The sequence below is a fragment of the Canis lupus genome, chromosome 22 (genome assembly GCF_003254725.2).
Source record: "Canis lupus dingo isolate Sandy chromosome 22, ASM325472v2, whole genome shotgun sequence".
Taxonomy (NCBI): Eukaryota; Metazoa; Chordata; class Mammalia; order Carnivora; family Canidae; genus Canis; species Canis lupus.
The window spans coordinates 16,897,611-16,969,699 of NC_064264.1; the positions used below are offsets into that span (position 1 = coordinate 16,897,611).

At 34.2% G+C, this 72,089-nt stretch overlaps 1 non-coding gene and 1 pseudogene across 1 annotated transcript; one reads left to right on the forward strand and one right to left on the reverse strand.

The window, feature by feature from the left end:
* The first annotated feature begins 1,880 nt into the window (after positions 1-1,880).
* Positions 1,881-2,093, forward strand: LOC112678974 (small nucleolar RNA U3). Its single transcript, XR_003148040.1, has one exon. It is a non-coding gene; the product is annotated as a small nucleolar RNA U3 (small nucleolar RNA).
* A 1,561-nt stretch (positions 2,094-3,654) lies between these two features.
* Positions 3,655-45,571, reverse strand: LOC112678705 (peroxynitrite isomerase THAP4-like; annotated as a pseudogene).
* Positions 45,572-72,089: the final 26,518 nt, after the last annotated feature.

Below are 72,089 nucleotides of genomic sequence, written 5' to 3' on the forward strand. Positions count from 1 at the left end.
TGTAGAATTTGTTTCAGTTCTATGAAAAATACTATTGGTATTTTGAAAGGGATTGCATTAAATCTGTAGACTGCTTTGAGTAGTATGGACATTTTAACAATATCATTTCTTCCAATCCATGAGAATGGAATATCTTCTCATTTGTTTGTGTTATCTTCAGTTTCTTTCATCAGTGTTTTATAGTTTTCAGAGTACAACTCTTTCATATCCTTGGGTAAGTTTGTTCAGAGTATTTTATTCTTTTTAATGCAATAGTAAGTGGAATTGGTTTCTTAATTTCTCCTTCTGCTACTTTGTTATTAATGTATAGAAATGCTACCAATTTATGGGTATTAATTTTATATCTTGCAACTTAACTGAATTCATTTATTACTCTTAATAGCTTTTTGGTGGAGTCTTCAAGGATTTTTATGTATAGTATCATGTCATTTGTAAATAGTGACAGTTTAACTTTTCCTTACCAATGTGGATATCTTTTATTTGTTATTCTTGCTTCATTGCTGTGACTAGTCTTCAAGTACTATGTTGAATAATAATGAAGGAATGATTATTCTTGCCTTGTTCTTGATCTTAGAGGGAAAGTTCTGTTTTTCAACATTGAGTATGACATCAGCAGAGGATGTTTCATATGCGGTCTTTATTATTTGAAGTATGTTCCCTTTAAACCTACTTTGGTGAGAGTTTTTATCATGAATGGGTGTTGAATCTTCTCAAATGCTTTTTCTGTATCTATTGAGGGGATCACATGAATTTGATCTTTTGTTTTGTTGTTTTCATTTATCATATTGATTGATTTGCAAATATTGAACCATAATTGGGCCCTGGAATAAATCCCTTTTAATCATGATGAATGATCCTTTTAATGTATTGTTGAATGTGGGTTGCTAATTTTTTGTTGAGTACTTTTGCAAATATATTCATCAGGGATATTGGTAAGTAGTTTTATTTTTTTATGGTGTCTTTGTCTGGTTTTGGTATCAGGGTAATGCTGGACCTGGAGAGTACATTTGGCAGCTTTCCTTTCTCTTCCGTTTTTTTGGAAGAGTAGAATAAGTATTAATTTGTCTTTATATGTTTGTCTTTAAATTCACTTGTAAATCTATCTGGTCCTGGTTTAATTTCATCACTAATAACCTGTTCAGATTTTCTATTTCTTCCTGGTTTATTTTTGAAGATTATGTGTTTCTAGGAATTTATCTATTTCTTCTAAGATTGTCTAATTTGTTGGCATATTTTTTATAGTATTCTCTTATAATTCTTTATATTTCTGTGGTGTCAGTTGTTACTTCTCTTTCACTTCTTATTTTATTTATTTGAGCTCTTTCTCTTTTTTGCTTGATGATTCTGGCTAAAGGTTTATCAGTCTTATCTTTTCAGAGAACTAACTCTTGATTTCATTGGTTTTCTTCTATGTTTTAAATATCCACGTCATTTATTTCTGCTCTAATCTTTTTTATTTCCTTTCTCCTACTCATCTTGGATTTTGTTTGTTCTTCTTTTTGTATTCCTTAGGGGTAAGATCAGATTGTTTATTTGAACTTTTTCCTGTTTCTTGGGGTAGGCCTATATCACTGTCCTTTTTGATTGAGCTTATGAACAGCCTCTTTTTTTTAACCTTTGACATAGTGGTGTTCTTTAAGACATATTTATTAACAGATAAAATAGGGAGGCAAGGAGAGATTATTTGACCCTAAATTTCTAATCAGTGTTTTCAGCAATCATCTTACTTATGTGAGCTAATACAACCATTTGCTGGGCAATCTAGGATTTCCTAGATTTTAGATGAACATATTAGAGTTGCTGTGACCATCATTCCAGAGGAACAGAAGGTCTGGGTAGAGTCTCTTATGGGAAAAATGATATCACTGAAATGCTGTGGATGGACTATTGCAGAGGAAAGTCAGGGCCATGCTGTTCAGATATCGTTGAAAGATATCTTTTTGAAAGAAAGGATCACAAGGAGGAAGCTCTGTGTTCTCTCCTGAGCATGAAGCTGTCTTTAGATGTTGCTTCTGCAACTGCCTATTGCCATTGATGATTGTACTTTTCCTCCTTTGGAGGAGTTAAGAGGAAGAGGAGACAGTCTGAGTGGTTTCTATTAAAAAAAGAAAATAAAAAAAGAAAGAATGGAAAGATTAGCTAGCTAATATTAATTAGAAAATTGCCATGGTAACAGAAATAGAAATATGGGTTGTCTTGAGCCTATCAGTGGAGCTGTTGATGGAGATAACAGTGATAATAAAATGTTTTTTGAGAGAATGTACTTGCTGCACATCAGGTTTTGTTGCTCATTGCAAAAACATAGGATGTCAAGGAGCCTAGTTTTCTGTTTTGTTGTTGTTGTTGTTGTTGTTCTACATATCTGTATGCATTTTAGTAAGTCAGTTAACTTTTTATAAATTATTTTCTTCCTTTAGTTAGTTGGGAGAAAAGTATCTGATCTCCCTATTTCACAAATTCATTTATTAGAAAAAAAAATGAAGGTTCTAAAAATGTTCTAAAAATTTAAAGCACTATTTTCATTGATATATTCTTATATGGGAGAGGCCATCTTATTGAAATTTGACCACTGTTACTAGATAGTCACGTTAACACTGAAGTTCACAGTAAGTCCTGCACAATTCATTCTGAAAAGGTTAGGAGAATACTGATGAGTGCTTATTGTTGAGCTTGGAAGTTAATAACACGCTAAAACCTACTATTAACACTTCAAAAACTGCAAAAATGTATACTTGGCAATAGGTTTTGGCCAGTTGACATTCAGTTATTTTCAGCTGGCTGAACATGGCTAAATTTTTAACTTCATATATTTTTCTAAATTAAAACAATTCTTGAATGTTTTTAATCAAGATCATAGTTAGTCTTTTATTTCAACTAGTCCAATTAGCTAATGGAGCATACTCTAGCAGTAGGATGACTGATCAGATAACAAAATGATAGGAAGGTAAAAATATATTTCCTAGCAATTATTCCATCAGATATTTTAATCCTTACTAGATACTTTTAGATATGCATGTCTGAGTGACTATTTCAGATTAATAATTCCTTCATTTTTATATTATTTTGACATCAAACAGACTATTTTTGAAGATGATTTGCATTGTCTTGATGACATTGCTACTAGTTCAAAGTATGTTAGTATTATTCTGATCTTACAATTGCTATAAAATATAATTTAATGTCATGATTCTGTATTGCATTAGTATATATTTTTGATTCATAAAATAATTCTAAGAACAATAATGAGAAAGTGAAAAAGTTTAATTTTTCAAGGATTTCATTATTCAGAAATACTAATGAACATGGCTGTTAGCCAAATTCTTGCTTCAAGACCTGTATAGTAGTATTAAATCATAGCTAAAAACTTAAAATAATATTTGTAGTAATAAGCATGTAAGTAATTAGTTTTATATATTTGAAATTTCATTCTAATAAAAATCATTTAAATCATTTATCTGTATGGACTCCCTTCTTTCTTTTTATGAAAAAGAAAAGTCTTTTATTTGTTTTTTCTATATTATTACAGGTACAAGTGGTGGCAACACTCTTGAACCTGTGGAGAACTGTGGTCACACCTGTTGTGGGGCATCTACTGAGATGGTTTCATGACACACAGGTGACCAGGCCCCACCCAGGACAAAGTTCTACTCTGCATCAGGATGTCACCTTCTTATAGGTAATGTGAAGATGCTGAGTCATGGGTTGGGTAGTAGTTGCCATGGAGACTGACTGTTCAAGTTTGCCTTCAACCTGAATTTTCACGTTATCTGACCCACATGGAGCTCCTTGGCAAAGGCAGCCTGATGATGGAGTGGGATGCCAAGCACAGCTCCTACTGGTTCACTTCACCCTCCACCTCTATAGTACCTGAGTTCTGGGTACTAAAGGCCTTCTTGTTGGTGTCAGGCTTCAGGTGGATGAAGCTCCACTCCCTATGCATGGTTTATATGTCAGGGTGGAAGGCATCAAATCAGAAGTTCTACATGGACTGGCCCACATTGGAGTGTGTACCTCTCCTAGTTACTAGAAGAGTTGTAGCATCAGGTAGGTCCTGGTGGATGGATCTGGCATCCAGATACTGACCATCAGGACAGTGACTCCATCACTGGGTTCATCTTGGGGGTCCACAGCTAGGGGCAGCAGGCTGCTCAGTAAGTACTCACTTAAGCAGCTCCAGCTTCTCCTGAAGCTTGTGCACCTGGCTGTTAGATTGGCTGACCCTCTGTGACAGGGTCTTCTGCTCGTCATTCTCTACTGCTCCTATAGGCAGCATACTTGGCTCTTGATCCACTGGGTGAAGCAGAAGGAGTGCAGCAAGTTGATGAGTTTGTGGGCTGCCAATGCTGACATGATGATCTTGGTGGTGGACATGGTGCTGGCCATTGCTGTGCTCAGTTCAGCTGAGCACAGTTTGCATGGCTGGCTTTGGCACAGTTTGCATGGCTGGCTTCAGGGTGATGTCTGTCAGAGGAGCAGAGGGGCTCTTGGAGGGCTTCTGAGACATTGCTGTGAACAGCAATGCAGGGGACTCCAAGTTAAGCCCTTATCACACCCCAGCCTAGTCCTGCTGCAGCCAGTTTCTATGTCTTTCAGTCGACAGGCTCTGAGTGTGCTTGGAGAATGAAAGGAGCCAATAAATTTGTATACCTCAGATTATGGGGACAGGTAAACTCATCCATAGAAATAGCACTCTCATCTACCAGGGCCCTTCCCAGGGAGGTGAAGTTCTCACTGCCAGCATCTACAAAAGATGAGTTTGCTTCTCCTTGGCTGCCTGACTCTGTGGTGGCTAGTCTCCTGGAGTTCCTTCCAGAGACTGTTGTGTCTGTTCCTGACAACTTCCTAGGCTGCCCTGGGTGCAATGCTCAGTCCTTTCCCCTTAACACGATTGTTTCAAATGTCTTTTCATATAATTCCCCCACTACATTTTAATGTTGTTGTACTCTCATGTTTCGTTTTGAAATAATTTAAATTTTTTTGGAAGTACAATTAATTCTGCATAAAGTACCTAGATTCTTTTCTATAAAGCTCTTATAAGGATAATTCTATTATATATAATTAATATCAAAATTATAGTCATTTCCTATTACCCTTTTAATCAACATCATCCATAATACAAAACATGTAAGACCTAATTCTACAGTTAAAATCCCCAGTTTAGTCGGAAAGTTGCATCTTGCCATGAACTTAAACAGATGTGGAATTTAAAAAAAGAAAAGGTAAAATTAATTACCAACAAGAGTGAAAATATTTTAACTGGAAAATGTCATAAAGCCATGTGAACTTCAGTGCTTTCTTCTCTCCTCCACATCTAACAAAAATTCAGAAAGTGAGTCATGAAAACAACTAAAATATCAGGCTAAGTCATTTCACAAGTAATTATTTTTTTCTCTCAGTGACTTTGTAAAATTTTTATAATATTTTCATTTTAACCAATAAATTAAGTTTTATTCTTTGGAATCTTTAACATCAAGTAAAAAAATAAAACATTAACTAGAAGATTATAGACTCTCTGGGAAATTGCTTACATGCATTAGTGTTGGAGTTATTCAGAATATAGTGGAAGTTCCATTGAAAATTTCTCCTCAAGGGAATTACCTTATAAGTTCTGTGATTTTACAAGATGGTTCTGGCCCATGGTGAGAAGGATGGTTTGGTTGGGGAAGAGTTCGAGGGAGGGAAATACATGTGTTAGTCTCAACCATCTAGTCAAGAAATATCAAGGCCTAGATCTTCTAGGATGATGATGATGTAAATTGATAGTAGAGATAGTACAACAGAAAATATGGAAGGACTTGGCTACCAATTTATTTGGTAGAATAAATGTTGAGATTATTTTTTTCTACAATGACATTAGAAGAAGGATAGCTAAAGTATAACCAAGAGAAGCAAAACAGGCTTGAAAGTGGATTATTGGGAGGAAATAATTATTAGGTGGGTAAAAATGGAATTGGAGGCATTGCCAATGTGCAAGATGATAAATAAAAGTATTTAAAGTAATGGTATTAAATAAATTAGGGATTGAATAGAAAGGAAAAGTAAGAAGACTAAAACTTTTCAGAGTTAAGATAAAATCAAAATAGCATGTAGAAAGATAACAAAGGGCAGAACCCTGTAGATGATGGTGCCTTTGGTGACAGAGGAAAAAGGATGGAAAATTGAGGAAAGATAATGCTATTTGTTTAGAGGTAGGCTGAATTTAAAATAATTGTAGTGGATGTTTGAAGATTTAGTGGAAACATGTTAGTATGGCAAACTAAAGGAGAGAGGAGGTGATAAAATAGGAGCAAGAGGAGTAAATTACTTCCTCGAAGAGTTTGGAAGAGAAAATATAGAGGCCTTTTAAGATGTACTGCCTTTTTTGCTGCTTCCTTCGCTCTAGGTTGGGATCAGCATATGTTCCAACTGAAAGGACAAAACTGTGAGGAGGAAACAGTGACAGTCTGAGGAGTAGAGATTAGGAGTACAGAGAATGTGTAGCATTCAGAGCACACAGAGATCTCAGGAAGGGCTTCCATAGCAAAGCTGGTAGGTTTGGGTTTAATCCTTTCAAATTTATTAGGGGTGGATCACAACTCTAGAGAGGACAGAATGGAAGAGGTGCTGCCCATTTTCTCTTCATAACTTCAGATCTATTTTCCTTTGTCTGCACCCTCCCTGTTGGAGGAGGGCAGGGACAGATAGTTCATATGGACCACCTCTGTGGGCCAGTGTAAGGCACCAGCAGGAGATGTCTACAGGTTAGGGGAAGTAAGATGGGCTGTTGATTGCTTGACTCCCTTGCTAGTGTGCAACCAGTTGGCTGAATTCCCCTCAAGCCAGCTGGGGTCTGGCTACCCTCCTCAGGCACTTGACTCTGAATTCTGGTCACTCTAAGATCAAAGGGTTGTGAAGTCTCAGATCAGTTAACAACAACAGCCTATATACTAGCCTCCTGCCCATATCTCTAGGAAATAATTCCCGTACTAATCTTTCCTCACATTTTCCAATTTTGAATGTGTCATCTGTTTTATATAATATTATAATAAATAAATACAGTGTTAGTATTAGAAAAAAAAACAAGAGGAAGGAGCAGCAAATCTACAAAATGTCTTGAGTACAGTGAGTCAGAGCGTGGATTCTGGATGAGATGAATATAGGAGAGGAAAGTTTTGTTTAGGGAAGCTTGTCAGAAATCAGTTCCTTTGGGTAGTATTTAGGCTATTTTTCATAAAAATTCTGTCATCTTGTAGCCTTTACATATATTCACATAATTATTGACTTAGAACTTGAATTTTGAGACTTAAATGATCATATGTGGTTTAAAAAAACAGCAGTCACAAACCTCCCATGGTTTACATAGCCCTAATATAAAGGGGTTGTAAAATTTAAACAAAATAAAACACTCCTAGTCTAGAAACCCTCTCCTGCCATAGAGATTTTTACTCTAATGTGGGTTTTGGCCAAATTATCATAAATTATATCACCTTTGAACCAGGCTAAGCTTAATAAGTCATTAAGCAAATATTTATCAAGTACAATCGTGGCCTTGGAGGTAATAGAAAGTAAGATAGAAAATGTCTCTATACCTGTGAGACTTTTAGCCTAATTGAAAGAAGGATAACAAATAGTAAATGGATAAATTAGGTAATTTTAGCTAGTGTTGAATTCTACGAAGAAAAGAACCCAGGGAATATGATGCTTAAAGAAGATTTTGCCAACACCAGAGCTGAGGTCTAAAGGAAAATAAAGTATGAACCTTGCACACATCCTGTGCTTTAAGAAAAGAGAAGAGCTTAGCACGAAGTGCCATGTCAGTAAGACTTTGGTGTGCTAGAGAAGCAAGAAGGCCATTTTGTTGCCAGAGCACTAAGCATTAGGAGACAAATCCAGAAAAACATTTGGGGACAGGTCACCATGACCATTTAGGTCTTGGTAAGAGGTTTGGAATGTATTATAACTGTACAGAAATCTCCTGAAGGGTTCAGGCACAGTGGTGTATTATTTACTTTAATTTTTAAATATATTTTTCCTGCTGCTATGGGAAGCACAAATTGTAGGCAAACAAGAGCAGAAGCAGAGACCCAATGAAGTTATTTGCAATACTATCAGTAATAATGTTATTTGAATGTTTACTCTTGTAAAGCACAGCATTATCTCATTTAACCTCCAAACAGCCAATTTTTTAAAAGACATTTTTAAATTTAAGAGTGAGGGAGGTTGAGGAGGGGCAGAAAGTCTCAAGCAGACTGCACTGAGACTAGAGCCTGATGTAGAGCTTGATCTCATGACCCTGAGATCATGACCTGAGCTGAAACCAAGAGTTGGGTGCTCAACTGACTGCACCATTCAGGTGCCCCCAAACAGCTTATGTTTTAGGTTACTATTATTGCAGTTTGGAAATGAAGCCATGCATGAGCAATAACCTCTTTGATATCAGTTATAGCACCTTCTTGCTAGATACGTCTCCTAAAGCAAGGGAAACAAAAGCAAAATTGAACTATTGGGATTTTATCAAGATAAAGTTGCACAGTGAAGAAACAGTCAAAACTAAAAGGCAACCTTTGGAATGGGAGAAGATATTTGCAGATGATATACCTAATAAAGGGTTAGTATCCAAAATATATAAAGAACTTATGAAACTCAACACCCAAAAACCAATAACCCAATTAAAAAATGGGCAAAAGACATATTTCCAAAGAAGACATATAGATTGTAAACAGACACATGAAAGATGCCCAATATCACTCATCATCAGGGAAATGCAAATAAAAACCATGATGAGATATCACCTCACACCTGTCAGAATAGCTAAAATTCACAACACAAGAAACAATTGGTGTAAATGAGATTGTGGAGAAAGGGGGACCCTCTTCCACTGTTGGTGGGAATAAAAACTGGTACAGCCACTCTGGAAATCAGTATGGAGATTCCTCAAAAAGTTAAAAATAGAATTACTCTAAAATCCAGCAATTGCACTACTAGGTATTTATCCAAAGAATGCAAAAATACTGATTCAAAGGGGGCACACCCACCCCAATGTTTATAGCAGCATTGTATATAATAGCCAAATTATGGAAGCAGCCCAACTGCCCATTGACTGATGAATGAATAAAGAAGAGACAGTGTGTGTGTGTGTGTGTGTGTGTGTGTATATCCAATGGAATATTACTGAGCCATGAAAAGAATGAAATCTTGCCATTTGCAACAACGTGAAACTAGAGAATATTATGCTAAGCAAAATAAGTCAGAGAAAGACAAATACCATGAGTTCACTCATAGATGGAATTTGAGAAACATATCAGATGAACATGGGGGATAAAGAGAAAAAGGAAAAATCATAAGAGAGCCTTTTAGCTCTAGAGAACAAACTGAGGGTTACTGGAGGGGAGATGAGCAAGGGGATGGGTTAAATGGGTGATAGGGATTAAGGAGGGAACTTGTTTAAATGAGCACTGGGTGTTGTATATAAGTGATGAATCACCAAATTCTACATCTGAAACTAATATTACACTGTACATTAACTAACTGAAATTTAAATAAAAACTTGGGGGAAATAAAGAAATGAAGCCATGGAGGTACAGAGGAACCAAACAAATTGCTGTGCATCATAAAGTTAGCATGTGATAGAGCCCAAGAAAAACCAAGTACTAGAACACCAGAGCCTTCTTCACCACCACACTGTGCTCATAAATTCGAATTTGTATTTATTAGAGTTGGCTATAACCGAATTAACAATATTAAAGTCTTCAAAAGTAATCTTCTGTGAAAACCGGTGTTAGTGAAAAATGCTAGAGATAGAAAATACTAACATTTACAGCAATGAAGAGTGAGATGAGACACTGACTAATCAAACCTTAAAATGTTCAGGACAACCCATTTCCTTATGAAAGCTTTCCTTTATATTTTAGCCAGCGTTTATATATCTCACCTCTGTTTTTCTTGCAAACATCTATTTTAAGCCATATATTCTTTAAGAATGCTAGATTATTTGAAATTTCAGTGATCTCATCTTAAAAGCTTAGAGAGTCCAATATAGATATTCCCCACATGAAAAGATTAAAATATATCCCTACTCCAATGACTCTTCAGCCAAGAATTTTCCTTTTTAAAGCACTTCCAAAAATAAAATTTGGATGAGGTTTACAAAGCATACTTGTCTGGTAACATAAATGGCAAGTGAAAAGGGGTGGTGAATAGCTAACAGCATGTTCATTAAAGATGACAATATGTAGTTTAGTCACTTGTGGCCAAGAAATACACCTCCAGACAAAGCAGTAATGACCCAGAAATAGCTGGGTGCCCAGAAGCCAGCAGATACACATATACAAGTTAACTAAATGATCTACAATTCATCCTTTTACTTTGGCCCTTCTAAACCTCATAGTGTGAGTCTGTGTACATGATTTGGACAAGGTGGGTAAGTACTTTGGTGATGACCAAGATTGGTGATAATTAATGTTCCTGCTCTTACCAAGGAAGTAGATGCCAATGAATTTCTCTGAAATGTTGTCTGACAAGATTTACCAAGCTTTTTTTTTTTTTTTTGAAGCGTACATGAAATTAGAAAAAATAGATATTCACATTTTTAACATAAATATACCTCCAGATTGGATACAAGACCATCTACAGAAAAAGTAAAGCTCTGTCTGTACCTCTTTTAAGTAAGTATTCATTTAAAATGGTAGTAATGTAGTTAAAGAATTTCTGACTAGGGTAAAACTTAAAGCAATTTTATTGACCAAGTCCTAGAAATGGATATTGGCCTTTAACAAAATAACTTCTGGCAATTCTTCCTACCTTTTGATAGATAGTTTTTATTTCCCTCTGTTATGCCTCCACTTTAGAAGTCACAAGACAATTATAAAATGTCATCAAGATTGAAGAGCAAGTAATATTCTTTTAAACTGTTAGAAAGGTCTACTAGCTATATGAATTCGGAAATTTTTTTGGCTTTCAAATTGGAAACTTGGAAAATCTTATGTTAAACTATGCCTTACAAAAGCAATGCAGTCAGTAATTAACTAGTAAAATTAAGTGATAATTATGAATACTGCTAATTTTTAAAAATTGCACTAAGATTTTAGTACTTTGAAACAGGTTTAGGCAGTGAATAAAGAAATATAAAAGTAATAGAAGTTAAAACTTATATATAATTTAAAATGCATTATTTTCCTTAAAAAGCAGTATTTATGCATAATTAAAGTAAAAATGCATTGTCCGTTGTTCTCTCTCACGGCACGAATATCTATCTGTAAATTTTTTTAAGCAGAGAAAGTGAAATTATCTTTATCAAAACTATGGTTGTAAAACCCTGTGGCACTTAAAGTTAATAAACAGAAGAAAAATGGACTTTAGAAAAAGCTCTCTACAGAATAAATGCTCTTTGAATAAAGTAGAAGTCAAAATATGTAATCATATATTTTGCATCAATTTGATTTTAAAAGACAATAAGAAGCCCAATTTAAAAGCGACAAGTTTAATTCCAATATACAAGTAATGATTTTTTAAGAAACATATCTATGTGTTTATCTCTGCTGTTTCTTTCTTCCTGCTTTTAAATTCATTTTAATTTTCATTATATTTTTATTTGAGCATTGTTGATGCACAATGTTCCATTACTTTCAGGTGTACAACATAGCGATTCAACATCTCTACGTTATGCTGCACTCTCACCACCAGTGTTAGCTCCCACTACCATCCGTCACCATACAACGCTGTTTCTTTTTTCTATTACTATTTCCTTCACTTGGAACTCAGCAGAACTCTTGACAAGATTTGTAAGGGATATCATATGGGAGCAGATAAAACTATTTTCGAATGACTATTGTCTTGAAAAGATTTTTTTTACTGTAAAGTTCAGCCTAAAAATTGTAGTGAAACTCAAAAGGTCTTGAGGCATTTTTATATTGCAGTTTCAGATGCTCAGTGACACTCATGGATGGAAGACCCTGTAAGATTGTAGCAGGAAAAAATAAGACCTTTGGGATCAGACCTGTGTTTTAATTCTAGAGCAAAAGTAACACCCTCCAGTTTTTTTTTAAAGCAAATTGAAATGAACATGTTGGCAGTTTTTTGGATAAATTATTTAAATCCTAATGACTCCAGTAAACTCGCTTTTTAAAAAATCAGCAATTAACTAGGTTGTTTTACTTGTAAAATGGTATTACAATCTGACATGTGGTTTTAAAAATGATATGCAGGAAAAGTTTGGAAACCGTAAAAAAAATTTACATTTTTCTCTAGATTATGGAGACCATTATTGTAAAGATCTTTTATATTTGGTCCAAAATGTGGAAATTCAGACATCATCTAAATACCAGAACTTATCTCCAGTTTGAAGGAAATGCTGTTGAAGTGGTAAAAGTGTCTCTGTATAGGTAATGTTGAATAGATAATTTGTTGTAAACACTAACATATGAAATATTTTATCATTTCTTATTTCTTCATTTCTTTCTTCCTTCATTTGTTCATTTTAAAAATATTTATGTTATGTTCAATATAGTCCAGATCTGTACTAAATGCTGGAACATCTGGGAGATTGACATTTTAAAAGATAATAAGAAATAACATGACGAGGATTTTAGCAGAAAAAATTCCAAGAGAAACAAATGTTATTGCTGGGAAAGAACATTCAGACGAATTTGTTTTTCATGGTTTGTTCAGTCACTCAGTCATTAAACAAATATTTATTGACCAATTAGTGTATGGCAAGCGCACTGCTAGATACTAGGTCTGTGTCCAACTTTGTCTTTTATTACTTCACCTGTGTCTTTTCGTCTCACTAATTGCATCTCACATTTACCTTATTTTGAGTCAAAATGTTTATATGAATTTTGACAATGGAGAAAGGTCTGTTTTGTCTTTTAGTCTTCTTTGCCTAACTTTAAAAAAAATAATAATCTGCCAAACACCTTGTGTTTTTACAACCCTACCTTGTGATTGAGGGTCTTCCTTAAGGAATACTGCTTCTCAAATTCAACCCTGTGACTAGGGATTCCATTCTATAAATTGTGTGTAGTAGAATTCCTTTTTGCAGATCTCAAAAGAAAAATATAAGTGGCCAATATGCAGAATGTTCTACATCTTAATGCAAAATGTTTGACATACCTAAAATTTCATTGATCTTATTTAATTATTAAATTAATTTATTTAATTAAGATGAGATACCTTTTTTTTTTTTTTTTGCCATCAGTTGAGGATGGTTAAAAACAATACTATCTAGAGTTTGTGAAGCTTTAACGACACTGGCATGTTTATAAACTAATGGTAAGATCAAAAACAATAATAATGAAATCAGTTTGGTAAGACATTCTAAATTGACAGTTTTTTCGCTTTTTAAAAATTTTTTAACTTCTAAAAAGTTTTTATTAATTATATTAATTTTGGTTAGTTAGATACTGTGTAATATTAGTTTCCAGGGCACAATTTAGTGATTCAGCATTTCCACACAACACTGGGTATTGATCATAACAAGTGCCCTCCTTAATCCCCATCCCTGTTTCACCCATCCCCCCACTCCCCTCCCCTCTGGCAACCATCAATTTGTTCTCTTTAGTTAGGAGTCTGTTTCTTGGCTTGTATATCTCTATTTTTCCCCCTTTTGCTCATTATTCATTTCACAAATTCCACATACAAGTGAAATTATGTGGTATTTGTCTTTCTCTGACTTATTTCACTTGGCTTATTTTTACGTATTTCTCTTTCTCCGTCCACATCATTGCAAAAGATAAGATTTCATTCTTCGTTTATGGCCAAGTAATATTCCTGTGTATGTGTGTACACTATATATGTGTATATATGTGTAAATATACGTATATATATGTGTGTGTGTATATATAAAATTATTTTGAGGGGCAGAATAACTTAATTTTTTGAAATGAATACACCAGTGCTGCCAGCATTGGATGCAATCCTGGGCCATAAGTCTGCACACTCCTTTGCAACTGGTCCTGTGATAGCAGAACCTCTCATTTCACCTTTATTGTTTACTATGACCCCTGCATTATCTTTAAAGTAGAGAAACACATAATCTTTCCTCTGATATGACTTTCATTGTCAAATGACCACTGCTGGGTGTATCTTCTTTCTGTGTTCTGGTTTGCCTTTCTCTATATATCACCTCTTTATCTGTTCATCAGTCAATGGACACTTGGGCGACTTCCATAATTTAGTCATTATAGATAATGCTGCTATAAACATAGGGTAGATGTATCCCTTTGAATTGATATTTTTGTATTCTTAGGTAGTGCAATTGCTGGATTACGGGATAGTTCTATTTAACTTTTTGAGGAACCTCTGTACTGATTTCCAGAGTGACTGTGCCAGTTTGCATTCCTACCAACAGTACAGGAGGGTTCCCCTTTCTCCACATCCTTACCAACACCCATTTTTTCTTGTGTTGTTAATTTTAACCATTCTGACAGGTGTGAGGTGATAATCATTGTACTTTTGACTTGCATTCCCCAATGAAGAGTTATGTTGAGCATTTTTTCTGATGATCATCTGTATGTTTTCTTTGGAAAAATGTCTCTTCATGGCTTCTGTCCATTTTTTTGTGATATATAATGGATTATATTTTAACAAAGTAAGATATATATAAATATATGTATATATATGTGTGTTTTTAAAAGGTGGTAATAATAATAGCAACATTATGGCTCTTACTACATGCTAGTAATGTTCTAAGCACTTTATTTATATTCACCAATATTAATGCTGAAAATAAACCTATGGGGTGCTATGATTATTCCTAATTTACAGATAAGGAGACTGAGGCACTGGAGGCTAGGTAAATTACCCAATATCATGACTAAACTGTATTCAAACTCTAGCTGGCTCTAGGGTCTTTGCTTATAATCACTATTCAATATTATTTCTCTAAATACATTCTGCCCTTTTTAAAATTGGGTTATTGGTTTTTTTGCGTGTTGTGTCAGTTCTTTTTTTTTTTAAGATTTTATTCATTTATTCATGAGAGACACAGAGACAGAGGCAGAGACACAGGCAGAGGGAGAAGCAGGCTCCATGCAGGGAGCCCAATGTGATATTCGATCCTGGGACTCCAGGATCGCGCCCTGGGCCAAACGCAGGTGCCAAACCACTGACCCACCCTGGGATCCCCCTGTAAGTTCTTTATATATTTTGGATACTAATCCTTTGTCAGATATATCATTAGCAAATATCTTTTCCCATTCCATAGGTTGCTTTTTAGTTTTTTTTTATTTTTTTCTCCTTCACTGTGAAGATTTTTATTTTATTGAATTCCCAAAAGTTTCACTTTTGTTCTCTTGCTTCAGGAGACATTTCTAGTAAGAAGGTGCTGATGTCAAACACAGACTACTGCCTGTGTTCTCCCCTAGGATTTTGATGGTTTCGTGTCTCATATTTAGATCTTTAATCCATTTTTAATTTATTTGTGTATGGTGTAAGAAAGTAATCCACCTTCATTCTTTTGCATGTTACTGTCCAATTTTCCCAGCAGTTGTTGAAGAGACTGGCAGTTGATAGTTTTTTATTTTAATTATACTTTTATATGTTGCTTCTCTTTCTTCTCTTTTGCATTGTTTCCAATTAAGTATCTTTTGTCATATTTATTTTTGTTCCTCTTTGCATAATGTGTCTTTGTTTTCTGGCTATGTTTAATATTTCTCTTAGTCACTGGTTTTGAACATTTTATTATATTATGACTTGTGGCAGTTTTCTTCATGTTTGTTGGATTTGGGGCTTGTTGAGTTTCTTTGCATCAGGGGGTCTACAATTTAATGAGATATGGAAAATCTTCAGTCATTATTACCTCAAATATCTTTTCAGCTTTATACTTCCTCTCTTCAAGAGACTTTGATTGTAAGTATCCTAGGCCACTTGAAGTTGTTCCACAGGTCATTAATTCATTCTCTTTTCACCTTTTAATATTCTCTTTTCTCTGTGTGTTTCATTATGGGAAGTTTCTATTATAATATCTTCAAATTTATTAATCTTTTCTTCCACAAATTCTGATATTTATCTCATTCACTATAGTAATTTTTATCTCAGACATGGTAGACTTTATCAGTTGAAATTTGAGGATTTTTAAAAATATTTTACATTTGTCTACTTTGTGATTACAGTTATCATTACTGTTCTAATGTTTTTTCTACTAATCCTTATATATTTATTATTTCTGTGTCCATTTATTAATTGACTTTTCCCTCATTATGTGTCATGTTTTTCTGCTTCTTTCCATGCTTCATAATCTCTGATTGGATGCCAAGCAATATGAATTTTAACTTGTTGAATTTGATAATGTTTATATTTCTGTATATCCTCTTGAACTTTATTCTGGGATACAGTAAGGGTTCTTGGAAACAGTGTGATCCTTTTATGGTTTGTTGGGCTAGACCGAGCAATATTTAGTCTGACCTTAACTATTCGCCATTCCTAGGATAAAACACTTATGATTAAACATTTCTAATGTTCCATAGTAATAAGGTTTGCAAGTCTCATTGCTGTGAAAAGGAATTATTCCTGGCCTTCTTTGAGCATTCTTGACTGCCCCCTCTAATCATTTAGGATGATTCTTTTCCCAGATTTGCATAGTTTCCTTGTAGACATGTGCTGAATATTGGAGGTGGATTCTGTGAAGATCTTCTAGATTTTCCTGTGGGTAGGTTTTTCTTCTTTGATCCTGACTGTGAGCTCTTGCCCTTTTTTTGTCCTTACCCTTTCATGAGGCTTTTTACCTCAACTCAGGATATACACCATACTCTACCAGAGTTCCACCTCTGTGCTGCTACCTGGAAAATCTCAAAACAGAAATCTGGGTACAACCTTATGGCAACTTCTGGCACTCCTAGAAGCTCCCAAAAGTCGGGGTGCCTAAGGCTGGAGCTTCATTAGTTTCACACTCGATCCTACTCTGAAGATGGTTTCCCAGAACTGCAAAGACTATGACTTTTGGAGATATCTAGAAAAAAAAAATAAAGTCTACCTAATCTTTCATCTATCTGAACAGTAGTTATAAACATCAATATATGAAGTAAAACAAATATTTATGAATATAAAAATCATATGAATTAAAGAGTTCTGAGCAAGTCTTAAATATGAAATATATACTAAACTCTTAAAAATAATAATGACAATTTTTTTTTACACTTTTAAAATTTAAATTCAACTTGCCAACATATAGTATAACACCCAGTGCTCATCTCATCAAATGCCCTCCTCAGTGCCCGTCACCCAGGATAATGACAAATTTATACTTCATTGAAATTGTATTTCAGAACTAAAGAAGTAAAGTTAAATAATAGTTTGAATTCTATCAAGTTCTTCTCTATCACAATATACTGAGCTGGAGTCTAACAATGAAATTAGTGAATAATTTTGGGTATTTGTTTCTGCATCTGCAGATATCCAAAATTATTTACTAATTATTTACTAATTCAACTTTCATTCTTATTATTCTAAGATTTCCTGTTTCTTGGACTCAAGATTCATGATTTAATTGTGGTAACTTGTGCATTTTTAGGAATCTGTTTTTTTTCAAGTTATCTGATTTGTTAGTATATAGTTGTTTATAGTAATCTATTATCACACTATGTCTTTCTGTGCTTATCTAGTGTATTGCTTTCTCTTCTAGTTCTCATTTTGGTTTTGAATCTTTTTTTCTTTTTTTCCCTCTTAGTTAACGTAGTTAAAGCATTGCCAATTTTGTTTTGATTTGTTTGAAGAACTGGTCATTACTTTCAATGTGATATTATTGGGTTTTATTTGGTCTCTATTTTATTTATTTCTTCTGATTTTTCTTTGTCTTTTCCTTCCTCTACTAAATTTTGGCTAATTTCTTTCTTTTTCTAGGTTTTTGTGGTGCAATGTTTTATGTGACGTTTTTCTTTTTTTTTTTTAAGATTTTATTTAGTCATTCACAAGACACACACACAAACACACACACACACACACACACAGAGGCAGAGACATAGGCAGAGGAAGAGAAGCAGCCTCCCTGCAGGGAGCTAGATGCGGGACTTGATCCTTGGACTCTGGGATCATGCCCTGAGTGGAAAGCAGGCCTCAAACACTGAACCACCCAGGCGTCCCTGAACTTTTTTCTTAATACAAGCACTTATAGCATAAATTTCATTCTAACATCTGCTTTTGCTGCATCCCATGGGTTTTGAAATATTGTGGGGTTTTTTTTCTTTTGTTTTGAGATATATTTTGATTTGCCATTTGATTTGTTTGGCCCATTGCTTATACAGTAATATGTTTTTAATATTTACATATTAAATACTTAATATTTGCACTGTATATTTTCCAGCTTTGTTTTATTGTTTTATATTTTTTTTCTTTTTTTTTTAATTTTTATTTATTTATGATAGTCACACAGAGAGAGAGAGAGAGAGAGAGGCAGAGACACAGGCAGAGGGAGAAGCAGGCTCCATGCACCAGGAGCCCGACGTGGGATTCGATCCCGGGTCTCCAGGATCGCGCCCTGGGCCAAAGGCAGGTGCTAAACTGCTGCGCCACCCAGGGATCCCTGTTTTATTGTTGATCTTTAGTTTTGTACCATGGTGGTTGGAGAATATACTTGGTACAATTTCAGCCTTCTTAAATTTGTAGTATTTATGTCTCTTTTTATGTGATTTAACCAGGAGATTCTTCTGTGCGTACTTGAGGAAATTGTGTATTCTATTTTTCTTGGATGGAATGTTTTATGTTTATCTTTTAGAACCATGTATTCTGGAGGTGTCTGACTGGCTCAGTTGGAAGAGCATGTGACTCTTGATCTTGGGGTCATGAGTTTGAGCCCCACTTTGGGTATAGAGATTACTAAAAAATAAAGTTTAAAAAATATATAAAAAGGAACTATGTATTCTGAAGTATGCTTCAAGTAAAAGATGTTCTTGTTGAAAAAATAACTTTAACTTGAGGGTACTTGTTTATAATAAAGTATATCTGAGGGGAGGTAGGTGAGGGTATGAGTGAAATAGGTGAAGGGAATTAAGACTACACTTAACATGATGAGCACTGAGCAATGTATAGAATTGCTAAATCACTATATTGTACACCTGAAACTGAAATAATACTATATGGTAATATATTGGAATTAACAAAAATCTCTGTGAAAAGATAAAGACATAGGTATAAATGACTAGAAATGAGAAATGACTTTAGGAAAATTTTCTCATGGGGATCTTTGTATCACACACAGGAGCAGTGATTTAAATTTTGGAGCTTTGGTTTAACCTTTTACCTAAATTGTAGTATCAAAATTCATTTGATACATTTAGTAGGAAAATAATTATAGACACTAGGTATAAAGTAAGTGTGTGTGTATTTTCTATGTGACTAACAATCACTGTGCCCCAGATTATTTTTCACCAGTTCCTCATATTGCAATGTAATATGCACCTATTTTCAATATAATGTTGTATGAGTTTTGATAAATTTATGTATCTTTGTAAGATTAGCACAGTCAAAAAGTAGAAATTTCCATCTTTCAAAAGCTCCCCTGGACACATTTGCAAGTAACTTGCACTCTTGGATCCAGTCAAATGCTGACTTATTTCTGTATGTATAAATTAATTTTGACTGTTTTAAAATTTTACCTAGATGGAATCCTACTATTTATACATGAAAAGTACAGACTTCCTGCTTTTTATTAATATAATATATGTTCATTTTGAGTAAACTCAAATAGTATAAAGCAAGAAAAAATAATATTTCAAATATCATTGCAAACCATACCACCAGTTTTATCCATGTTATAAAAGGACATGATAATGATTTATTTCCTGATAAATCTAGATAATTGTTTTAATATTTACTTTCTTCCCTGAATTAGTGCATGGTTACAATGTTTGACTATTTCTATCCAACTTGAAGAAAAATTTTGTCTTAGGTACTGAATCAGAGTGTCTTTCCTAGAAATTTTTAGAAGTTACTCCATATCTTCTGGCATTGATTGTTGCTTGGGTGATATCTGAGATTGATCTAGATTTAATTTTATTCTCTTAGATAATTTACCTTTTGTAAATAGTTTACCTTTTGTACCTGGATGTCACAAATCTTCCTTTAACTTCTTTGTTTTTTTTTATTGAGGTATAATTAACGTGTAATATTATATTAGTTTCAGGTATACAATTTAATGATTCAATATTTGCATATGCTTATGAATTGATTATCACAATAAGTCTAGTTTCCCCATATAAAGATACATAATATGTAATACAATATTATTGACTGATTGATATAGTCACCAACCTGTACATTATATCTCCACCATTTATTAGTTTTATTACTGGAAGTTTGTACTTTTTTATTATCTTCTCACATTTCACTTAACTTCAAACTCCCTCCCCTCTGGCATCCACCAGTATGCATCTATGAGTTGGTTTGTTTTGTTTTTTGAAATTCCACATGTAAGTGAATTCATATTGTATATATCTTTCTCTGTGACTTATTTGACTTAACATAATACATTCAAGATCCATCCATGGTTTTGCAGAAGGCAACGTTCCCTTCTTTTTATGGCTGAGTAGTATTCCACTGAGTATATGTACCACATTTTCTTCTTCTTCTTCTTTTTTTTTTTTTTTTTTTTGTTGTTGTTGTACCACATCTTCTTTATCCTTTTGTAGGAGTGCTGACGACACTGACTCCATCTTCTCCATCTTTAGCCCTCTATGTTTTAGGCCTATTGAAAGTTAATAAATGCCCTGACCAGAACACGAGAAGATTTGTTCTGGATCCTCCCTAAACTGACACACAGAAGGCACCACTTAATAACTAGTAGAGATGACTGACACACAGAAGATGCCCCTTTAGATACTAGTAGAGATGACTGGCATTCACATTAAGTAACTAGTAGAGATCCTCTGTCACAAAGATGGTGCCACTTTAGATAATTATCCTTTGACTTCACCACAATGCCCCTTGCCTCTTTAAAAGCTGTGGATTCAGGTCCAGACTGGATGGAGAATAGCACCTAGATCATCCATCTATCCACTCCCTTTGTCAGTAAGTTACCCTGAATAAAACTCTATGTAAGTGGTATGGATAGTTTTGTTTTTCAATCGCAAAGTGCCTTCTCAGTTTAGAGGTTACTTTGCTGATCCTCCTCCGTCTTCTAACACCATTCATCCACTGATAGACAATTTTGTTCTTTCCATAACTTGGCTACTATAAATAAAGCAACAAGAAACATAGGGGTAAGTATATCTGTTCAAATTACTGCTTTCACTTCTAGAGATAAATACCCAGAAGTAGAATTATTAGATCATATGGTAGTTCTATTTTAAGTTTTCTGGGGGAACTCCATACTGCTTTCCATAGTGGCTGTACCAGTTTACATTCCCACCAAAAGTGCATGAAGGTTCCCTTTTCTCCACACCCTCACCGATACATATTATATCTTGTCTTTCTGATAGTAACCATTCTGACATACATGACATGATATAGTATGATTTTGATTTCCATTTCCCCAATGATCAGTGATGTGGAGAATTATTTCATGTACCTATTAGCCATCTGTATGTCTTCTTTGAAAAAGTGTCTATTTAGATCCACTGCCCAGTTTTTAATTAGTTTAGTTTTTTTATTATTGAGTGTGGGAGAGTTCATTATAGATTTTGGGTATTAGTCCTTTATTGGATTTATGATTTGCAGTTATTGAACCCCATTCAGTAGGTTGCATTTTTGTTTTGTTGTTTTCTTTGCTTGTGCAGAAGCTATTTAGTTTGATTGAGTCCCATGTGTTTATTTTTGCTTTTCTTGCCCCACTTTTATAATCAAATTTAAGGGCTTCTGGGTGGCTCAGTCAGTTTAGCATCTATCTTCAGCTCAGGTCATGATTTCAAGGTCCTGGAATTAAGCCCCACATTGAGCTTCCTGTTCAATGAGGAGTCTGCATCTCCTTCTCCCTCTGCCCTCCCCATCCCACTTGCGTTCTCCCGCTCTCTCTCTCAAATAAATAAATAAAATCTAAAAAAAAAAAAAAAGAATCAAATCCAAAAATTATTGCCAAAACTGATATGAAGGAGCTTATAGCCTATGTTTTCTTCTAGCAGTTTTATAGTTTCTGGTCTTATATTCAAGTCTTTAATCCATTTGGGTTAATTTTTGTGTACTGTATAAGATGTTAGTCCAACTTCATTCTTTTGCATATGGCTGTCCAGTTTTCCAACACTATTTGTTGAAGAGGCTGTCCTCTCCCTGTTGTATATTCTTGCCTCCTTTGTTGTAAATTAGTTGGTCGTATATGCATGGGTTGATTTCTGAGCTCTTTTTTGTTCCATTGATCTATGTGGCTGTTTTTATACCAATATCGTGCTATTTTGATTACTATAGCTTTGTAATATAGTTTGAAATTCCAGAAGCATGATATTCCCCCTCTCTTATTTTTTGTTTTTGATGTCATATTTTATATCTCTTTATTTTTTATGTTCATTAATAAATTGTTGTAGTTATAGTTGTTTTTACTACTTCTGTCTTTTAACCTTTATGTTAGCTTACAAGTGATCATTAGTCCACTATCCTAACTATATATTTACTTTTACCAGTAAGATTTTTACTTTCATATGTTTTTATGTTGCCAGTTAGTGCCGTCTCTTTTCAAGAAAGTCCCTTCAACATTTATCATAAGGGTGATTTAGTGGTGGTTAACTTTAATTTTTACTTCTCTGGAAAACTCTATCTCTCCTTCAATTCTGAATGAAACCTTGCTGGGTAGAGTATTCTTAGTTGGAAGTTTGTTGCTTTCAACGCTTTGAATATATAATGTGATTGTCTTCTAAATAGCAAACTTCTGCTTAAAAATCTGCTTATATTTTTATGGTGGTTTCCTTGTATATAATAAGTTGTTTTTCTCTTGCTGCTTTTAAGACTCTCTCTTTATGTTCAACTTTTGACCTTTTAATTATAATGTATCTTAATGTACATCTCTTTGGGTTCATCTTTTTGGAACTCTCCGGACTTCCTGGATCAGGATGTCTTTTTCCTTCTTCCCCAGGTTAAGCAAGTTTTCAACCATTATTTCTTCAAATAAATTTTCTGTTTCTTTCTCTCCCTCTTCTCCTTTTGGGACCCCTATAATCCAAATGTTGTTCCACTTGACATTGTCCTAGAGATCCCTTAAACTATTCTTAAAAATTTTTTTTAATTATTTTTTAAAAAATTCGTTTTACTTTTTGTTGTTCTGTTTGAGTGAATTCCACTAACCTATCTTCCAGGTCATTGATCCTTTCCTTTGCTTCATCTAGTTTCCTGTTGAACCCTTCTAGCGTATTTTTTATTTCAGTTATTGTTTTCTTCAGTTTTGTGACTTGGTACTTACCTATATTTTTTATCTGTTTGTTGAAGCACTCCCTGGGTTCATCTATTCTTCTCCTGAGATGAGTGAGTATTTTTATGACCATTACTTGGAACTCTTTATCAGGTCAATTATTTATCTCCATTTCACTAAGGTTTTTTCCCTGTAGTTTTATCTGGTTCTTTCATTTGGAACATATTCTTCTGTTTCCTTATTTTACTTGGCTTTCTCTGTTTATTTTTATGCATTAGGTGAAACAGCTATCTCTCCTAGTCTTTAAGGAATGGTCACAGGAAGACAGAGGAATGTTTCAGTCTGCTTTCTGTGCAGTGCCTTAGGGATTATAGCCTGCTAAGAACTGTGTCTCAAATTGTTTCAGTCCCACAGGGCCCAGAAATAAAAGTTTCTCTGGCCATTAGAACTGGGCATTCAATGGGTATCCATTCTGTGGACTAAATGGACCCACCAGCCTTGGTGGGACCACAGGAGAATGCCAGGCCAGGGTTTGCCTGCCCACTGGATTTAACAGGGAAGGGCCATGGGGGAACACATGGCCTGGGTTCTCCCACCTGCCAGGCTTAGTAGGGTGGGGCCCCAGGAAGCCCTAGCTTGGGGCATGCAGTGCTATGAAGGTAGAGGGAGCCTGTAAGAAATGGTGCCTACCAGTGCCTCCATCCCTGGAGAGAGTTTCAACAGACTCCTACTCCTCCAGAAGATGTTTTAAGGTTAGCCAGTAATCTCCTTCACATGTGGTTGAGGTACTTTGCAACTTGCTACTTTTGTGCTAGGTCCTAGGATAAGTAAGTCTGTGCTCAAGCCCCTTAAGAATGCAGTATCAGTTTTTCATAGCTCTTGGTGTCCCCTGGATATAAGTTCCATGGGTTTTCAAACCCAGACATTTTGAGGGCTCATCTTTCTTTGTATTTCTCATGATTTGAAGTACCTGATATGGTGCTTGAACCCTTCACTCCTCAGGAATATGCTCTACATTTGTGAGATCCCTCCCATTTATAGGTGTGGCACTGGTGGGTAGAGTTTTTGGCAAGACCATGTCTCTGCCTCTCCTACCCATCTTGATGTGGCCTTTTTATTTTTTGTTGTGGAGGAGCTGTTCATCTACTTTATAGGTCTTTTTCAGAGAGAATTGCCCTGAATGTAGCTGTAAATTTGATGTATCCGTAGAAGGAAGTGACTCCAGGGTCTCTGCTGCCATCTTGAATTGCTTCCACCTTTTTTATCTTTATAGTTCAATAGTTAGCTATAATTTACATACTTGTTTTTATCAGGATTCTGGGGAGATATTGTATATTCTTAATCTGTCTAGTCATTTCTTCTTCCTATATTTCAGATCCATTTTCCTTATAATCATTATTTGAAAGATATTATCTTTATGTTGAATCATTTTTTGCCTGCTTTAATTTTCACCTCTCATTGGTCATTTATTTATTCTTGACTTTTTTTTTCCTACACATTATGGTTCTGTTAAATCTTTTCTTATTTATCCATATCTATTCTACTCATCACTTTCTTTTTAACTTAGGCAATATATTTGTAATGAAACTATTTATTTCTGTATTTGTTTCCTTAAGTCCTGGATGTTTTCATATGTGTCCATATGTTTTCATCTAATTTGGAGTTTTTAATTATACAATTTTGAGCTCTTTTTATATTATGTCAATTTTTTGGTGTTTCTCCACTTACGTATTGCTGCTTTTATTTCTTAGATGATACTTTTTCCTGTGCAGAGTTCGTTGTCTCTCTTCTGCATTTGTTGTTTTTCTTTCATTCTTGGTTCATTCTTTCATTCACGTGTGTTTATAGTATGTTTGCAAAAGTTACTTTTCAATTATCTCTCTGATACAGGCATATTTATGCAAACATTTTATTTGTTCTAATGAAATGTGGGAGATGTTCCTTTGATACTTACATTATTTGGGACCAATCTGCCTTTCCTTACTCCACTCACCACTTTTTTCTGTTCCTTTTCTTGAGACCTGGCATTTCTGGGGTCTATAAAGAGAGCTGGGATGAGGCTGGGTTTATCTGAGACTTTGATCTTTCTTCTAAGACTCAATTACTTTTCTGTTAGCAGAACCCACTCTGTGCAGACAGGAGAATAATCTTAGTTGGAAGGGAGCTTAGTCCTCAATTCTCTAGCTTTTACCAAGAGAACATTTCCTCTAAGTAGACCACCTTTATCCACTACTTTTGGAAATGAGCTGGAAGGAGTTTTGCTTGGTATTTGGGCCACAGAAATAGACATGCATGTAGACAAGTCACTCTTTCCTTTTGGGAACCAAGGTACTTATAAGAAGCATGAGCACTGGTCTGCTCTTAGATCCTGTTAACTTTTACAAGGGTGAGACTTCACAGGGGGAAGTCTTCAGATTTTCAACTCTGGTTGTTATTGCATGGGCTAGTGAATCTAAATCAATATCCTAGAATTAGGAAGCCTGCTCACTACCTTGCAACTCTTGCTACATCCTCCTATGCCATTTTATCACTAGCAGGGATAACTTTTTGTTTCCATAGACTGATTCTTTTGCCTTATTTTTTGACAGATTCAGAATCTGATTAAGAAATAGAAAGGTGTAGGACGCCCGGGTGGCTCAGCAGTTGACTATCTGCCTTTGGCTCAGGGCGTGATCTCGGTCCAGGGATCGAGTTCCACATCAGGCCCCCTGTGAGGAGCCTGCTTTTCCCTCTGGCTGTGTCTCTGCCTCTCTTTCTGTGTCACTCATGAATAAATACATAAAATCTTTAAAAAAAAGAAAAAGAAAAGTATTAATCATTGGTCCCTTTATAACCTTCCTCATTTCTTTCTCTGATAGTACAATGTCCTGGAGAATAGGAAGCCCTAGTTACTCCTCTTATCTCTGCTATAGTTCACAAAGTGGTATGTCAGAGCTTCTAAGCATGAAATCTTGCCCCTTGACCTTTCTCATTATTAACCATTTTTCCTCCAAATTCAGAAAGTTGGAAGATATTAATGAGTATGTTTTTCACTTATTTTTTTCAGTCTGTTTTGGCAGGGATGGGAGCAGTGGAAGGAATTGAGCGCTATGCAAACCCAGAACCTTCCGTTCCTTGTTTTGGTAACTATATTTTATGATTTAAGGCATAAAGTTGTAACTACCCTTTCTGACTGCTACTGGTATATTTTTATTGGATCTTATTACATTCTGTGCATTTTATAGACTAGTGGATTCAAAGAATTCTAAAAATTCTTGCAACATTTCCCAGATGTTACAAAGGACACAGAAGTTTTAAGTACACAGTTATTCATAAAAGTAGTCTGGATATAATTTCCTAAGTCTTGTGAATCTTATCATATCATGAACTTCAGTAAAAGAATTGTGCTACAGAAATAGAGGTAGGCATTTTATGTTCTAAATCATCCAAGGAAGACAATCTTGGTTTTTCCTTATTTTACTTCCCTAATTGTTTCAGGGAAGTATAGGAGCTAATCTCAAAAAGACCTCTCCTAACTGTACCTTAGTATTTTTAGATGTTGAAATAAGCTGATGATCAAAGATTATGTTGAATAATTGCAAGTCGTAGCTAGAGAATAAGTAATACTCTAATTAGACTCTCATGGAAGGCTTAATCTGTGCCAGACTCACCTAGGCATCTTCTTCCCCAAAAGGTTAAGTATTTAATGTTAATTATGATTTATTTCTACCTAACTGTAGGGGTTCTAATAACAATAGAGCAATGTTAAGCAAATAAGACACAGGAAGGGTAGCATAACAAATAAGTGAAGGTCCCCTATCACCTTTGCTTAACCTCCTGAATTTGTAGCTATGTTTTTGGGTACCAGTTTTCTCATTGATGTTGGTAAATATAAAGTGTCCCTGAGCTTCTAAGAGAGCTGTGCTTCCTGTTAATTTTCTAAGGTAATTTAGACCAAGAAGCATGTGAAGGCACTACAAGGTTCTAAAAATTTCAGCGTAGAATATAGAATATTTAACAGGAAACAAATCACCAACAATTCAATGGTATATTTCCAGAATATGAGAGGGATAAATAAAGTGATGACAATATGAGTAATTTGATCACCATGATCACTAAGCAAGCTAGTTAACAATCAAGCCATCACAAAAGACTGCAAAGGGAAAAAAAATTGCTTTTTGTGTTCAACTTTTGCTATCTGAAGTGTGAATGTGTCCCGGTGGGTGAATAAATGGTTGAATATTAATCATCCTTGCCTGCCTGGCAAAGCTTCCTGGCTTTCTTGGCTGTGACTGGTACACTAGTTAGCTTGTTTTCTAGACTGGCAGCTGCCCATCCCCTGGAGAAGCACTCATGCATCTCTTTCCCTGCCTAAGGGAAAGCTTTACTTTTCTAAGTTTCATCTCTTACACTTAAATCAGTGTAAGCAAAGCATGCTCAGTGGTGCCTTGTGTTTCCATCTCATTCATCAGGCTTCAGCCTGACATGTTGGGCTGCCTTAGTACAGTTTATTATTACCATTCTTGGCCTGTGTTGCCCTAAGCAAAGTCTAGCCAAAAGCTTAATAACACTTCCAGCTATCTTCTCCGTATCTTATTGTTTATTTTTACATATTGGTAATGTTTATCACTCAAAAATGTTTTATTCCATGACTGATAACAGAAATTAATATAAATTTTTATGATCATTTTTATATATGATAATATAAAGGTTGCAAACAAAATCTTTCTTGCATTATGTTCTGAGAAGCAAAATATATTTTTAGAAAATAAGGATATTCATTTGAGTTCTCCAAAATTGATAAGAAATTCTTGTTTTCCCAATTGTATTTTAGGAACTAAGGAAAAAATAAGAGTGTTTCTTGATTTGATAATGTTCTAAATGAAGTAGGATTTAAAAGATTTATCTGAATCATCACCTTTATCATCTGGTCTTATTTTAGCTTCTGTTTTGCACTGCAGATTTTTTTTTTAAGGAAATAAATTGAAATGAATTAAGTCAATGTAAAGAAACTATATTTCATTCAATACCAAAAGACATCCTTTAGAATTTTCTAAATTTAAGCAGTATTACTGAAATTAAATTTATTTTACCAAAATGAGGTAACTGCTTGGGAGTACTTTCAAAATCTAGATACCTAATAGCAACAATTAAAAATTGTAAACTTAAAAGAGTAATGATTTATTTTTTATCAGAAATAGTCAAGAGAATAAATTCAAGCTTTAATTTTATGCCCCAGTCAAGAAGAACAGCAAAAGTAAGATTATAAAGGATATATCCAAAGTGAAAACAGTACTCCTGTAACCACAGAAGTATATGACTTTTTCAATTAATATCCAAGAAAAGGGAAAAATTTATGAAATGTTTAAGAATAGTGTGGTAGAGAAAAAGGAATTCTCATGCACTGTTGGCGGATGTATAAATTAGTTTAGCAACTATAGAAAACAGTGTGAAGGTTTCTCAAGAAATTAAAAATGGGACTACCTTATGATTCAACAATCCCAGTTCTGGGTATATATCCCAGAAGGAAATGAAATTTGATGAGATATCTTCATTCCCATGTTCACTGCAGCATTATTCATAATAACCAAGACTTGGAAACAACCTAAATGTCTGTTGGAGGATGAATGGATAAAAACATATGTGATATGTATATATACATATGTATGTGTGTGTGTGTGTGTGTGTGTGTGTATATATATAGGTATAATATGCATGCATTTATGATAGAGTATTTCTTAGCTACAAAAATTTAGGAAATCCTGCTATTTGTGATAACATGGATAACATAGTCAGTTGCTAAGTAAAATAAGTCAGACACAGAAAGATAAAAACTACCTGGTATCACTTATATGTGGAATCTTAAAAGCCAAGCTTATAGAAATAGAGAGTAGGTTGGTGATTGCCAGGGTCTGGGGTATGGGGGAAATAGGGAGATGTTGATAAAATTATTCAAATTTTCATTTTTATGTTATAAGATGAATAAGCGCTTGATTTTCAAGTAACTATAGTTAATAATACTGTGTTGTATACTTGAAAGTTGCTAAGAGAGTAGACCTTAAATGTTCTCACCACACACACACAGGATAACTCTGTGAAGTGATGAATGTGTTAACTAACTTTATTGTGATAATCATTTTGCAATATATATATGTATCAAATTATCACATTGTACATGTTAAACCTACACAAGATTATATGTCAATTATATCTCGATAAAGCTGAAGTTAAAAAAAGTCGATATTTTGAAAAATGAACCCAGAGAAGATCAAATTGATATTAAAGAATGGCTACAGTGGTCCAAGGGGAAAAAAATAAGAATAATGTGAATATTTTTCTCATTGTTATCGACATCATGTTTCCCATCAACAGAAAATACTTATGTAATACTTATTGTTTTTTTTATTTTTTAAGATTTTATTTATTTATTCATGATAGAGAAAGAGAGAGAGAGAGAGAGAGGCAGAAGCAGGCTCTATGCCAGGAGCCTGATGCAGGACTCAATCCAGGGACTCCAGGATCACACCATGGCCAAAGGCAGGTGCTAAACCACTGAGCCACCCAGGGATCCCCAATACCTATTGTTTTAATGAAATTAAAACATTATCTCCAGGGGTGCCTGGGTGGCTTAGTAAATTAATCCTCCAATTCTTGATTTTGGCTTAGGTCATGATCTCAGAGTTGTGGGATTGAGCCCCACTCAGGGCAGAATCTGTCCCTCTCCCTCTGTTCCTACCCCTCCTACTCCCTCTCTCAAATAAATAAATAAATAAAATTTTTTAAAAAACCTCATTAACTCCGTATTTAATCACCTATGAATATATACGTATGTAGGCACATGCATGCATGCAAACACATATATTTGGTTGCAGAAAAAATAAATTATATGTGGAAGATGTTATTCAGTTAAATTCAAGCCAAAGAATTTAGTTAGATAACCTTGAATGGTTTTCTAAAATTTCTTCATTACAATGAAATCTGGGTTTCACTTCATGTACTCTCTACTTCATTAATTTACCCAACTGAGTTGAAAAGTTTTTCCTGATTTTTATGTCTTTGAGGAGGTACTATGGCTCTGTTGATTCTGGAGCAGGCTAATCATAGAATTAAAAGCAAATGTAAATGCTGACATTTTCAGATCCAAAGTCTGTAGTTTCCAGCCTACTGTGGTCTATGGAATTAGAGCTTCTTCGTTTTCCAGAGTGTTAGGTCAAATTATTTTTCAAAGGACATAAACTCTGATTAATACAAATACCTTTTCTTCTGATATCTAACAAACTGGATATCTTTATTTTAACGAATAATAGGGTACTGTATCAGTTTCCTATTGATGATATAACAAATTACCACAAACTCAGTAGTCTAAAACAATGCAAAAAAATTTTTTTATGGTTCTGAGAGTCAGAAGTTCAAAATGGGTTCACTGGCTAAAACTAATGTGTTCATAGGGCAGTGTTTCTTCTGAAGGTTCTACTAATTTTATAGCAGACAAATCTGGGCAGATACAATATTGATCATAAGTAATGAGATGTATTGTCATTTACTTATTTTTTCAAATATGATGTTCTGAGAAAGTAATTACTTTATTTTTGTGGTATTCTTGCCAAAAAAGAGTGTCCTTAATATAATCATGAGAAAACATAAGAGAAACCAAAATTAAGGGATATTTTTAAGGGAGAAAATAACTGATTAATGTTTTTCAATCATGTTATGGTCATGAAAGACCAAGACTAAGGAGCTGTGACAAGTTTGAGGACATTAAGAAGGCATGACAACTAGAAGCAAGGTAGGATCCTGGTCCAGACAAAAAAACAATAGAGAGAAAACAAAAGAAATGCAAATAATGTCTGTAGTTTAATGGTATTCTATCAATATTAATTCACACAATTATTCAAAATTATATTAAATGTTAACATTAAGGCAGACTGTGTGATGTGAGAACTCTGTACTATTTTTGCAACTTTTCCATAAGCCAAAATTATTTCAAAATTTAGAAAAGTTTTTTTAAATACCTTCTTGAACGCTATCAAAATACCAAAGAAGCCTGCAGTTAACCCACTGCCCCTGATCTCATTATCCATGATTATTACATGGATGAGGTTGTCGTCTTTTCTGATGATTTTCCTATCAAAATATTCTACATACTGCTGCTCTGTGACTTGGTATAAGGTCAACAGGTTGGGAGCTATTGCATTTCTCCACTATACTTGCCCCACCATTAAATTAACTCATACAGTCCAAAACTGGGCTCCCTGCTCAGTGGGGAGTCTGCTTCTCCCTCTCCCTCTGCTCCTCCCCCCTGCTTGTGCTTTCTCTCATTCTCTCTCCCAAATAAATAAATAAAATATTTAGAGGTACCTGGGTGGTTCAGTGGTTGAGCATCTGCCTGTGGCTCAGGCCATGATCCCGGGGTCCTTAATATAATGTAATGTAATATAATATAATATAATATAATATAATATAATATAATATAATATAATAATATGATAATAATATGATAATAATATAATGTAATATAATGTAATATAATGTAATAGAATATAATATATGATGGAGTCCCACATTGGGCTCCCTGCAGGGAGCCTGCTTCTCCCTCTGCCTATGTCTCTGCCTCTCTCTCTCTCTCTGTGTGACTATCATAAATAAATAAAAATTTTAAAAAATCTTAAAAAAATACATCTTTCAATAAAAAACCCATTAGAATATAACTTTTTTTTTAAGAATATAACTTTTAATCCACCTTTAAGCTGACAATATTAGGTTTTTAAAGGAGAATGTAAGTTAATTCTCACAGCAGTCTTAAAAAAAAAGTCTGAGTTTTTCTGGGTCTTTAGTTCTTTCCCACAGAATGAAGTTAGTAATTCTCTCAGTTAATTACCAAAGTTCTGTGAAGAGCAAATAGTCATCTGCAGGGAACGTGAGGTAAGAGTATTAACATTGAATAGTGATGAATAACCACACACCTCTGATTAAGTGCCTTGAAATTTAATGTCACATTTTAAAATTTTTGTAAAGCTTTTCTTTATTTATTTGACAGAGAGAGAGAGAGAGCGCACAAACAGGGGAAGCAGTCGGCAAAGGAAGAAGCAGACTTCCCGCTGAGAAGGGAGCCCTGTGTAGCTCCATCCTAGGACCCTGGGATCATGATCTGAGCCAAAAGAAGGCGGACATGTGACCGACTGAGCCACCTAGGTACTCAAAAATTTATTGTCACTTGAGGGAAATCTGTGGTGCTTCTATGTCTCTTAACACTCCTAAAAATGAGAAGGTGGTTTGGGGAGATAGATTTATATTCAGAAGTTTTTAAATATGTCCTCAAGAAGCAGGGCAGGGCTGGGGCACAGTACTCTACAAGGAGCCCTGAGGAGATTGTTTGAGCAATAGCCTAAGTGTCATATCTTCTTTTAATTTCCTCACCATCTTTCCCCTCTTATGGTGCTAATTTACTTTGCAATGTGTTCCAGTAATTTGAATCCCTCTTTAATAGATTGCAAACCCTTTTTGGAAGAGAATTTTCCTTATTCACTTTTATAACTTATTTAATGAATAGCACACTGCTCTGCATATAGTAAATATTGGTTGAATTCAAATAAGGAAATATAGCTTTTAAATTTTAACATTTCCCTTAAAAAGTCATTTTTAAAAATCTGAAAGAGGTGTGTGTGTGTGTGTGTGTGTGTGTGTGTGTGTCTGAAGAAGATCAAGCCAGGAAGAGAAAACACTATATACAGAGCCTGTGTGAGGAGACTATGACATTTGTTATTCTAGGCAGTATCATTTAGGCAGTGGTTCTCTCAACCAGGAGTGATTTTGCTCCCCCAAGGAGCCACTTGGCAATGTCTGGGGACATTTCTAATTGTCATGAGTCATGGATTATGGATTGCTGCTGCTGGCATATAGTAAGTAGAGACCAGGGATGCTGCTAAATGCTCTGGAATGTACAAGACAAATAATTATCTGGCTCAAAATAACAACAGTGCCAAGGCTGAGAAACTGGTATAGACAACACCAAGGTGGGGTCAGTATAAAAAAATAGAGATTTTATTAGGATATTGCCCTTTTCCAAATAAATGTAAAATTATGTTATTATGTGCTTGCTTTTTTAAGTATGTATTTTTCTCACTTGCACTCCTATTCCACAAAATAGTATTATTGTGAAAATGAAAATCTTTGCCTTTAGAGTAGAAGCAGGACTTAGAATAGCTTTCTTCTAAGGACTTTATTATTCTGGCATTCTGAAATTTTTTTCCCTCTCTGTGATCTTACCAGAAAGATAGCTAAGCAGACTTCTATTATAGCCTTATACCTAGGTAGGATGAACAGTTCCTGCCTTTTAGGAAGGCAAATTTAATTCTACATCTTTTCCTCCTTTGCTTTTTTTTTGTTGGAGTTGGGGGAGAGAGATAGTGTATGCACTTCAAGATTGTGGGATAAAACTCAATGTGATAAAAGTAAAGTTTGAAAAGAGTGACTGCCAAAACTCAGTGACAAAGATGAAAATATGAATAATGTCCACTTCAGCAGTGTGGCCACATTTAACTTGAGTTAAGGATTTCAGTTAATCTATATTATTTTAAATTTATAGAGCATTCACTGAAATGGGTTTTAAAAGTGACTACAGCAATTGAAATCATGATATGAGATATTTGGTGATCATCTGAGCCTGAAGGTCATGACTGAATAAGGCTGAGGAATCCTGGCTTGGAACCTGGAATCCCTGAGTTAGTCTAGTAATTTTGTTGGTTTGCCTTAGACTCTGGATCTAGGATAATCCAGGACAGAGTCAAATTTCTTGAGCTGTGTGCTAATGCAAATTTTGAGATGAGATACTCCTCAGGCAGTCAACCAACCAATAATCAGCTCAGGGTCATCCTTGTACCATGGATGGAACATATTGTCAGTATTTAAGGCATAAAACTCATTTTGGTGAAATGCTCAGGCCACTTGACATGACTCTTTTACAATAATTTACTGTTCTTGTTGACATATCGCATCCTCCATCCTCTGATTTCTGATTCGAACCTCTAATAATGTGTTTACAGTAGTCTCTTCAATGATATGAACAATTTGCCTATGAGCTGAAATATGCAGTATGATAACCATTATTATACATCTACCCATCCTGCAAGCCCAATTCATAGTTACTAATGCAAACACCTCCTCACCTACTTTTTGCTTTCAGGTCCTGAATTTTTGTCTATTTTTTCTGTGGTGAACAAGACGTTTCATAGCTCAGCAAAGTCTCATAACTTTTTTTTTAATAAACAGGCTGTAAAAGGCAGCTGCATCTAGCTATAAGACATCAAGCAAGTGACCCAGGACTTGTTATTTTTCTTCTCAGTTTCTGTAGCTAAGGCAAGGGCTTTTTCTTGGCCTCTACTCAGTGATATGCAAAAGCCTGAAGCTTTTAAAGTGGGAGAGGAAACAGAGAAGGTAAGCTTTTGTTTCACAAAGAAATCCCAGCAAGTTACTTAGGGATACATTATTAATTAGCTCCACTTGTTGACAGTGCAGGGATCACTTTGTTGATGTTCATCACGTCTGTTGGTTAAAAAAAAAAAAAAAAAAAAAAAAAGGAGGGAGGAGATTGAATAACATCAGTACGCTTACAATCGTTCTCTGTTTCTGCTTTATATTTGGAAATTTAGTACAGTGCATGGCTGTCTCTGCAATTGTGGTGTAATAAACATCTGTGGAAGATGGTTTAACATGTTTGTCTCTGCAGAGCCCCATAGCAAATAACATGTACGTCATCACGCTCAAATAACTCTTAGAGATGGCCTATAACTACTGAGCACATATCAGGGAATGAGGTATAATTTATATCCTGATACAGAAAGAAAAAAAGTAAAAGAAATCTGACCGACTAAAAATTTCTCATTAACTTTTGAGAACTCAAATAGTTCTTCTTTCCTGGTTTCATCAGGAAAGTCTATGTTTAGCATGTACTTTGGGTCAACACTCTATTCTGCCAATGATACAAAAAAAAAAATCCACACTGTGCCATCTAATTTCCCGTATCTTGTCCCTTGTAGAATTTCTAAAACATGGATACAGATGCCTTGAGTACAGATGTACTCTTTATTAGCAAGTGGCTTCGTTCTTTTAGTTGCCTCCATGAAGATTCCATGATCTGGGACTGAACTGGCTACATAATTGGCCAAGTGCAATGGCAAATGACAATGAGAAGCCTCTTGTTTAAAAATTATGAAGAGGGGCATCTGGGTGGCTCAGTTGGTTAAGCATTGCACTCTTGATTTCCACTCAGGTTATGATCTTGGCATCTTCGGATTGAGTACCATATCAGGCCCTATGACAGCTGGAAGTCTGCTTGAGATTCCCTCTCTTTCTCTCCCTCTGCCCTCCCCCCTCACACCAAATAATAAATAAGTAAATCTTTAAAAATAAATAAAAATAAAAATTATGAAGAATTTTGAGATGGAAACAGCAGGGCATTAAACAAGCCTGGAATGGATGGAATCCTCTGTGAGGACTCAAATTGCACAACCACAAAAGCCCAAAACTGGCATACCTAATAAGACCCATGCCCATGAAGGTTATTTGGAAATGATGCCCATTAGATAGACATTCTACACAAGGAAAGCCCTGTGCATATCATTTTTTTATTATAAAGTCCTTCACATTACTGTATAATGCTTCTAATGGTATGGAAAAGCCCAACCTATGCCATTTTTTATAATTTTGGTCTAGTGGAAGTCCATTGAAGTACACATATTTAGAGTGCAAAACTTGGCAATTCTCAACATATGCATCCTCGGTAATAAATGTTTCTATCATCCTCCAAAGCTTCTTTGTGCCTTTTTGTAATCCATCCTTTCTTCTCCTCACCCTGCCCAATGGCAACCACTGATATGCTTTCTGTCTCTGTAGATTAGTTTGAATTTTCTGCAGACATAGAATATGTACATTTGCCTAGCCTTTTTCCCTCAGCATAATGATTTTGAAGTTCATTTGTATTGCTACATGTATAAATACCTCATTCCTTTTTATTGCTGATGAATATTCCTTTCAGTAAACTGTTTACCCATCACATGTTAATAGATATTTGTGTTTTCTCTGGTGTTTGGCTCTTATGTGTAGAGCTGCTATCCTTGTGTCAAATATGTTTTCTTTTATTTCCTAGGGTGAATACCTGGGATAGGAATAGTTGAGTTACACAGTAGTTAAATGTAAATGTAATGTTAAATGTTTAAATTTTTAAGATAATGCCAAACTGTTTCCTGAAGTGGTTGTTCCATTTTATATTCCTACCAGCAATGTGTGAAGGTAATGTAAGAAATGTTAGAATTTGGAGCCAAGAGCCAAGAAAAAATTCTTGAGAAGTCTTTGGGGCAAAATGGTGGTTTTATTAAAGCATAGGACCAGTGGGCAGAAAGAGCTGCACTGGAGTTGTGACAGGTGATTGATTATATACTGTCAAGTTGGGAGGGGGTTAGGGACAGCACAAGCCTCCAGGATATTTTGGAAACAGGGTTTCCAGAACCTTAAGGGGACTAGCAATCATTAGGAAAAGGTCATTTATTACTGTTTAGTAAACTCTGAGTCATGAAACCCTTTACATGTATATCATTGGGCCATATGCCTAGAGGATGATTGCTAACATGTATCTTAGCAAGTCGAGACAAAAGAAGTTCCCAAAAGAATTTTTATATGTTAAAGTAGACTCACAGGACCCTGGGGTCAGGCTAAAATTGCCTTTTGCCCTCAGCAAAGTGTCAACATCAAGACAGTTGAGCTTGCAGAGGAAGGTCACTCTACCTGTTTCAAGGACTTGTCACAGGGCTGTAGGCAATAAGGAGATTTAATCTTTTTTTTTTTTCTTTTGCCTTTGTTCCCATATTAAAGGTTCTAGTAGTTCACATACTCAAAACACTTGATATGCTCAGAGAAGATCAATTAATGTAGTATTTAATTCTCCTCTAATATTACCTTAAATTTACTTGTAGAGAATTTCTCAGAGAATTCTGATTTTTATTTCCGAAATTTTATTATGAAAAGTTTCAGGCAGAAAAGTTGAAAAAAATGTACAGTGAACACTCATATAAATATATATGCCACATAAATCTAATAATTATTATTTTCATATGTTTGCTTTATTACATATGTATACACTATCTCTCCATCTATCCAGTAAGCACTCAATTTTAAAGGATAAAAGAAAATGTTTAAGTATAACACAGATGTCAGGCACAGATTGTCAACTAATAAAAATTATGTTTTCTTCTAAGATTTTTTGCTTACAGCTTATATTTCCTTGTTAGATTAAGAAATCAAATCTAGAATAGAATTTGGAGATCATGTGCTTCTCAACATCCTCATTTTCTTCTTCATTACACAAATGAGGAATCTATGGCCAAATCAAATGATTGGTGCAAGGTAATTAGAAGGTTAATCGTGCCTCAAAATTCATGATTTCTAGATCAACATTCTGTGCAAAATCCACATTTTCTCACAGTATTTTGTTGTGAGATTCATATTTCAATGAATTTAATGAAATTTAATGAATTATAATGAATTTAATGAATTACAGTGAATTTGACTGAATGAGTTTAATGAAATAGGAGATTCATATTTTAAATGACTGTGTTCCTATTTGTGAATTTTAAAAATTATTTTGCAGCCATTTATGAAGATACAGTTCTGTATTATTAAGTATATACAAAAGCCTGTGTTTTTAAAGTTCAGAGGAATATTAGTATCCTCTATGTTTTTCCAATCCTAGTGCCCATTTAAAATTTGACTTTGAAGTGAGTGGGTTAAGTACTTTGAAATAATGTTTAAGAAAATTAAGTTATTTTTTTCTAATTTTCTTTATTTGGAGTGAGATATTAAATATATAAATGACCCATATTTTTTGCTACTTTTTTGTCTCCATTTACAAATCTTTGGGACATTTATCTTCATGCCAGCAACTCCATCAGGGGATTTTTCAGATGAAGGAAGAGGAAATGGAATTTAGAGAAATCCAATTTTATTTGTTAATAAGAGGGAGGTTGAAAGTAATGGTTAAAATTGGATTTTTAAGCTATCAGTGGATGTAATTTATTCCATCATGCCGGGTCTCCATTTGCCTTCTCTTTATTGCAGGTAATTGAGAATTAGTCACGTTTGTTATTTTTAGCACTCCCCTATTTTGTCTGGAAATGGAAATGAAATCACAAAAACAGGTAAAAAAAAAAAAAAAGCTATCAAAAATATCTTTAAAATCACCACTCCTCATTCAGTGAGCCAGGAAATATTAGGAGACTTGGAAAAAGGATTGTTCCAAGGTAAAAACTAGGTGGGTTTTGAGTTGATTATTCATTTAAATAATCAAGATTGAGTCGAATCACTGAGAAGATCTCCTTGCCATGCATTCTAAAATGTGCTGGTACTAAGAAGAGAGCAGGAAACACTTATTCATTCATTTTACTACTGTTTGATTTTGATAAAGTGAATTTTTGAAAGTTTGGAATAGGACTTTTAACTTCCTTTTTTCTCTTTAACCTTGAAAGTATACCCATTAAACAAACTGTTGTGGTTTTTGTTTTTTTTTTTAGAAAAAATATTCCAGATGCATATAAAGCTTGATGGTCAGTAGACAGTTTAAGCTTAAAAATAAAAAGACTGATTTATATTTCTAGATACCCTCAAAATAGAAAGTAGAGCTTCCAGTGCTATTTCTTTGTAAGGATTTAAATTCACGTACAGGCTGTTAATTTGAAGGGCATTTGAAGTTTGAATTATAATGCATCAGTCATCCTTGAAAACTCAGGCAATTAATAGACACAAATACAAAATTCCCTAAACAATATTTTTATCCACACTTCATTTATATATGCTTATAGGAATTACTCATGCTAAACTGCAATTTATCAAATCCCTGGTAACAAAACAAATCACTCTGTCATTTTATACTTAAAATGTCAATACTAACTTTTTTCAATATACAGGTATGGCGTTTGATTGCAAATACTTAGTTATGCCTGAATTCTCATCTTAACAGTGAGGAGGAAAAATGTTCTATTTTAAGAATCACTGTGCCAGTTAAGTTTTTATTAACATAACAAGTTATTATTTCCTTCTTTCCTCAATGATCTTCTGACATCTTGACAAATTTAACACATCTACCAAGTGGAAATTATTCATATATCACCCTAGAGATCACTATCACCACTTTTAAATACATATATTCACAATAAGGACAAACCCTTATGCTTTGTTATAGGTCTTGTTTGCTTTTGAACCATGTGGCAGTCCTCTATTACTGAAAATAGAAAAAACTTCTCAATGAGTAACTTTAAAAAACAATGTGTATTACAAGTATTCACGGGCATTTACAAATGATTTGGCAATGTATTTGGAGTAACTAAATGCCAATATTTTATTCATTCTACTTTTGGGTTTTTATTTTAAACCAACAGATTGTGTTTTTTAATCTAATTTTTCCTTTGATCATATTTATGCAGGTCCATCAGAGTCCACAGAAATGCTTAAGAATTTTAATGGAAAGTAGGAAACATGGAAAATAGCCTGATTATATTACTGATTTTAAAAATACACATTTAAAAATAAATTTTAAAAAATAAAAATACACATTTAATAATTGACAATGGTAAAAACTTAATGTTGATAATTAATTTGATAAAGAAATTACTGGGGGTTAATAAATGCCTAGGAGTGAAATTTGGAGAAGGTAAGTGGTATATGCCATAAATAAATTATAATGGGGCAAAGAACTGGAGATCTTTAATTTGGAGAGATTTTTTAAGGTATCTTTGAAGATAACAACAGAAAGTCATCTTCTTTACCTTATCCCATGACCTTTACGCCTACCTCATTCTTAGTTTCAGCTTTTTCTAGCCCCTACCATGGGACTCACTCATATTCCCAAATCAGGATAGAAAGAGTGGGCAGGGGTGCGTGGGTGGCTTTGTTGGTAGAGCATGTGACTCTTGATCTTGAGGTTGAGAATTGAAAGCCTATATTGGGCATAGAGATTACTTTAAAATAAAATCTTAAAAAATAAAATAAAATAAAATCTTTAAAAAAGATAGAGAATGGGTATGTTTAGAGTCCTGTGGTTTTCAAGAATAAGAGCTGATTGTGGTATCTTTCTACAAAATAAAAGGTGGGTTCCCACGCGTGAATATTAGATTCATTTTTATAGAAAAAGTTTTCAAGCTCAAGTTCAGTATTCATGTTCTGGCAGATACTAGTTTGCCTCTGAAGAAAATCAGACAGCATATTTGAAATCAGTATGTTCTTGGGATCCCTGGGTGGCGCAGCGGTTTGGCGCCTGCCTTTGGCCCAGGGCGCGATCCTGGAGACCCGGGATCGAATCCCACGTCAGGCTTCCGGTGCATGGAGCCTGCTTCTCCCTCTGCCTGTGTCTCTGCCTCTCTCTCTCTCTCACTGTGTGCCTATCATAAATAAATAAAAAATTAAAAAAAAAATTAAAAAAAAAAAAGAAATCAGTATGTTCTTCAAAATTGCAAGACAATCATGAACTTCTGGATTTGGGCATTTCCTTAACACCTCTCCCCTTGACTCCAGGACATATAAACATTTCAGTTATTTCTTTGACTTCAACCACATCTTTCTTTTTGATCTTAGAGTCTTCTGAACTTTTGTTGGGTATTTGATTACCAATTTTTTTCTATTTTGGAATTTTGAATTCCTTTCCACAGAAACTTGAACTTGTCCATTTGATTGGAACTTTGCACTTTTAATTTAGAAATCACAGGACTCGTTTCTGCCTGAAGAATCACCAAGGTCATAAAAGTGTCATATTTCTAGGATGTATGTAAGATTATGGCAACTGCTGACATGCTAATAAGCAGAACCTGTGGCCTCTTCTGGTTTATTTTTACTTTGTTCCTTTCCATGATTCTAGGGAGAAACACCATGCCTTGCACTTCAGCTTGCTGCTAAGGAGTGCTTAATTTTACACAGCCTGAAGGTTATTTCTTTTTCCCAGAATGTGAGAAATATTTTTGTCCTTTAAGCCTGGGAATCACTCTGTCTGGGAGTCCTGCCCAACAACTTGATCTAACAGTGTCTCAAGCTCTTTCTATCCTTTCATCCTTATTGCTATCACTGCCTAGTGTTTTATTACTCATTATTTCCTAATTTGTTTATTTGCCTTCTTCCTCTGCTGGAACACAAGATCCATGACCTGAGGAGCCAGATCTCTCTTGTTCACTAACGCAAAAGAACAGCGCCTGGCATAGAGAAGACTCTCAGGAAATGTTGGTTGAATGGCAGATTGGGTATTGACAAAAGAAGGTCTCTCTAAAATTATGGATGCTAGACATCTCTAAATATAAAACAATAACAATTAAAATGGTATCTTTTTTTGTCTAACTGAAAACATGGACTATATAGACTAAATCATTTTAGAAATAATGTTAAATATTGGGTTCATGGGTGGCTCGGTTGAGTGTCTGCCTTCAGCTCAGGTTCTGAAACCTCAATCCTAGGACTGAGCCCCATATCAGGCTCCCTGCTCAGCAGAGAAGTTACTTCTCCGTTTGTCCCTCCCTCTACTTATGCTCTTTCATGCTCTCTCTCTCTCTCTCTCAAATAAATAAATAAATAAATTTTTAAAAGAATGCTAAATATTAGAAATACCAGTTCTAATAATATTCTAGGCATAGTTGTTTTGTTCACAAATATTAATAATTGATAATTGTGTAATTGATTTTTAATTTTTATTTCTGAACTTCACTCATATGCTTACTGTCTGGCGAAAATGAAGCATTTCTTTGTGCTTTTAATGGTGTTTTAATTTAAAGATACATACATTCTTTGATGACCTTGGAGATAACTTTTTCAATTATCGTGGGTAGTTGTATCTGAAGGTTTGATTTCTCTTTTTCTGCTGCTGCTACTAGAATATGCCCTTGACTTTGCTCTTTTCTGAACTGATACTTTTGTTCCTGTCCAGAAATCAAAAATAGCTTGTGAACATTACATCATACATAATTTTTCCACCAAAACATTTGAGGATAACTTAGATTCATTTACTAGAGTTTTATTTTCCCAAATCTTGTAATACCCTAGAGTTCTGTAGTAACTAACCTTACACTGAATGCCAGAGGACATGCATTAAGCTCTTATTTAAAATCTATTTTAAAATCTATTTATGATGTATTTTAAATATTCAGTAGAGACTTCTTAAACATGCAGCCTTAGTTTATTGAAAATGGATTTCCTAAAACCAGGAGATTGGATATTAATATCAGGCATTTATGTAAAGACAGATTTTGCTAATCTATTATACAAAGGACTGATTATGATGATCATGTATTGTTTACCAGCCCAGTTATATTTTCTATGTTAGTAATTGCTATAGCCCACCCATTTCATTTTTATACTTTGTTTTCATTTTTAACTTATGTTTGATTCATGTTTCTGATTGAATGAAGATTGTTCATTAATACAGAAACTTCAAGCATTTCTGCTTTGCCATTTCAATATAACATATTTATATAAACTGTTTAAAAAGTTCTGAAATTAGAACCAGTGGGATTTGCCACTCTAAAGACGTTGCCCATTTTATAGACATTTTGGTTGTCACAACTAGAGTGTGCTAATGAGATCTAGTGAGTAGAAGCCAGGGATGTACTAAACATTCTGTAACATACAGAACAGCTCTCTGCAATAAAGAATTATCTGGTTTAAAATGTAAATAGTCTGAGATAGAGAAACACTGGTTTATACAAACTTTTAAAAATTAGTGTACTTTAGATAAAAGGTATGCATACTTAATGTGACTATTAAAGTTCTTCAAAAAGGCTAAGATACTCAATAAATGTCTTCTTAGAGGAAAAGATGAATACTGGGGATAATAAGAAATGAAGTCATAGGAGTCATAGGGGTGCCTGGGTGGCTCAGTTGGTTAGCAGCCAACTCTTGATTTTGGCTCAGATCATGATCTCAGGGTCATGGGATTGAGCCCACATCAGGCTCTGTGCTCAGTGCAGAGTCTGCTTGAGATTCTCCCCCCCTCCTCTCTCCCTTTCTCTCTTTCACCCTCCCTCTTCCTCTCCCACATTCTCTCACTCTAAAATAAATAAATAAATCTTTAAAAAAATGTCATAGATAATGGAATAAAGGATTGGGTAGGTTTTTGTAGGCCATTCTAAGAAATTTAACTATTACTTTGCACGGGATAAGAACCTACTATACAGTATAGAGCAGAGGAGAAGAATAATCTACTTTATGTTTTCACAGGCTCCTTTAATTGCTATGGTAAATAGAATTCTAAACCTGTTCTCCAAAGTTCCTTTCCCCTCGTTATTCAGTTAGTACTTATCTAGGTACTAATGTGAAGGGACTTTGCAAATGTAATTAAGATTATAGGCCTTAAGATAGTAAGATCATCACAGATTATCTGGACTTGTCCAATATAATCACTTAAGACCTTAAAACAGAGAAATTTCTCCATCTGGTGTTAGTCAAAGGGATGTAGCAGAAGAGAGAGGAAGGCAGAGGAGAGATTGAAAGTATAGGAGAGATGCCAGTCACTATTCGTAGCTTCAAAGGTGAAGAAAAAGCCATAAACCAAGGCATATGGGCAGCTTCTGGAAGCTGAGAACCACACCCAACCAAAAACCAGAAAGGAAATAGGAATCTCAGATTTATATGTCATAGAACTGAATCCTGTTGTCAACCCAAACAATTGTGGAAGCATGGTTTTCCCTAAAACCTCCAGAAAAGAGCACAACCCTGCTGACACCTTGATTTTGGCTGAAACAGAGAACCCACCAGCTGAGCCACACTGTTCCTGGACTTTGGACCATGGAAACTATAAGATAATAAATAGTTGTTTTAAGCCACTAGTTCTGTGGTAATTTGTTTCAGCTACAATAGTAAACTAATACAGTTATTGTGCTGAGAATTATAGACTCTAGAAAGCAAGAGTAGAAACAGAAATAGCTAGGAATGGCTCTTGGTAACCTAGACAAGAGATGATAGTGACCTAGAATGAGGTGGTTCTGGTAGGAGTGATGAATAGCAGTTGGATTCTGGATATGTCTTAAAGATAGAGCCGATAGAATTTTCTAATGAATTGGATTTGTGTTATGAAAGAACTAGAGAATACAAGGATAATACCAAAGGTTTTGCTTGAACAACTGGGTAGATGGAGTTATCATGAACTTAACTAAATAAGACTGAGCAGATTTTAAGGGGAAGATTAAGATGTTGTTTTGGGGTATAGTTTATGATTCTTGTTTAGACTTTATTTTATACTATTTAGCACCAGGAGAGCAAATATTTGACACATGTGCCTCCTCAACCTTTTCCACTGTCATTGCTCATAGATCTTGTCACCCTTGTCAGCTGGTTCAAGACATTAATTACATCAGAATCCTTCTTAGCTCAGCATTCAAAGTAGCACTATCAAAGGAGAAGTGTCATAATTCAAGATGAAGCCATTTGCCATTCTTGCTGTTCTAGTGTCTCTTGAATCACACGCCAGGTATATAAAACATAAATACGTCTTCCTGTATATTGCTCAATAATTTAGCAATATGTCCGTATACTGCATTTGTCATAGAAATGTGTAGCTCTAAATTGTAGAGGTCTTCAGTGATTATGAACAATTTATTTTAATAAAACATACATCTCCTCTCATACTCCTCTAGTCAAAATATATTTCTTTTCCTCTTGATTAAAAAATAAATAAGAGGCACTATGTACAGAATTTCAGGAAACATTATTAACTCACCCTTTTTCCAGTCACACGGACATATAACTTTATCTTTGTTTATCTTGTGATCATGCAAGAGGACTGGATTTGAGGCTTCCTGAAGATGAACACCCATGTATTTATTTCTAAAATAAGCATGCAGGTTAGAGTTAGTGAGATGAGATCAAGAGATACTTTTGGTGAAACAGCAGACTGGGAGATGTTCAGTGAGGATGGCTTTTCTAGACATACTGATCAGCTTATAGGAGTAGTACTTGGGTTGGTGGCATGGTTGCTTTGTTTGGGGCAAGTGGTGAATGAGCCATGTCAGTCTGAAACTGTCATTTCTTATTGTTGGAAAACTGTTTAGCCAGCCATATCCCTTGTATCCAATATTGTCTACCTCCTTAGTAGTTTCATATTACCCCACATGTGCCACTTAGCACTGCTGTGCACAGTATAGATTACTGGATGATACTCGTCACATTGCAGCTGGGCAACAATGACTAACCTGTAGGCATGGATTCTTGATTATCTGTAGGATCAAGTGGGCACAGTGCCTGGACCTGCTGACCAGGATCACAGCAATATTCTGTTGGTGGTGGAATGGTTACACTCTCACGGTCCTGTGGTCGCTGACATACCTGGATGTTCATACCCTAGGGCTTACTGACACACAAAAATACCCACAGGTGCGCACACACACACACACACACACACACACACACACACACACACACACAATTATGTCCTCCTACAATGCCATTTGGTCTTTTCCCAGCATCTTCTTACCCTAGATGCTCTTGAAATATTCCATTTGATTTCCTATACCATATCAGGCAAACGACAAAAGACAACACGCTGCCTTTAGAGAGGGTAGGGGGTGCTATCAGGACTTTGTCCTTAATGAATTTGAGTCAAACTGTTACTCCCTGGCAGAACTGATTGCCTTTGTTTACTCCCTGGCAGAACTGATTGCCATGACCATCTTTTCAGAAAGACCCTCTTTCTTCTCCTGGCCCTTGAGAATTATAGCATCTTCTGAATTTTCCAGACAGTCTGTTCATGCAGTATGGACTTTTCAGTTATATGTATTATTTTGGTGATTTGGGCATTTAAAGAATAAACTCCTGAATAGCAGGAAATATGGAACAATGTCTAGCTAATGGTGCATAATAAATATTCTTTGAATAAATCAAGATACCACTTTTTTAAAAAGATTTTATTTATTTGTTTATTTATTTATTTATTTATTTATTTATTTATTTATGAGACAGAGATAGTGAGAGAGAGACAAATAGGAAGGAAAGGGAGAAGCAGGCTCCCTACTGAGTAGGGAGCCCAACATGGGGGTTTGTCCCAGAACCCTGGGATCATGTCCTGAGGCAACCCAGACTGTTATATGATTGAGCCACCCAGGTGCCCTCAAACAACATTTTTTTTTATTATGATAGCATAATGGTAAAGAATCAAAGATTCAATAATTTTCTCCTGACTGAAGCCGCAAAATTCCTTTGGCACATTTGTTGATTTTTGCTGACTCTGAGTCAGGTAGACATATAAAGAAACTTTAAGTCTGGTTTAACTAATAATTTCAAGAAAAACGGAAGGTTTGGAAAATAAAAGAAATCTTGTCTTCCATAGAAATTGTATAAAATATATTTTGCAATTAAAGATTCTCCTTTTGGCTATCATAAAGACCAAACAGTCCTCTCTATAAATCAAGCTTGGCAAAGCTTATTTAATTTGGTATGCTTGGAACTTAACCAAACTAATTTATAAATGTCACTCATCCTTTTGTTAATTCATTTCACTGACAAGCTTTGAAAAGAATGTAGAGACATTTCATCACTGGGTCACCTGTGGGCCATACTTAGCACTAATTGGAAAGATGGCTCACTACAAGTGAGATATTAAAACATAGAAAAGAGGCTCTTGGTTCAAGATATCCTTATTTATTTCTTCTCAGTCATGCCATGCCGACAGATTATTATGTGTCCAATACCACCATTTTGCCATTCCGTATAGAAGTCAATGACAATCAAAACATCATTTGCAATTGTAGTAAAGAGCAACCACAATTTCATGTGGATTTCCCTTTTAGCATCTCAGAAGAATGGAATGTAGATAAGTATTGTGATGTGAGTTGAAATGAGACAGATATTATTATATATAGACAATCCCAGTGCAGAAGTTGTGGATAGCTTTATGATAACTATTTACTAGTTTGAAGATAATGAAAGTTTTCCTCAACTGAAGACTGAATAATTTTAGAGTCTATGCACAAACCTTTAATAAAGTTCATTAAAGGATGTGGGATATATTTGACTACTGACTCTTCTAGTCATGATTCACTTTGCTGGTTTATTTGGCTGAAAATGAAGTGCCCCAAAAGAACTGCCTGAATAATAATGTGTTTTTTTTAAATTATTGCTTAAGTCAAAATAACTATATATAGTTATTGGTTCATATACAGAAAGAACTATGTGAATATTCAAAGCTGTCAGGATAGTTGGTTAGATTCATTCACTCATACAAAAGAATTTGTTGCACACCTACTATGTATTACTGTTTTAGGCATGAGGGCTATAGAAGACAAAAACTCCACCCTCTTGGAGTGTATATAAATTATAATCTATAAAAACAGGAGATCGGTGAAAAGAAATAAGCAAGTTTGTGAAGTGTTAGATGGTGATAAATACTATGGAGAAAAATAAAACAGAACAAAGAGAGTGATGGAGGATATATGCTTTTTAAATAGTGTGGTCAGGGAATGTTTCATTGGGAAGTTTACATTTAAGCGAATAGCTTGCATTTGACAACTGAGCAACATTTGTGTAAAGAGTACAGTAATCACAGTACAAAGGCCCTTGTCTGGGATGAGCATAGTGGGTTGCCAGAGGCTGAGGGCTAAATTAAAGTGAACGAAGGTAGGACAGAGGAGGTGAAGTCAGAGGAGAAATGAGGATTTAACCTCTTTATGCTTTATAGGTCAGAATAATGATGGGAATTTACTCATGGCAAGGTGGGAGCTATTGGAAAGTTTTGAGCCAGAGGATGATACAAACTGACTCATGTTGACAGGATCACAGATGATACGTTGAGCATAGCCATAGTTAGGGGATGAGCAAAAGGAGGAAAGTTTGCTTTTCATTTATTTGTTCATTCATTCATGCATAGAGCAAATATATATATTGAACATTTATAATGATTCTATCTAGAAAAAGAAGAGGAGTTTCCTGGGATTCAGTTAATTCATAAAATTCAGACCCTTTTGGTAAAAGCTATAAAAAATTCCTCTTTTTTCTTTTCCTTTTTTTTTTAACAAAAAGGATTTGAATTCCATGAGTGAACTGAGTCCCAGAAAAGATGACTTTATTTCTAATAAATGGAGAATTCCTGTCCACATTGAGTGTAACAAGTTCTGGTAAATTGGAGTGACTGATCTGGAGAAAATAAAACTAGTAAGCCAAAAAAAACCTCCAAACAACTAGTGTTTCATTGATGATTATAAGAAGTGGTTCTCTTTGAAGAGGAAGAACACTGGAATTATTCAGCATATATTGCATTTTTATAAATACATGTAGAATAAGGGCAGCCCGGGTGGCTCAGCGGTTTAGCGCCGCCTTCAGTCCAGGGCCTGACCCTGGAGACCCCGGACAGAGTCCCATGTCAGGCTCCCTGCATGGAGCCTGCTTCTCCCTCTGCCTGTGTCTCTGCCTCTTTCTCTGTGTCTCTGTGTCTCTCATGAATAAATGAACAAAATCTTAAAAACGTTTTTTTCTAAAAAAAAAAAAATATATATATATATACATAGAATAAGACTAACATATTATTTATATATGATTTTTTTAAAGTTTGGCAATATAAACAGCAGTGCTGTGATATTTGATTCAAAAGTAAGGCAATGAGAGGGTTCAGGAAGCAAAAAATGGGTTCGGTGAGCAGGTTATCAGAAATTACTCTGAGGATATTGGGATGACTTTCAAAGTTCATCATTAATGAAAAATTTGTTATTTATGTACTTTATGAGCTATAAGAAAATATAGCTGTGCTTTATTTCATAGACTCATTTCTGTTCAGTACTGTTTCATCTCTCTAGTAAAGACTGTAGGACTGATTATGATGTTTCTACATGCTCTTGTTTTCAGAGCATTAAAATAATCTTTTGCTTTGTTGAATAAAAGTAATATGTAGACAGGTCTGTACATAATTTTCACTCCACTTAATTTTAAGATGCCAAATACCACATGTTACTTTGATATGAAGATGCCCTTTTATGAGCTGCTGTGGATTTTCAACAATTCCTCAACTTAATTTTACTAGTGACTGCTACCCTGTGTCTAACATGTGGCTTTGGGAAGACATAAAAGCATTACTAAAAGCACTATTGGGAGCAATTTGCCAAAACCCTTAGAGGCATAATGGATTTTGCTAATAGATATTTTCTGGAGCTATGTTTTATAATTACTAGATCCAAATTGGTTCTATTTTTTCCCAGAGTCATATGGATATTCATATATGAAGTGCTAAAATTATGTTAAAACTTAGTTTACCAAATATTTTATTAGTGAAATAGTTTACTGGTGTAATAATGGCGGGGGGCAGAGTTGGCACTCTTTTGAATAAAATGAATTCTTGGTTTCCTATGATGTGAATTTCCACAAGGACAATATTTCTGATATCTGCATTGCTGTCATAAAGCACTACAGGAAGGTGATTTGTTTTATGAACTATATTTCCATATGCTTTTTGAAATATTCATTGTTCCCAGTGGTTGAACTCATTCTATGTTTTTACAATCTCTTCTCTAATTCCTAATTTTTGCCTCAGTCATCTACATCTCAGGAAATAGCACTGCCTTTACTCACCTGAAATGTGGAAGTTGTCTTCATTTCCTCTACCTATCCTCCCTACCTCAAAGTCCTAAAATCAATTCATCAATAAAGTGTGCCAATTTCATAGTGTGAATCTGTTCTTACTTTGTCCATTTTCGAGACTACCACCCTTTCCTGAACTCCGTCCTTTCTTAGCTGGACTCCATCATGAAAGTGTTAGCTAGTGCAGTCTAATTGATTTTCCTTCTTCCTCCACTGACCCCTCCAACAAAACAAAACAAAACAAAACAAACTCCACCAAGGAATTTTTTCTCTACACATTAGAACGGGAGCAGAAAGGCTAACCCAAATAAGATCTTTATTCTGACCTGCATAACACCGGTACATTACCATTTTAAGCTTAATTTTTACTTTTTATTTAAGGTTTCTTTCCAGTGCTCTTAATGTAGAAGTCTCTGAAGTTCTCAGGCTCATGTGCATTAAGTACCAATTATGCCACATAAACATCAATTGAAGACTCAAAGTGAAAACAGCTCTAGTCAGTGTGAGCTGTAGATGAGACAGTGCCCAGAGATCACATCAATTTCTGGAAATAAGTTACTTCCATTTTAATGTTCAGAAAAGGATCCATTTGCTTCCATAGCTTGATTTTTATGTGACCTTTGGGTTCCTTCTTGCTACAACATTCAGACATACAGGGGCTTCACTGATGTTAATTAATTTCTGCAGCAATTTGGAGGTGTTAATAGGAGAGAAGCAGTCAGAGAAAGAATGTACTGAGTAGGAGAGCTGCATGGGTCAACCCGTTAGAGAGAGCCTTGAGTGCTTAGGATTGTAGTCATCATGTATGCCCGGGACAATGGCTTTGTTCAAGGATGAGGTCAACTGAACGTTTCTGAGCCCTGAGTCATAAAGGGAGAGCTTTCTTGCCATACTAGAAAGTTGTGATTTTGTCTTGAAAGACTATGGGGAGGCATTGAGGAATTTTATTATGTCTACTGTTGATTTTCAAAGTCTGATGGGTTCGATATTTCTTCAGAGTTTGAAAAAACAAAACTCTCCAAAGCTCTGCCTGAAAATACAAATCAAATCCAAGAGCTTTAAATCAGTAGAGATGAAACATGCCTTCAAACTTGTCAAAATTAAATGAGGATGAAGTTTGGTCAAAATAGCACTTCCTCCAATTGCTTCCCTCACACCTGCAAAGTAATCATGGAGTTTTAGGCTGTGGTGACTGTGGAGTAAAAATGTTTAGTGATTTTCAAACCAAAGGTTAGAAAAAAGAAAGATATTCTCAGAAATAGATAGCTACACTCCCAATGAAAATTCTTGATCAGCAGTATCTTAATTTATACATGTAATATAGTGTGGAAAAATAATTTACGGACAAGAGATAAATTTTCATCAAACTTATAAGTTAGATTTCTCTTTACTCCCTACATATATCTTCTAAATAGTAAAAGACATCAGTGAAATTAAATGTATTTTAAACTAGGCATTATTTTTAAAATGTCACAAGGATTTACAGTTAGGGTCACCTATTAAATTTATTGAATTTCAAGAGCATCAAAAGAAAAAAATCTCAAAGCATGCTGCATGGCAAAAACACATGAAGTGCAAACTTAGAAACTGCACATCAAACTTTTCTCCTAAATAAAATGTCTCAACTTTTAGAGTAGGAACTTAAAACAGGTTTTAAGCTGTTTAAAAACTTTAGAAACTTTTAAAACTTTAGAAACTTAAAGCTTTTCTTTAAACTGCAACAAGAAAATTGAAAAAAGTGACTAACAGTTATCTGCGAATGCTCTTGGAATCCGTCCTCAACTTTTGGAAGGTATTAAAAACTGTTTCATAAAAAAGAGGAAAAAATAGATGTGAGTATTTGAAATTATTGCACTAAAATATGTTGATTGTAGTAAACGAAGGAGTATTAGAATACAAGGGGGCCAGATTGTTTGCCTAACCAGGGAGTATGAAAAGCAGCTAAGCCCCACTTTTGTTCCCTGGCTGTCCTAGGTCTCTCTGCTCTGCGTTTGTGAGTATCAGACAGGAAACAGGATAAATAGTCCACAACCCAAGCCAGGGTGATTCTCTCAAGCGTAAGAAACAATGGAATCACAATTTTGCATGATCAAGGACTTGGAGCCAAGAGGGAATGGAGAGAGAGAGATGATTTTTCAACTGTAGGAGAGGTTGAAATTTCTGAACTGCTCCAAGATTCACACACACACACAATGGAGTTGTGGAAAATGCCAGGATGCTATGTTTGGAAATGAGAGCAAACCATTTTCATTCATGATAAAGAAAAATATGTCAATTATTGAGCATGAGGTAAATGGTGTTTGAAGGCTGAGTCAGTATACTTCACCAGAAAATACAGACAGGTTTGGCTTTGAATCCTGACTCACCTTCTTAATCGTTCTACATCAATTGGGTATAATGCTTAATTTTTATGTTGCTCCCTATGTTTATCTGTAAAATTGGGATTTTACTGCCTTCCTTGCAGGGTGGTCATGAAAAGACCAATCATTAAATGAGATATAATACTAGAAACACAGTAGGTGCAGAACAAAGTAACGATGTAAATTATAAAGTATAAGTAAAGCAAAGCAAAGTATAAGTGAAGTATAAAGTGTAAATATAAAGCATAAATAAAGCATAAATTACAAGGTTTTATTGACTTTATGTTGTGTATCCATTTAAAGCTCAGCATTTGTGTATATAAACATTTGTGTATAAAATCCCTTTACTTAAAGCTTTTCTCTTTATGTTCCTGAATTTTTAAAATTCCTGGAAGATTTGGTGGAGTGATCTGATGAGTGGTAGTAGTGTGTCACTCAGAATTACTTCATGAAAACATTTAACCAGGGGAAGAAGCACTGAATGGTTGTATTAGATACTGTACTACATTATTTTAGAAACAAATGGGTCTCCATTCAAGACTGAATGGGTAACAAAACAAAACCTGTGTGTGTGAGAAAAAATAATTTTACCTAAAATGCCGAAGACTAAGTTCTCAATCCTCTCAATGAACTGTGTGAAAGAGAAAGCACATGACCTATTTGAGCCTCAGAATTTTATCTGAACTATGAGAATGATTTAGATGAGTGTTTTCTTTTTTTAAAAGACTTTATTTTTTTAAATTTATTTATTCATGAGGGAACAGTGAGTCAGAGACATAGGCGGAGGGAGAAGCAGACTCCATGCTGGGAGCCCCATATGGGACTCCATCCTAGGACACCTGAGTCAAAGGCCGATGCTCAACCCAGGCGTCCCTAGATGAGTATTTTCCAATTATTTTTTTTTCTGGCATATATAATTTTCCCTTTGCTTTATTTGATTCTTTTTATTTTTTACCATCTAATCTCTGGATTTATAAATCTTTTCTAATGTAGAGAGCTCTGGTACAAAAAGTACTTTTAATTGTAAAATTAGTATTTGCCAAAATTTCTATGCTTCTTTGAATTTAAATATTTATATATATATATATAATAATCACATATACCATATAATGTCATATAAGAAAAAGTAATGTGGGGTCAAATAAGTTAGTATCCAGGCTAAATATTATAACCTCCACCCACACAGCATATATTATATATTAAAGAATTAATGAAAAACTGTTAACCTCATCAGCAACATTTTAGTATATGCATTGCTGATGCCATTTCATTAGCTAATGTCAATCTACTAGTCTATTTTAAGCTTCAGGTAAATTCCATTGAAGAAATATTGGATTCAGTGATTAGAATATTTGACTTCTAATTTACTTTCACCAGTAACTTCAGAAAAATTATTTCTAACTCTTGTATTCCATTTCTTGTCCCTTGAGATATAATTAACAAAATTGTGAGGTATATAAAGCATATAACACGATAATTTGATATACATTGCAAAAAAAGATCTCCCACTGAGTTAATTAACATGTCTATCGCTTGACATATTTATCCCCCTCCTTTTTTGAGTGAAAACATTTAAGTTCTACTTTCTTCACAAATTTTAATTATACAACATAGTATTATCAATGATTACATCCTCAGACTTTATTCATCTTAAACCTGAAAGTTTGTACCTTTTTACCACCTTCTCCTTATTTCCCCCACCCTCGAATCCCTGGAAACTGCTTTTCTATAAGGTTTCTATGAGATAAACTTTTTTTCTAAGATTCCTTATATGCATGATACCTCACAATATATTCTGACTTAATGATCAAACAAACAAGAGCTAGTAAAATTTACCCGAATCATCCTTATATATAATTAAGTTAGGTCCAAATTAACGAATTTATGTAAATGAGTTTTAAAGAGTTGCAAGTGTGATCGTTGTTTTGTTATAAAAGATATGGCCTAGAGAGTCACATAAAATGTGTACGTAATTTTCCTCTACTTTAGAGCTACAAATCCCTTGATGAGTTTCTTAGCATCTCTGAACTCAGGACATCATCAGCAAAGTGGAGGTAGTAACCCAGGGCCTGGAGCTTTAATATGAACTTAAAATGAAAACAGCACATCCCAAAATAACTACCAGGATGTCTGGCTCTTAAAATTTTCCTCAATGAATTATGATTTTCCCTTCTACTGTACTTTACATTATATTTGATATAATAGTCATGACACATCTTATAAAGCAAAAGACGAAGTATAAATTATATTTTCAATATGATTCTTAATAAATCAAAGCATGTCATAAACTTCCCCAATGTAGACGCTGTCAATTTAGATGATCTTTTTTAAAGATTTTATTGATTTTGAGAGAGGGAGAGAGAACAAGCAGGAGGAGGGGCATAGGGAGAAGAAGAATCTCCTGCAGACTCCCTGCTGAGTACAGAGCACCTGAGATCCCAGAGCACCTAGGACCCTGGGATCATGACCCCAGCCGAATTCAAGATTTGGACACTTAGCTGATTGAGCCCCTCAGGCCCCCAGTTTGGGCAATTATTTTTGTCATGAAGGAGTATGAACAGAAATTCTCATACACTTCAGATATATTTTGGGTGACAAATTTTATTGCCAGATAAAGTTGAATGTGGAGGCCCTTCCGTTCAGTAAGTCCATTAATAGACTTATGCCTAGAGAATTGCTATTAAATATGCAAAATAAGACTGTTCTAAGATGAAGTAAAAAAAAAAATCTTAATTCTATCTCAGTAGAGGAATGGGTAAATAATCTTTGATTTTTTCATAAATTGAATATTGAAAAGCAGTATAAAATAATGAACTATATTTACATGTGTCCACGTGAAAAAAATCTCAATAGCATAATGCTGTCTAAAAATTCAGTTATAAAATTATATATATTACAACAGTTTGAACTTTCTAGCAATTTCATGCATTTTAAATTGCATTGATTTTTTCTTAAAATGTAAAAGCATGATAGAAAAGATTTACATAAACCTGAGAATCATGGATATTTCTAGGGATGGAGTTAAAGAAGTGGGATGGTATAGGCTTATAATGGAATCAATTATATATATATATATATATATGCATATATACATATGAATGTCTAAAAATTAAGTTACAAATATCTATAAAGTATAATAGTTTTGGTTTTTTTATTTTTGATTTTTTTTTGTTTGTTTTAGCCTAAGTACTGTTTATTCAAAAGGGTAGAGAAGATAGAGTATAGCCCCTCTTAGGACAGGATGGAACAAAGCAAGACATATAAGTTGAACTCCTACTCAGCATATACTCTGATTGTCCTCCCACCCACCTTGGGCCATCTTGTTAATGGTCATCTGGAAGAAGTGATCAAACTATGTGTAGACATCTATTTTCTCCAAAGCCTCAAAACAGCACATGAAAATCTTCTGATTTAGAAATTCATTCAGGCATTTGGAATCAAACATCTGGTTCTGATCTAAGACATAATAGATGAAGAAATCAACAAAGGTAAGCTTTCTGCCTGCAAACCATGAGAATTACCCCCAAAACAAGAGTTGTTTCAGTTGTCTTGGTAGCTCTTCCAAGTACTATGTCTTTTCCAAATACTGGCTATACTATATGTAAATAAAGAAATAGTATATAGAAAGTAGAATAATGAGAAATAATATTTAGTCGGTATGCCATTGTGGGTATTAATATGTGCTACAGTTCTTCATGTAACTGCCAATATATTCTGATTTTTTTTTATTTTTATTTTTATTTTTTTTATTTTTTTTTTACTTTTTTATTTTTTTATTTTTTTTATTTTTTTATTTATTTATTTTTATTTTTTTATATTCTAATTTATTTGGTTTAAACACACTCAATAATCTACACTGTGCTTTTATTGTAAATGGACAACCTGAACGAAGGTTCAGGTAGTTGATAGACTCCGTTTTGAGCAACACTGATTTAGGATTGTGAAATCCAGATTAATTATCAGCCATAAATTTTTAAAAGATATTTATCTGAAAGAGAGAGGGAGCACACAGAGGGAGAGAGAGGGAGAAAGAGAATCCCTGCTGAGGTTTTCCTGCAGGGAAACCCAATGCCCGGCTCGATCCTGGGACCATGACCTGAGCTGAAGGCAGACGCTTAACTGACTGAGCCACCCAGGTGCTCCCAGCCATTATTTTTTCATGTGTGATCCTTAAAATATTTTATTTTACCCAAATACAATTTTTTTTTTTTTTAGTTTTAGTCTAATTTCTCTTGTGTGCTCTGATAAGTTACCTCCTATTTAAGGTTGTCTGAATTTTTTTCTATCATTTTTTTTCATCATGATAAGTATTAACTCTTTAATTTCCACTCCCTATATCCCCCATCCCTCCACCCACCTCCCCTCTGGTAACCATCAATTTTCTCTGTAGTTAGCAGTCTCTTTCTTGATTTGTCTCTCTTCCTTTTCTCCCCTTTGTTCATTTGTTTTGTTTCTTAAACTCCACATATGAGTGAAAATACAGTATTTGTCTTTCTCTGACTGACTTCATTCACTTAGCATAATACTCTCTAGATCTATCCACGTTATTGCAAATGGAAAAATTTCATTCTTTTTTATGGCTAAATAATATTTCATTTTATATATTTAAAATGAGTGGTGGTATATATGTATATACCACCTCTGCTTTACCCATTCATTTGTCAGTGGACATTTGGGTTACTTCCATCGTTTGGCTGTTGTAAATAATGCTACAGTAAATGTAGGGGTGCGTACATCCCTTTGAATTAGTGTTTTTTTGGTAAATACTCAGTAGTGAAATTCCTGAATCAGAGGGTAGGATTTTTGGTGGGGTTTTTTGGTTTATTTTTTTGTTTTGGTTTGGTTTTTTGGTTTATTTAAAATTTTTTGAGGAACCTCCATTCTATTTTCCACAATGGCTACACCAATTTGCATTCCCACCAACAATGCACAAGTGTCCCTATTTCTGCACATCCTTGTCAATACTTGTTGTTTCTTGTGTTTTTTATTTTAACCATTCTGATAGGTATGAGGTGATACCTGTGGATGATAGTTTTGATTGTCTTTTCCCTAATGATGAGTGATGGTTAGCATCTTTTCATGTGTGGCCATCTGTATGTCTTCTCTGGATAAATGTCTGTTCCTGTCTTCTGCCCATTTTTTAATTGGATTATTTGTTTTGGGGGGTATTGAATATTGAGTTATATCAATTCTTCATTTATTTTGGATACTAACCCTTTATTGGATATGTCATTTGCAAATATCTCCTCATATTTGGTAGGTTGCCTTTTACCTTTGATTGTTTCCTTTGCTTTGCCAAAATTTTTATTTTGATAAAGTTCCAATAGTTTATTTTTGCTTTTGTCTTCCTTGCCTCAGGAAACATATCTAGTAAGAGGTTGCTACAGTCAATGTCAGAGAGACATTGCTTTTTTTCAAGGATTTTTATGGTTTCAGGTCTCATATTTAGGTCTTTAATCCATTTTGAATTTATTTGCATTTATGGAGAAAGAAAATGCTCCAGTTTCATTCTTTTACTTGTGGCTGTCCAGTTTTTCCAACACCATTTGTTGAAGAGGTTGTCTTTTTCCCATTGCATATTCATACTTCCTTTGTTAAAGATTAATTGACCATATAATTGCAAGTTTATTTCTGGATTTTCTGTTCTATCCCATTGATCTGTGTCTTTTTTTATGCCAATATCATATCACTTAAATTACTATTGTTTTGTAATATAACTTGAAATCTGAAATTGTATACCTCCAGTTTTGTTTTTATTTTTCAAGATTGCTTTGGCTGTTTGGGGTCTTTTGTGGTTTCATACAAACATTAGGATTCTGTGTTCTAGTTTTGTGAAAAATGCTGTTGGCATTTTGATAGGGATTGCATTAAATCTGTAGATTGATTTGGGTAGTGATAAATGAATTCAACAAAGTAGTAGGATACAAAATCAATTGTATAGAAATCCATAGCATTCCTATACATTAATGACAAAGCAACAGAAAATGAAACTAAGAAAATAATCCTATCTGCAATTGCACCAAAAACAATAAAGTATCTAGGAATAAACTTATCCAAAGAGGTGAAAGACCTGTACTCTCGAAAGTGTAAAACATTGATGAAAGAAATTCAAAATGACACAAAGAAATGAAAAGACATGCCATACTCATGGGTCAGAAGAATAAATATTGTTAAAATGTCTATACTAACCAAAGTTTCTATATTTTAATAAGACCTTTAGCTACCATTTATATGTAGTTGCTAGGACACATCTGATGTGAAATCTCTATTCTGACTCTTAGAGTCTATATAACCAAGAACAACTTCTACTTCATCATTTGTAAAATTTGTGTGGCAACATTGCTGCCCTTAAAAAATATTGTGGGAATTAAATAAGGTTATGTAAAACCACAGGACTCGGCAGGTATTATTAGCGATTTCACTAACATCATCATTATTACCATCAGGTCATTAAACAATTCAGAAGTAGTTGACATCTTTCTGGTCATTATATTTTAAGGTAATACTTATTTGCTTGGTTTTGGAAATCTATAGTTTCTTTTTTTTATTTTTTATTTATTTATGATAGTCACACAGAGAGAGAGGCAGAGACATAGGCAGAGGGAGAAGCAGGCTCCATGCACCGGGAGCCCGACGTGGGATTTGATCCCGGGTCTCCAGGATCGCGCCCTGGGCCAAAGGTAGGCGCTAAACCGCTGCGCCACCCAGGGATCCCAGGAAATCTATAGTTTCATTGCACTTTCCCATGCACTAAGTTGATCTCCTCATCTCATTGTATCTTAAATCAATGTTCTTAACCTGACCACCCCTTTTGATTGTTCATTGTTCTCACCCTCAATGTCCTTTTCTTTTTATTTCATTTGTCTGTTCTAATCCTGCCCATTGTCCAAAGCTGCCTCAGATCTCATCTTGTCTACAGTTACATCAAATTAGTTGAAATTTTCTTAGTCAATATTTATATTGTCTATATCAGGTAATTTAGTGGTTCATTATGTTCTGTCTCATATTGTTCACTGATGTTTCATGTTCACATCTTCACCACAAAGTCATTTGAAACTATGGGTTGCCTCTGTGATGTCTTTCATCGCTCTCACAGAGCTCTACAGAACCGTGAATGAGCAACAGTATTTAATACATTGCAATTGTAGTAATTCACTACATTTTTCCTAGCATCTGACTTTTGCCATCACTCTGATGTGGCTGTCACAAAAGATCTCTTGTAAATCATGATTTTAAATAAAATTTATTTCACTTAATTTATTCATCTTGCGTATGGTACCAGTCTATCTTTTTTTAAGGTAAACAATCCCAGACAAAAAGTTTTAAAGACTTTTTGATTATTATAAATGTCCTTTAAATTTTTTAAGTAACAATTATTAACATAATTAAGTGTGGTCAAGTTAGGACAGTAGAATGAGAACAGTTGTTCCTTAAGAAAAAGGTGGGAGCTTCAGCAAAATAGAGCTGCTATCACTTATATTCTTTTTGCTTTAATTAAGCTAATTTATCCTAGACATATGAAACTATTAAAGAGAAAAAAGGCCGAATACTTCTGACAAGAGAACAAGTTAAAATAAAGTGTCCCAGAGGGTCACAGCAAAGCCCCACTTCTTCCAGGGGCAACAGTGCTCACACTGTAGCACTGAAGCTACAGTGAGCCACTGTGGGAATTAAATATCTTGTAAGACAATCTCAGGCTATTTGAGATTGTTCTGGTCAAAGTTTCCATCACTCATAGGATGATAGTTTAGAGCAAAAAAAAAAAAAAAAATCATATCAGATTATAATTTATAACACTGCTTAAAATATGAAGTCCAATAGCTATTTTAAGTTTAAAACATGTTTTAATAATTACCCTCTGAATTTTAGAAGCCATCAAGTATTGCTAAAACTTTTATTCTCCTTGAGATTTTAGAGACTTATGGTTAAATTATAAAAAATTAAAATACTTTTTTATCAATGCCTAGTAGTAAAACCATAATTCTAAAAATATATTTAATTTATAATAGATATATTTTTATACATTTTTTCAGTCTCCTTTATTCACGCAAATATTTTTAGTCTTTTCTAAGTCTCATCAGCATTTCCTCTAAAGCATTGTCAGGAAGGAGACTTAGGATATACCCAGTACTTTCTTTCATTACACTATTGGAAACCAAGTGATGAAATGGTGACTATGCGTTCAAATTAATAGCTTTTCTAGAATGGCTTATAGGAGGGAGGTAAATGACAAATAAAACCTGTTAAAATATTTCCAGATAACATAGTCCATGAAACACCACGTAATGGAAATCTGATCAGTGAACTCATCTATTGGCTAACTTTAGGATTTAAAGCTTAGATAATATTTCTATCTCCTAACTTATAATCTGTATTCATTATGTTTTTTGTCAACCATTTGTTGATGAATCAAACAATGGAGCTTAAAATGATTAAGATGCAGCTTGTGCTTTCAAGAGGTTCATAGTTTATCACAGAGAGAGAGAAAGGGAGGGAGAGGCATTACAAACACAATTATAATTGTAGCTAAACTCAATTTATGTTTTGAATCTCTATTCCACCAAGAAAGAAGAATATAATCTTAGTCATTTTTGTGCTGTATTACCTCTTTTCCCTGGAGTTGTAACTAAATCCTAGAAGCATATGTAGATCCAAGGCGATGAGTGTGTTGAGGTAGGGAAAAGATCTGTTCCCCTTGTAAGGGCAACATGTAAGCTGTCAATGACCCCATACTGCAAGTGCAGGCATTCATTCAACCATTCGTTCTCCTGCAATATTATTGTCTCACTGGGTCTCTAATCCAGCAGGTAGAGACTCCTTTCTTCTCAGACTCCACATCTCTGATGTGTCTCTAGGCATCCAACCAGGGAAGCATGTTGCAACACCCTACAAATCCCATCTAATTCTCTCTTCCTATTACTTACTGTTGTTTCTATTCATCATGATTTTTTTCTCTAAGACAATTCCTCTGTCCCTGAGGTTTTTGGTTCAGATATAACCAGTTTACTCCCCCTAATAGATACAAACTGTTGGAAATATAAATCTAGAGACAAATAGCTACTTTCTGCTTTCTTCCCTGCCATGTCCCACTTCCCTTAAAAGGAACCCTGAAGTACTGTCTTCTTTTTTGAGGATGAGATAGCAGTGGACTGTGTATAGAAATAAGAAACTATTTTTCAAGTATTCTGATACCACCACTTAATTAATATCTAAAGAAGAAATAATGCTGGAAGACCATTACATACAATATTAAAAAGATAATAAGGGCTAATGAAATAGGCTGTATTTTTCCTGGCATTGGAAAGAAAAATATTTCTGTACTAGAGACAGTTTTGTTCAAGGAAAATGTTGCATGTAGCTCACAAAGGAGAAATGTAGTAACTGCTTTCCCTTTTCCTAAGTAAACGAATATTGGATGTAATAACAATGGTATGATATAAAATTCTGATATGCTGATTACATAGAAAGAAGAAGAAGAGCAAGTGGAAGAGGCAATATCCAGCAAATGGTGGTTTGAACTTAGTAGTGGAGGTAAACAAAGCCAGAATTAAAAAAAAAAAAAATACAGGTGTTGACCTCACAGACTTCATTTAGGAATTCTAGTGAAAAGGTTATGTCCGGGGAAGATGAGACAATAGCCCAATAAGCCATATACTCATGGTTTTAAAGTGCCAGAAGTCCTTCAACTTCCTTATACTCTAAGGATGTTTCATTTCTTCCATTCAACTATGAGGAGTCCAAGAAATTGGTGAAGTTGTAAGCCAATAGGATCCAGCCACTTAATTAACCAAACAGGATTTTGGTATGGTAAAACATATATTCTTTTAGAAAAACAGTGATAGAAAATTAAGCTGTGAATCACCCTTCCTGCTTTATTCTGAGTTATGTGACCTGTGATTTTCCTGGGACCTGACTTGGGCCACAACAATCTTTACCTCCCCTTCCCTTTCATTTCTGGGAAATCTGGAATTTCTGTGTTATTATTTTTATTCCTTAAACTTCCAAACAATTTTACATTTCCTCATGAAATTGAGGGTTGAAACATAGGATTTCCTATAAAAATTTCAATAGTTCATGAAGAAAATGCATTTGTAAACCAGTGCCTTAATTGAGAAGGGAGACAAGGGGATTAAGAATTCACTTACTTTTTTTTGCTTATTATTAATTTTTTTCAAAAGATTTTTATTGAAATATATTTGACCTTTAACATTGTATAAATTTTAAAGTCTACAATATGTTAATTTGACACATTTCTTTTTTTTTGACACATTTCTTTATTGTGAAGTATTCACTTTTAATCCTATTTGGATTATTTAGACTGGAAGAATTTAGCTTTGTTCAAATAATATATGTTTCTTACTAATTTTCTTTATATTATTTGGGAATTTAGACCAAAAGAATTTGGCTTTGTTCAAATAATATATTTTTTCTGACTAATTTTCTTTTTCAGTTTTTTTTTCTAACCACATAGACACTTCCAAGCTGGTTTATTTTAAAGCCTTCCAGTTACTGAAAGAAATAATAATGGAACACTTGACAGTTACTACTGACTTTAAGTTGTAAGCTTTAATGTTCAGTAGGCACATGAATACTTTGTATGAAATTATATTAATTTTGTGCAATAATAACAGTTAAAATTTTTGTTAGCATTGACAGCTAAAAACAAGACAGTGTGCCGGCTAATTAAAGTCCATACACCCCAGTGATGGAAGAAACTTGTTTTTTGGTAGGCACTTATGGATGAAACTTGGCCTCTTCTTATTTTTGTCCAAAGTTGCTTAGCATATCTAAAGTCTCAGTTCATGTATATGTGAAAATTAAATGATGTAATGCATGCAAAAGCCTTGCTCAGCCTCTGGCACATAGTAGAGGGATATTATCTTAAAATGTGGGATTCAGAAGATCAATATTTTAAGTATTTCACACATGAGAGTAGTGAATTTTCAAGTACAATGACTTTTGTTTGTTTTTGCTTTTCCCTGATCTGTGTTTTTTTTTTTATTCGTGTGTGTGTGTGTGTGTGTATGTTGCTTTATAAGTTTCATGGTATGGATGATGCTGTAATCAGGGACAGCACAGATGCAGTGTGAATAAAGGGTGTTCCCTGATTGTTTTGCAATTACATGTCTTCATTTCTCCTCTACACATACATTTTTGCCTGGCTTATATTCATGCAGATATCATTTGATGTTGACACATTTAGACTAATAAGCCCTATACCTTTGTACCTTTTCAGTGATATCTACCTATACTTCTGAAAAACAATTCAAGATTAACAATTTATTGCGCAAAAAATCCTCTTTGCCACAATTCTGTAATAGAAATTAATTCAGGGTCATTTAAATCAGGGAAACATAAAATAACTAGTAACTTTACATCTAAGATATTTCTTGACCTTTAAAATCTAAGAAATTATCTGTGTATCATAAATTTATTATCTCACAGTAGTAATATTCATAGTATGTAAAACTTATATCTTCTCATTACACATCTGTGTTTTTTAGCTGGCACAGAATAAGCAAACACAGCTTTTCCCATTTGATCCTCATAGCAATCTAATGAGGTAGGCATTTCCTTCCCCATAACAGGCCAGGAAACAGCTTGAGAGGCAAGTTGGTCACTGGTCAGGGTCACAAGACCAGCATATCTCCCAATCAGACTCAGAATTCTGAGAGTCAGAAGTTGGCACAATCTATCCTGATGCCTTTTGCAGTTATCTCAATGCCATCCTACTTGTTTCCATGTAAAACATCTTTTAAGTGTAAATTGAAAAACACGTAAGAACACTCACATTTAGGTTTGGCGGTGCTTAGGGCTCCTGGAATTTCAGTCCAAACCTGTGTCACATACTGGATATTTCAGATCAGTGATTGCCAAGAAAATTCCATAGCCTTGATTACTTTCTTTAGTAAATACACTTTTCTGTGTGACTTTCAAGATCTGGATGGGACTCTAAAACATGCTTGAAGAATAAGGCAAGCAAAACAAAGAGTGTCTAGTGAAACTGGAGTAAGGAAGTAAGGCAACGTAAGTCACTTCATCAACTGCATAATTATTTTAATCAGGAAACTCAGTTTTTGACTAAATTTTCTAACTATACAAAATATAATGAAATAATCTCTTTTAATATTATCTTCTAAAGGCAAAGTACCACTTTGATGATTTTTGAATTTTTTTAAAAAATAATGTGCTGGGTGTGCAAAGAAGTGTAAATCTGTTGCTTTTGACACATGATTTCATTCATCTTTGCAATTAACATAATAATGATTAGCTCCTAGTTATGCCCTGTTATTAATGTAATTATCTTCTAAAAACAACAAAGATTAAAGACAATTTAATTAGAAAAATAAGTTAGTAAACTGATGTCACTACATTTTTTACTTATTCTCAACTATAAATCAAAACATACTCTAAGCAATTTTATGTATCTAGAAATAGGATTATCCACTATAAAGTGAAAGAATGACAGCATTTCAGACTTTGTAAATTAAATTGTGTGATTCATGCATTTTCTAAGAATCTGAATGACTTTCAAATGAGCCAGCTACTTTATGTCTCTAATCCTTCTTAGAAAATAAATGGAAGAAATATGCTGATTCTTCTCTTTACATTAATACTCCCACACAAGAGCCTTTTAAATATATGCTCCAATCATTTTATTTCTTTAATTGGATTGCATTATATCCTAGTTCCCCCAGAATTGCAATTTGGTAAAAAAAAAATATATCCAAAAAATGACCTTTCTTTTCAGAGGTAGCATTAAAGTTTCAAATTATTCAGCAACTCAGAATCACTGTGGTATGAGATTCACTGATGTAAAATAATTTATACTAATAAAGTATTTGTTGATAAGGATGCACTTATAGAATTTGTGAGGAGCAGCTGAAGAAAATTCACACATTCTACTTATCACTATAATACAATATTGTTTAGAGCTGATTATTTGCATTTGTCAATTTTCATTCTGTCTATAAATATTTAAATTATTCAGATATAAAAAGATGGAAACACTCTTGTACTCTCTCAGGGTATATTAAGCTTCCATAGAAATATACCAAATAAAATATCCATGAAACAGACGAAAACTAATTCTTTGTGTAAAGGGTGAATTTTTACGTAAGAATTATTATTTTGACGTATATGTCATAAAGAGCAGGCCTCTGCTAGAAACTGGAACTTCAGGTCAGTTTGCCATCTGCACGTGAGAGAGCATTATGTGTGGGAGATCTTTAGTAAGAGGATTGCTTGCCTGTTTTCATATCAACTCAAAATGTCCTTTAATGTGACAGGTTATATTAATGTCAGCTTTGAAAGAGCAAAGATTCAGAGCAAAGGACCTGTCTACTTATTTCTTTGGATTTTTAAGTAACCACAAACAACATTATAATCCTAAGAAACAGACTTTTTGAAATGTGAATATTAATAGGAAAAAATGAAAAGATCTAAAGCAGGTGTATCACTTTAGTTATATAAGAAGGCAATATCTTAGAAAGCACTTTAACATTTATAAAATAGTATGCAAATGTAGGAATAATGATTAAAATTTATTTGGAATTTCTGTATATTTTCATATAAGCAACTCTTTGTTCCCCTTCTGCTTTCTTTGTCTAAGTGCTTATGGCTGGAATGATAGGCATTTGAAGGCAAATTGTTAACCCTTTTGTTACTACATATATATTTTATACTTGTCCCAGATTTGGGAGTTTTGAATATAAAACTTTATGTTACAGACTGAATTGTGTTTTCCTCAGATTAAGTATGTTGAAACCTTCAATGAGATGGTATTTGGAGGTGGAGCCTTTAGGAGACAATCAGGTTCAAATGAGGTCATCTGGGTGGAGGCCTCATGATGGATTAGCACTCTTATAAAAAGAGGAAGAGACACCAGATTACTCTCTCTTCCATCTGAAGACATAGTGTGATGGCATGTCTGAAAGCCAGAGCGAGAGTTTTCAACAGAACATGACCATCCTGGCACCCTGGTATCAGACTTCCCGCCTCCAGAACTGTGAGAAAATAAATTTCTGTTTTTAAACTACCAGTGTATGGGATTTTTTTTTTTTATGATAACCCATGCTGACTAATATACTCTCACAATTCGATTAATAGAGATGAAAGTCCCATATAATTAATTTTAGCGGTTTAAAAAGTGTTGAAAACGAACTAGTTTCTTTAAAAGCTATATTAACCACTAAAAACACCTATCTGTTTTATATTTATACAAAATAAATGTATTAAACCCCAGGGAAACATGACGTTTATTAAGCCAGTACATGAAATTTGATTATTTTTATTACAGGATATAGAACATACTGTATATAATTTTAAAAGAGATGATACTTTTACAATCAAGTAATATTTTTGGAGAAGAGTTTAAATAGTATTTTATATGTCTAAGTAAAATATCTTCTCTAGAATAAAGACAGTTAAAAGAAAACTAATACATATGATACTATAGAAAAATTTCTACATGCTAAATCATGAATTGTAACTTTATTTTTAGTTTTTTTTTTTTTTAAAGATTTTATTTATTTGTTCACGAGAGATACAGAGAGAGAGAGGCAGAGACATAGGCAGAGGAAGAAGCAAGATCCTTGCAGGGAGCCTGATGTGGGACTCGATCCCAGGATCCCGGGATCATGCCCTGAGCCCAGGGCAGATGCTCAACCGCTGAGCCACCCAGGTGTTCCCATGAATTGTAATTTTTTTAAAAAAAAAACAGAAATTTACAGGAGACCTATAGATATTAAATTTCATTTTATACTTCTTTATGTTAATTCTTTTCTTGTGTTTGAAATGGGCCACTATGCCCAGTGACAAAAAGTCTTTAACCCGACATTTTATGCCAATTATTTACATTATTAGATGGAATAAGGGGCACATATGTCTCTTTTTTTGTAAAATAGTAGTTACACATATTGAATGCCTGTTTTTAACCTGGAATTTTACATACTCAACTACCTAAAACCCATGCTTTTCCCAGGTTACCTCCTAGATATTTCAATTTTTCAAATCTTAAAAGTTGTGAGTGAGAACGTCTTCAAACTTTTGACATATGCATATAAAAATTCACATATGCAATTATTATATATAGGTTTATAATCATTTAGTTCATATAATTATATCCATAAAGTGAGGGGAAAACATTCCAGAACAGCATGGAACTAGCCACAGCTGCAACATCAACAAGAAACATTTTATTTGATTTTCAGGAGCTATCTTGGCTGATTGCAACACTCACAGAGCATTTGGGAACATTTTTTGCCCAGAGTTAGATTAGAACTGAACTGAACTGTCTTCATTGAATTTGGTGTCCTCACTGTGACCTGTACCATAAGAATTTGCTCAATATTTTCACACTTTTTATTCTTCTTCCTTCATTTCTTCTTTCTCCTCACATATGGTTGTCCTTGACTACTAAACAAAATAGATATGTCCTGTACCATTGTAGAGCTTACAATACATTTTTTAGAATAAGTGAATAAATGAATGAATCAGAATTGTGGGCTCTTTCAATTTACCATAATCTATCCTAAGTCCTCTTTTCAGACACAGTTTTTCCTCCCTTTAACTTGTTCTTCCCACTGTGCTCCACCATCATTTATGAGGATGTTCTTTGCTATTTCATCAGATAATAAAGCGGTTCTCTCATCCTAATATGTTCTTCCCATACTCTTTATCCAAATTTTAGTTTTTATTTCTTGAAGATTTTATTTAATTTGAGAGAGAGAGAGAGAGAGCACGCAAGCAGGAAGAAGAGGAGGGGGAGGGAGAAGCAGGCTCCCCTCTGAGCCAGGAGCCAGGAGTTCTACGTGGGGCTCCATCTCAGGGCCCCAGGATCATGATGTGAGGAAAAGGCAGGCACTTAACTGAGCCACCTAGATGCCCCTCTCCAAATACATTTTAAATAAAACATCAGTTAGTGTTCTCAGGAAACTATTAGAGAACTCTAAAGAATTAACTTTTCCCTAATTCCATGCAATCCTATCATACTATATATCCCTTTACATTACATTTACACAAATAGTTAAACAAGTGTCTCCTTTTTTTTTATTTTTTAGGATTTATTTATGTATTTATGATAGACATAGAGAGAGAGGCAAACACAGGAGGAGGGAGAAGCAGGCTCCATGCCGGGAGCCCGACGTGGTACTCGATCCCGGGACTCCAGGATCGCACCCTGGGCCAAAGGCAGGCGCTAAACCGCTGAGCCACCCAGGGATCCCCCAAGTGTCTCCTCTCTTAATGTCTTAGTCAATTGTAAACTTCATGAGTATGTAACCATGTACTCTGATCACTCTATGTCTTCAGTGCTCAATGCAAAATGCGCTAAATATCCAAAGACTGAATAAAGGACTTTTTGATGAGGTTAGGAGAAATCTGTTATTACAGGTGAGATGGTACAACTGGGAAAATGCAAACATGGTTTTTATATATAAGAAACTTTAGAAAGAGGATGATTCCATTAGCTTTAGATAAACAGTAGTGTGATAATAGGGAAGTTGAAAGTCAAATGTAAGCTTTGCATCATAGAAAAGATGTGCTGCAGGTGAGGTTGATCTGTGTGTGTGTTAACTACACTTGTGTAATCAAACGTTGGTTGCAACTAGCCACAGATCATTTTGTGCATTGCACATGATGATGTCCAATTCATACCTGTTTAATAGTGAAATCAACTACTTAGGGTCCTTGCAGATAACCAAAAGATATGGTCAGATTGCTTCTCTTCATTTTTCTGCTACTAAGTCAGTGATTCATCCATGATTGTGTCTTCCTCCTCTCTCTTTTGTTTATAACATCACTGATCATTGTGTTTGTTTGTTGCATGTAAAATGCATGCAAAGCTGTGAGTATCAACTCTACAAGAATCCCATATTGTTTAAAATTGTTTCTCAGTATATTCTTTGTAGTTTTTGTCCTGTTAAGACTGATAGGAATGACTTTTTTCACTGCATTGGTTTTTTGCTTACATTAATAAATCAGTGCAGTCACATACACTGAAACTGTGTATGAAAATGTCATTTTTCTTTGTCCAATGCACATGCATTTCTAGCTTAGGGAAACTACAGGATTTGACTGTTATTTTAATTAGATAGAGCATATAACTTTCAACAGGTTTTATCTAGATATTTTACTTTTCTGTTTCCTGATAATGGGTTCCATTAAAGTTAATTAGCTTACTTTAGTCTTATATACTACTGGAAATAAAGGTATATCTTTAAATAAAACAAGAAAATCAGCATCGCTTGCAATTGCAAGGAGAAGTGGAATATGTTGTAAAATCTGAACCCAATTCAAGTTGAAATTAGGAACAGGTGATAGCCTCAACAATGTGCATCTTTTATAGAGTGTTATTATATCACTAATTAAGTTCACAATTTCAGAGTTTACCCAAAGATGCTTGAAGATAATATATATTTTTCAATTCCACTTTAAAGTATTATTTCATAGTGATTTTTTTTTTAAGTTGATGATTCTCTGGAGAGGAGACTTGGCTAAGTTCATTTACCATTTTGTTAGTCTGCAAACAAAATGTTGGGGACAAATCAAGGTCAGAGATGATTTACATATATTTACTCAAAAATGAATTTTAATGGATTTAAACATAATTTTAGGGACTTGACTTTTACTGATGTCAGTATTTTGCCAATTCTAGAATGCTGCCAAAATATTTATTTTTAATCTAGCCAGATATCATGTCAACCTTTAATAATAAATTGAAAAAATAATACCACTTATGGTGATTGATGGAAGATGGTAATACTAATAAAGAAAAATAAGTAAAATAACTCCAAATTGAATGTCCTCTCTGTATTTAGTATGTTTCTATATTACCAAGTCCCTAGAGTATAGTTTATGTGTGTCATATAATAATACATGATCACTAATGAAGTATCCACAAGGATATGACTCCTCTGCTGTCTAACTTTATATTGCAGGTTAACAATAATTATAGTTACAAGAGACAGATTATCTTTTGAAAGGAAAAACATGCATCTTTAATTATGTTTGTAATGAGATATTAACTTTTAAAAATAAATTTGCCTTTCCTTTTGTCACCTTTATGCTTTTTTTCTCCTTTTAATTTTCACTATGAATGGTGTTTTTATTTAATTTATCACTAGGGAGAATGCAATGTGATTTAGTCGAGAATCTAGACTGGTGAAATATTTTAAAAGGATAGATTAAAAGAAAAGACAACACAATACCCATTGCTCAGACAAATTCAGGAATAGTTTAGGTTCCCATGAGCCAAAGTAGAAAACATTCCAATAAATGGGGGGAGTACTCAGAAGGATATTACCTCAGTAGGAGGGCAAAATTAGTTTTAAGTTAAAGGCTGCTCTTCTGTCCATTAACAAGCCTTAAAAGCAAGCCTTGAAAAAATAAACTGCTTCCAAATAAATACAGGTCAGAATGAAGCCAAAAAGCATTTAAAGGACCTCAAGTAAAAAAAAAAAAAAAAAAAAAAAAAAAGGACCTCAAGTTCCCCAAAAGATAGAATTTGCAATATCTGGCATCCAATTATAAACTTACCAAGCAAACAAAGAATAAGGAAAAAATATAATGAGGAGAAAAGTGAATCAATAGAAACAGATTCAGAAAGATTTAATGCCCATTTTTAGTAACAAGTTTTAAGTAAATTGTGATATATTCATACCTTGGAATACTGGATTGTGATGGTTTTCAAATCTTTGTTTATGCCCTCACCAAAGTCCTTTTGACACTTTCAGGGGTTCTGAAAAGTCAAAATTATTTCCATAATAACATTAAGGCATATTATGGCTTTGCTCATTGTGGGAGAAAAAGGGAATTCATAAAGCATTTCTACTCAATACTAAAATATGATGCAAATTATGGATATTCAGAATTAAGTAGTTGGCACACATATTCTCTAAAATAAAGTGAACCTGTCACTTCAAGGAAAACAACTTTGGGTATTTGTTGCCAATGATAAAATTTGAACCTGATAAGTTAGAATTTTAGGAAACTTGTATCTAATAGCGGGAGTTTGACAGCTGTCTATTATTTAAAGACTTCTTATTAGATTGATGTTGACAAATAGAGTTCTTGATATTGTTTGATGAAATATGTTGACATTTGGAAGATCTTTATAACTTATAAAGAACTGAATTTTTAAAATGAGCAATGTGTGATGTTCCCAAATAATGCATGGGTAACAACCCATTCAGGGGTAAGATAGATTGATGGATTTTAAAGTAACAGAGCAAAAAGTTCATAGAAATGATGTCAAAATCACACTGCAACTTAACTTGAAAAACATACATGTTTTTAGTTTTATGAAGTATCAAAAAGAATGTATACAATTATCTAAAAAGCTACTAAATTTCTCGTTTTTCTTTTGCATTCCTGTGTGAGACTGTATTTTCTTTATATATTTCTATACTTTATATATTTCTATATGCCAATTGCAACAGATTAAATAGAAAAGCAGATATTAAGATCCTATCTCCTCTTAAACCAGGCATTAAAGAGATTTCAAAATGTAAAAAACAATACCATTCTTCTCATTAAATTTTTAAAAATGTAATTACTTTATGAAATTATGTCCTTTATATTGCCATGCAATGAAATTTTTATAATAAACTTATAAAAATTGTTATGATAGATACTTTAAAAATATGTTTTCATTTCTGATATGATAAATTTGATATGTGTAATACACATAAACCAAAACTATCTGTGGTTCTCAATTTTTACAACTGTGAAAGGGACATACAATCTATAAGTCAGGTTAATACTGTTATACAGAATAAAGGAAAATAAAGAAATAGTGAATAATTAATAAAAACGAAATAAATGAGTTATAGCTATATATAGTCTGCATGCATCTTACAACTGCAGTGACTATAAAAGAAGCAAGTTGACTACAAATACAATATGTATGTTTCTATCACATATCGGACAGATAG